This window comes from Corticium candelabrum, chromosome 1, assembly GCF_963422355.1.
Source record: "Corticium candelabrum chromosome 1, ooCorCand1.1, whole genome shotgun sequence".
Classification (NCBI taxonomy): Eukaryota; Metazoa; Porifera; class Homoscleromorpha; order Homosclerophorida; family Plakinidae; genus Corticium; species Corticium candelabrum.
The window spans coordinates 3,563,322-3,635,410 of record NC_085085.1 but is presented as its reverse complement, the minus strand read 5'-3'; the positions used below and the strand labels follow the sequence as shown (position 1 = coordinate 3,635,410).

General features: G+C 42.4%; 3 protein-coding genes, 1 long non-coding RNA gene and 1 pseudogene across 5 annotated transcripts in view; 4 read left to right on the top strand and 1 right to left on the bottom strand.

Annotated features, from left to right (window-relative positions):
- Positions 1-5,017: 5,017 nt before the first annotated feature.
- Positions 5,018-7,455, top strand: LOC134189430 (uncharacterized). Of its 2 annotated transcripts, XR_009971495.1 has the most exons (3): positions 5,018-5,124; positions 6,651-6,823; positions 6,879-7,455. It is a non-coding gene; the product is annotated as an uncharacterized LOC134189430 (long non-coding RNA). The 2 variants fall into 2 exon arrangements; XR_009971494.1 differs by lacking the exon at positions 5,018-5,124 and having other exon boundaries at positions 5,340-6,823.
- Positions 7,456-9,493: 2,038 nt separating this feature from the next.
- Positions 9,494-16,490, bottom strand: LOC134191442 (uncharacterized). The gene is made up of 9 exons (XM_062660065.1): positions 16,429-16,490; positions 11,207-11,229; positions 11,044-11,148; positions 10,712-10,882; positions 10,400-10,649; positions 10,184-10,302; positions 10,074-10,127; positions 9,950-10,016; positions 9,494-9,881 (listed from the first exon to the last, which is right to left on the bottom strand). Exons 3-9 carry the CDS (start codon positions 11,119-11,121, stop codon positions 9,754-9,756), a joined length of 867 nt encoding a protein of 288 aa, XP_062516049.1. The 5' UTR covers positions 11,122-11,148; positions 11,207-11,229; positions 16,429-16,490; the 3' UTR covers positions 9,494-9,753.
- Positions 16,491-31,843: 15,353 nt separating this feature from the next.
- Positions 31,844-57,651, top strand: LOC134177306 (scavenger receptor cysteine-rich domain superfamily protein-like; annotated as a pseudogene).
- Positions 57,652-64,237: 6,586 nt separating this feature from the next.
- Positions 64,238-68,434, top strand: LOC134196915 (mucin-2-like). The gene is made up of 5 exons (XM_062666140.1): positions 64,238-64,330; positions 65,907-66,957; positions 67,216-67,463; positions 67,533-67,667; positions 67,733-68,434. The coding sequence occupies exons 1-5, from the start codon at positions 64,249-64,251 to the stop codon at positions 68,371-68,373; spliced, it is 2,157 nt and encodes a 718-aa protein (XP_062522124.1). The 5' UTR covers positions 64,238-64,248; the 3' UTR covers positions 68,374-68,434.
- A 2,428-nt stretch (positions 68,435-70,862) lies between these two features.
- LOC134177136 (uncharacterized) overlaps positions 70,863-72,089 on the top strand; it is a 16,529-nt gene continuing 15,302 nt past the window's right edge. The window contains exon 1 of the mRNA XM_062643907.1: positions 70,863-70,956. Within this exon, the coding sequence (XP_062499891.1) occupies positions 70,875-70,956 (82 nt within the window). The 5' untranslated portion in view covers positions 70,863-70,874. The remainder of the gene's footprint in view (positions 70,957-72,089) is intronic.

The following is a 72,089-nucleotide window of genomic DNA, read 5'->3' as shown; positions in this document are numbered from 1 at the left end:
ACTGTTTGATTCTCAAACAACCGGAGATTAATTAATTACAAATAATAATATTAACAAGCCACGCCCTAAGAAATAGGGGCTAGCGCAGAGGACATTGCCATTGACACCGGACACTTTTAATAATCGGACAGTATCTTTACGTGTATATAAGCTAGAGAATACTGTGGAGTCAAGGTTCGATATACTTCATGTCTATAAGGCACTTACAACAAGTTTAGTGCGAATCACAGCGGGAATTAAAGTACTCACTACTTAAACGTCGCTCGAAACCTGCATGGAAGCGTGTCCACTTCTGCGCTTTCCTTCATACGTCGGACATCAAAGTTCTATTCTGCGCTACACAGATATTGCAAGAATCCTTCAATACGGTAACTTGTGTAGCAAATTAAAGAGGCAAAGTTAGAGAAATGTCGTAATACTCGAGTCTTGCTGTATAATATAGGATGAACGACGGGCGAGATCTCGAATTATGATGTCTGCAACCTTCTATAAAGTTCAATATTAAAAAATCTATTGTGATGATATTTTACGTCATTTTAGCTTACAAAAGTAGGGAAACATCGCCAACCAACTTCGTTACATATGCACAACCGGTAAAAGAAATGGAGAGTCCCACTGACTAGTAAATATATACCACATCCTCAGTCTGAGGCTCATTTACTGTAGTAACCGGCCGGATAGTCGTCGTGCTGTCATATAGCTGAGTAGAGAAGAAAGTGTGCATATAAATAAAAAATGTGAATAGAAATGTATATAGAAATCAAGAAACCTGACTGTTGTCTGTTTTAGTTAATTGATGTCTAACATAAAACGGAAAGTGCATGCACAGTCTGAATGATGAAGCTACTGTGCAGCAGATATAAAATGTAACTTGGTGGCACTGCAGTGTGGTATCCACGATTCTTAATATTATTTTAGAATTTCGCAAAGAAAGGATTGTAAGTCGAGAAGTAGTGCTGTTGCGACAGTCGCACGAGTGCAACGTTGTTTTATTTTGCATCCTACTTACTTAAAGCGTACCGTTATTATATTAAAAGATTCAAATTCATAATAATTCTAAGTTTGAAGTCAGTGTTCCACCGATACGGTATCGATATCAGTATCGGTAGAATTTTGTTTGCCGATACCTCGTGCGGGGAGTCTGGGACCTCAAAGCTTAACAATGGATGTGGTTTTATTATGGCGTCTTTTGCAAGTGTTATTTGGTCTAATTCTATGGTATCATCAGTAAACAACAGTAGGGCGTTGTGTAAATATGCTCAGAAGACGTTTCGAGAGGTAGGACAGGCTCAAGAACCTATACAATATACCTCAAATCCTAGAGAACTCCTGCAGAGAAGGCACTCGATATGACAAGGATAGGCTGCTAAAGGATTCAGAAAAGGGATGTAGACAAGACAAGCAGCAGTTAACGATCAAAGAAGCAATGCAAAGGGGGGAGCGAGCCAACAGAAAAACTTCAATTATAATATCAGTAGTATCGGCAAACTTGGTATTATTATTGGTAGAAATGGCTGAAATATGCAATTATATCTAAAGATTAAATACCATTACCAAGTTTTACTTCCTGATTGTTTTGATAATGAGAATGACACTTTCGGTCTCCATGCAGTGCAGTGTCATCCACAAAGCAAATCCTCGTCAGGATATTGACGCCGATGCAAACAGTCTATCGGCCTTGCAGCATCTTTGTGGCTTTATGCATGGTTTCCTTGCTTTCTGTTGTCTCTACGTAAGTTGTTTATTGTATTTACGGGTATGAATTGCCTAATATACATGGATGGGATTGTACAAACTCCTTCAATCCCCTCTGGATACTCTGCTGCTTCTATACTACTTAGTTATCAGTTCTTCTACATAACTTATGTCACTAACAAATTGCTGTAAGTAACAGTGTGTATTTAAGTAGGATACTAGTCTACTGATGCAATATAAATCGACTTGTACCCACGTGTAGCTTTATACTACGGGCATCAGTACGATAATACGGCCGGGCATCAGTGCGGGTCTCCACTCATCTCTTTACGTTTCATTATGTCAAGGTATGTCAGAGATGAGAACTTACCCCTGGGATTGCAACCGTGTCTGCAGAAGTTTACATAAGCATGAAAGATCCTCTACAACTTCGTCAAGTGTTGCACTGAGCTGCTTGCTTTTCCTGCTAGCAGTTGCCAGCACCATCCTAAACAGAAAAAATTACTGCAAGTTATTTCGTTGGAGATATTCAATGTTCAATGTTCTAAAAATATATTATCACCGTAAGTTCATGTATATACATATATAGTTCTATTCTAGAAGCAACTTTCTGTCTTTCTGTCTGTCTTGTACGTTCGCCTGCCTGATTTTCTGTCAGGCTGTCTGTCCTTAGAGAACTTTCAAAACTGCCACCTAGTCATGGTGATTTAGATAGATTATTTGATTTGACATTCAAAGTCAAGTCCATTAGTTAATGACTTTGTTGTTTGCAAGGACTGATTTGTATTTCAAAAATCGTAGCATATGTACAAGTATAATCTGTCTAAGAATAAATTATCTGTCTGTCTGTCTGTCTGTCTGTTTGTCTATATTTTTCATATTTGAATTAGGATACAATAGCAAATGGCTAACTACGTTTGTCCTATGATAATTAAAGCAGGAAAACACAACTAACAACTAAATACAATATATAGTTAACTACTAATTGGTTAAAAGGGATCATGTGATCCCTTTTCTATAAAACATCTACGAGTCTGGGCACTTGGCCTGTCCCGACAAGGCATTACTGATTTTTTTCAGAAGTATATTGGCATTGCAACGTTGCAATTGAATGGCAATTCTTTGACGCCAATAGTCTTTAAACTCTGCCCTGATTGATTTTCCAAAGTCATCTTTTGATCGTTTTGACAAGTCATCTCTAAAGGTCTCTGCCTTCTTGCCCCATCTTCCAAAATGTTTCAAGACTAGTGGAACCACTCTCACAGACACCCCACCAGGATGTTTTTCTTTCTCATAGCGAGCCAACTTCCTATCTTCCTTTCTAGCAGCGGCTGTTCCCTCCATAGTGGCTGACGCTGGAAATATGTCCGAACTCCACTGATGAGCAAGTGCTATATCTAACTCTACGTTGAAACCAATACCAGTATCAAAAACAACAATGTCTGGGCGGCTGTCAGATGTAGCATATCTATCTTTTGGCTCTTCTTTTGTTGAATTTTGAGATCGATTAGACACTCTGACCACACAGACATGATCGTCATGTGACCACACAGGACCACCCCCTGTTTTGCATGTAATCTGGTGATATCCGCTTGAGTCACCAGTTGCTCGTCCACAGTCATACGTCTGAATATTATCACACAAAGGCAAGGAAAGTTCAAGTCTCAGGTAAGCCATCAACCGAAATTCGGAGAGTTTAAGAGCGACCTTCCCTGAAGTTGGAATAGCAGACAACCAAGAGCCTGCACCTTTGTCTTGCAGAGAGCGAAGTCTAGCGCCATCTCGAAGTGAAGTTGCACTCTCAATTAAACAAGTAGCTTCCATTTCAGCATTTTCTTTTGAGAGCTTGTGTTGAAGCCTCTTTGACTCAGACAACATCTCCAATAACGACTGGGATGGTGGTACAATTGAATTTAGCGTCTGACCTACACAGCTAAAAGAGGGTGTTGACATGACAACTTTGTCTATTTCAGGTTTTATATCTGGAAAACGAATGGGCAATTTATTCAAAGCATGAGCCCACGAAGCCAGGAAGGCTGATGAAGCAACTGATTGAACCGATGACATACCAAAACCACCGTACTGTCTGTCTGTCTGTCTGTCTGTCTGTCTGTCTGTCTGTCTGTGTGTCCGTCTGTCTGTCTGTCTGTCTGTCTGTCTGTCTGTCTGTCTGTCTGTCTGTCTGTCTGTGAATTTCATTTATTGAAACACAAACTCTACCTTACATTTCTAACTAAATGCCAACAAGCTACTGAGTTCAGCTTTAGTTTAATGCCTGTCTTTCTGTCTGTCTGTCTGTCTGTCTGTCTGTGTGTTTTGTTGAAAAAATCTTACACACCACATTAACTGTGGAACAAAAAAGTCGGTTGGTACTCACTGTTGTCTTTCTAGTTATATATTGTTCTGTTTGTCTGTCGGTTTGAATGTACATCAGACGTCTGTCTGTCAATTGTCTGTTTGCTTCTTTGTTGGTTAATGTATATTTGTATTTGTTTGTGACTGCCTGCAGATGTTTCTTTACTTTGAGGAATGAATGTAATATTATTTGATTTATCTTGCATACATATCTTTGTGTTGCATTTGATAAAGTATATTTACTTTATTTGAATTAAGAAATGTCTGATTATTCAGACATTTTATTACCTCGATCACACCATTAGAGTACACGTCATCATTATAATAATCACTATTCGGAAATTTCTTAATTAACTCACTCCTTTAGTGTATACATCACTACGTTAACTAATTATCAAACTTTAAAGCAATCAATTTGACTACATGACAGCTTTACTTCAAGGCACCAAGAAAACATGAAAATCAAAACGTCCTTACTAGCAAGGTGGTAGTTTGCTGTCACAGGTCTCAGTTGGCAATCCCACACGTACAGTCCATTCCATTGGATTGTCCGAGTACATGGCTTCGAAACTACAGATGACACACACGTGACCATGAGCTAGCTCCTTAGACATGCAGTTTGAAATAGACAACAACTATCTGTACGAAGACATACAACACTAGACACCAATACAGCCAATACGAATTAATTGCTTCATAAAAATACAGTTATACCACTGATATTCTGAGTAAATAACTCGGACATAATAGAGCCCTAAGGGACACGTACAGCTCTTGCATGTAGATGGAACGCGAACGCTACTTGTACTTAATTGTATAAACGAGCTGTAGCCAACTAATAAACTGACTAACTGACGTGAACAGAGCACAGTATTCGGTACACACACACACACACACACACACACACACACACACACACACACACACACACACACACACACACACACACACACACAGCACGTGATTCGCGGATTGCATGTATTACTATGAGTAGAGTCGACATGCAGATTGTGGTCGAAATAGGAGTCGCTACTCGGCAGCTCAAATGCTACTCCATTGCACGAAACTGTCAAGGTAAGAAAGAGACAGTAGTTTATCTAACTACCAATTAGTACGTTCTAGTGCAATTCAAAAATGGTCTCTTTCCTACTAGACACGCAGGCTTTTCAGGACGTTTCTGCGTACGAGTCGAGTGCTTGCGAACGAGCTCAACAAAGCGTAGCTGTATATCTCCACAATAGTGTTGAATTCGGACTTAGTGGGAGGTCGATCTGCATGGTGCGGTTTAGTCTCATGATAATACATTTGAAGCAGACTGTAAATTCTTCGAAGCAAAAAAATGCCTTGTTGAGTGTAGATATCCAGAAATCGAAAGACAAAAGAGTATAGCCTAGAGTATTCAGGCGATTCTTACAAGCCGCATAGCTAGAACAGAGCGAGCAGTGAAGACATTCCATGCGTTTGTATTAGCTAAGTAATTGTTTTACAGATATTCTACCTATAGGCAATCAGAGAGAGCTTTGTATTGTAACAATGTCCAGCTAGAGTTGTCTAGCTTTGGTTTGCAAACGCTTTGTTTCGAAAAAAGTTGCGGTTTCTGTGTGAGCTGGAATGTGCATTAGAATTATCTGCTATCAGAGATGATGTCTTTATGGGGGAGGATGTTTACGCGACTGCCAAGTCTGTCGTTTGGTTATCAGTCGAGTTGTTTACTTGCATGGTTGTCAACTAAGAGAATCTAGATTTTTCTCTGTTTTATTGTTAGGACGTCGATGTGGGACTTTAATAGTGTAAAAATTCGACTAAAGATTGTAATGTATAGTGCAGTGCACGAAGCAGTTGACGTCTGTTACATGTGCAGCTTTAGATTTGCACGTGCAGTTGCTATTTGGCATTATGCTACATCTACTGTACTCTAGATAACAGTACGAGTGGGGTGATGTGCTTCTTGGACTGTTAACCCAGCGCAAAAGATTTAGAAGGTGCTAAGGTTGCAAAACTGCTATACCTCAAGGTCGCAATCATTGCAAAACATTATGCAAAATAGACCAGATCAAGTAGAAAACGTGTTAACTAGTGACAGCAGCGGGTGGGTCCGGTGTCTTTCGTATGTAAATGTTAGTCTCTTTCCGGCGACCTATGCGGTCCAATTTGCATCTGCACTGACGGTTAATGCGTAGGGACATCAGTGCAAAGTGTGCACTCTTTTACGGTACCGTTAGAAAGGATTTTTGAATTGAAGGATAATACACAAGCAAAAGAACGAAAGTGACAAACAGCCAGCATTGACTAACCTAACACGTAATGTAGAAGGTAATCTGCGAGCGTTATACTAAAATTTTTAGATTCTTACAGTCATATCTTACAACTCACTTCTGTTAGCGGGCTTTCGGTCGTTTGTTCTTGCAAAGGCTTCGATCATACCATCAAGACTATAACTAACAAGGTGGGAAGAAATTATCGCGTACATGCCTCAATTCAAACTCCTTGGGAATGTTCTACTGCAATTCTATACTCTATTGTATTAAGGGAACTTAAATTTTTCCGTAGGAACGTTTCTGAGCGTTTATCTAGTTTCAATCAACTTGTTACGTGTATAGAGTGCTTGTCAACAAAGGAAAGTGCACATGTTTTAACAACAGCTTTATTGGTCATTTGGATTTGGTGTGTCATGAATCTATGGCAGACTCTTTGCAAATGGAGGGTCAAGAAGGCTTTGCGAAGTATATGAGTTAAATGGAACGTTACATTTTGAGCAACGAGATTGACCACGGTAAATTTCAGTAAATTTTTACAGCACCAATGACTGATTATTTGTTATGGTTCAGACTGTCTTACCGTGAACGAAGACTGCTGATGGTTTTTAGGTTTCTGCTGCAAGGAAGTGACGAAGTACGACAGCCTCTTTATCACCTCTGTGACTGTCGGTACAAGAGAAGCATCTGCTGCAGCAGGTTAATTGTTTTGGCACTCGCAATGGCGAATATAGCAAAGCAGTGCGAGCCTGGACTGAGTTGACTCAATTGCTGCTGGATGTCGAAGGCAATCAGGACTGTGCTCCATGAACATAGAAAACGATGGAAGAGTCCATCGTATCAAACAGTGCTGTCAGTAAATGTTTCTCGTACCAAACCGAGAAAAATAATATCGCCCGTGCATGGCGTTGGGCAATTTTAATAGAGAGGAGACAGTCACATTGAATGACGAAGTTTGAGTTACCAGTCTAACCGCTGCATGAGAACATGAAGAGATGTGAGCACTACAGTGCAAGAGCTGAACATATGGATTTGAACTTGTTCTTGCTTAGACTCTGGTCAGAATGCTTAGTGCATGCATGAGTTCTTTGTAGATTTTTGAAATGAATCTGTGACGGTATATATCAGTACAATTATGTGTCTCGCTGCACACAGGACTGGGTTTACTTAGAAAAGAATGAAGAGGTCGAACCTGACTAACATTGCTGTGCAAACTTCCTTGATCAACGTTGGCATCGTTTGTAACTAACACGTATATAAGGTATGATGTGTCCAGATGAACATTTACTTACGACTGCTTAGACTTTGACTATTATATACAGTGCTATAAAACTTGTCATAATATACAGTATCAGTACTGTAGTAGGCCTAAACACATATACTGGTATTCAAATAATTAAACTTATATTACCAACAACAATATTAAGAAATGTACACTGACTGTGTAAAACTGATGGATACTCTCACTGAATACTAACCAAATTTGATCAGATATCAAATTTAAGAATGCACTGCTTGTGTACATGTACTTCGCTAGGATTTTGGTCAAATTTTCAGCAAGGCTTACAAATTCAGACACATCACCGACTTGGCAAATGGACTGTGGCTTCAACTGAATTATTTGTTGTCAATTGCAGGTGACAAGTGCTGTCTTCTTACTGGAGCAGAGTATGTACAGCATGTACAGCTGACTCTTCGATGCCATTCGAATGAAACTGTCTGATGAGGTACCTACATCGTATTACGATCTAGATTATGGTATAATTTGGATCTAATAGCTTTCCTGCCCCTGAACTCGCAATGCGCCCAGACGCTTTCCCGCTCGTTCCTCTTACTTTTGACCACACATACCTGTCACGTGTAGTATTACATACGGGAAAGCGCTTGGAACCGAGGCTAGTGGCATCGGAGACCGATTTGGGGCCTCCGTTTTGGCACCAGCCGTAAATAGATCCGGCGACATTGACTAAATTTTTTGATGTTGATGAGTCTTATGGTGTAGTAGGGCAATGTCCAATGTCTAACCTCTAATTTTTACACTGTCAATATTTCGAGTACTAGATGTGTAGTGGCTAATTCGTTCTGCTATTGCCAAATGGCAGGAAGTCTGTATGTACAAGCCTGTAGGATTGTTGGACAGCTTAGGTTTTAGTTGCAACTGCAGCAGTTTGGCTGTTCCTGGCCTCCTCACTATCAAACATTTTAGTACGTGGTCTTCTAAATAATTAAAGTAGTTTTGGAAACAATTTGAAATTTTGAGGTTGGCATGGCATTTAAAATTTTGGAATACTATGCATTAACGACACACAACTGGTTACAGTGCAGTACTATATATCTGGGCTGTATGTATAAGCTGTTTTCATTGCATTGGGTCTATAAATGCGTCTTATGCTGTATCGTGGCATGCAGGAGTTCGCTGAATGGTCCATGTATGCACTCGACCACGCCCATAATCTGATCGACTAGAAAGAGTCGATTAGCTCTTTATGGAGAAAGGAAGAAAACCTCGAAGAGGAACGTATCGAGGAGAACCAATTCTCGACCTAAAGAGAATGAAGATGAGGATTACTGCAAGAACAGAACATGTTCTCGGTTAGTGATGTTAGAGAGGTTACAGTAATTAAGGCAGGAAGAAGTCCGGGTGGATCTCGGCACTACAGTATTCAAGAAGCTTCAACGACAGTACAGAGTATTACCATACAGGAAGACCCTATAGATGTGTAAAAGCCTTCTTTGCATTGAAATAGCAAGCACCTCGTATTTTTTCTTTCCAAGAGATTTACGACTGGCGAGTTTTTATGTTGTAGGGCTTGGCAAATTTAGCACTGACGTACATCTCAACTCGATGCACTCGTTTTTCTTGATATTATTCGCAGCTCGCCACAGATCACAGTTAGTTAATTGACGGTATGCAAAAAGCGCTGTAGATGGCTACTAGACGCTGTGCTTTTGTGTAAAATCATGTGTGGTCCTTGAAATTGCTTTGAATGGTTTCAAGTGTTTTATCTCGGAAGGAAGGTTTTCACTTGCATCTGGACTGACAGAGTAGCTCTAAGGTAGGGCTTTGATATGAAAATATGTTGTCTCTTGTTTAGAATTGCTGCACGTATGTCTAGATCGTGTAACTGTGTTTACAATGAATGGTATGAGACCAGCTGTTGCTAGTTTTTCAAACGTATACAAACGCAAAAAGTAATATAATTACGTGATTGTATAATACTCTCACACCTTTTCAGTATCAGCGTATTTAGTATTACGCAAACCTCTAAAAATTACTCGACGCAACAGTAACTAGTATAGACACTAGCATGATGTGAGCAAGATATACATGAAATGTTCTACAACAAACAGCAGCAGCACAGTGCATGCAAACGTCAAAACGAACTACTAACCAATAGTAACGTAGATTGCATACCGCAGCATGTCCAACACTTGCAAGTCTTTTTGATTAGCGGATGTAGATATGAAAGAAACCGCGATTTCCACAACTGCCAGCAGAGGGGGTCTGACGGTAGTGTGGTTCAGCAAGATCCCAGTCTTCTGGAGCAAGTGCGTGTCCACCATATGTGCTTATCTCTGTAAAACAAAAATGCATGGAGGTAATCATACAGCAAAGCAAAACAAGTTTGCATTCTAAGGTTAACCATTCCAGACTTCCTTATGATAAGCACAACCCGAAGACACCGCTCCAGCAACGAATGCATTGTCCTTCTGTCAAAATTTCTTTTCTTTCATTAAATTACGATAATATACTGTGATGCTTGTTACCCATGTAAGAGCAATTGGTTTGCCGCTGGTAGTTTCTTTGCCGTAGAAAGAAGTCTAAAGAAATATGAACTTTAGAGAAACGTACACGTTGTAATATTGTGGAGACAAACCGAGCAATCATGTCCGGCAGCACCACCATCCATTCCTCTATGTATGAATTCGCTGAAATTAAGTCCTGATGTTGGATTTTTGTTGAAGTACATGTCGATTAAATTGTAATAAAACGGTTCTATACAAGACCATTCAAATCAATACCGTAATGCTGATATTTTGGTGTTGTATTGCATTAGGGGGCTTAGAAATCAGTTTGTAAATGCTCAACGTACTTGCATAGTCAGGGAATGCAGTCAACCTAACTTCCTGGTATCCCCCATTGCTTGCTTCTATGGCTTTAAATACGTCATAAGCCAGACGCTTGTTTGCATCTCCTGATTTTGGAGTAAGAATGTTTGCAGTTGATCTGTTTCCTCTCTGCATGTTGTTACGACCAGTGGAATCGTCACGACTTGAATAGATGAGATTCCATCCCCCATCATTTTGTGTGTCACAGTATATTTGAAATTCATGACCAGGTATCTACAAACACAAAGTTACTACTACAAGTCTGGTATTACATCTTATAGTTATTGTATACATACTTGGCTTGGGTTAATCCAATGAATATAACTTCTGCTTCGATGGTTATTCATTCTCAACTGATAGTCAATGGTCGCGCATGTTACTCCAGCATCAAATCTGTACCACCCAAGTCCTCCATACTTATCTCTTTGGCAAAGGTTGCAAACAGAATCACATACGTTGCATTGGCGCTATCAGTTTTGACACATGATTAATGAAATTAAACGAAAACTATTTTTACGCATGCATGCTGTACATGTGTTCTATGTAATTAATTATAACGCTGATTGATGGAGTCGCTGACGTACGTGTATAAAAAACACTTAACATACTAGCTAACCAAGTAACTCACATGATACGAACTCTGCACATATCTGATGTTCAGCAGAAACGCCAATACTGTCGCAGCGATGTATACTCCCGTCAACATAACTTTTTGCACTCCAAAATTACAAAACTAGGAACAATTATTTGAGATTAAACGTTTAGACTCAATGTGCCAACTGAAATTGTACGTGTAGATCGATGACGTTGATTCCTGCAAGAAACAGTTCTCTGAAATCGCTGCACCCAGAAGAAATCTACTAGCTATTTCAAACCGGATACGATTGATTGAGCTGACCATGTCGTTATTACAAAGCAATCAGCGAGCAGAGTAACGCATGTACTTCAATAAGCTCACAAACCACACCCTCTCATTGACCGTATTAAGATGCTATAGTTGCGATGATTTAGAATTCTTGACATTCGATTTAGTTCGAGAAATCCCTGGCTGCCCTAAAATGTTATCTATCCGGTAAATGCAGGTATCCGTGTTGCATTTTGGATTCTTACAAGATTATAGTGTTTATCTAGAGTGTGACAGACATACTGTCTAAGTAGATTATCGGTGCTGATTGGCACATCTAGGTTGGGGCGCGTTTCTTTGTCCTCTTCTGTCTCTTCCAGGGAGATGGAAGAGATTCTGCTGCGTTTTTTATGGGCATGGTTCTCTAGTCGTCTTCTTCCGGGGAAATAAAAGATATTCTGTTGCGTTTCTTTGGTTTTGCTGAAGATGTCACAAGAGTGATGAGAGGTGTTAGAATATATTTCGCTTCTTACACGTAACAGGAGAGGAGCAGAAGAGCTGGAAGAGATTTGGGTGAAGAAGTGACGGAAGAAACTATGTAGCGCAGCACAACAGCCTGAACTAGTTAAGATCAACATCTGTTGCAACAGACGACGCAAGCGCACGTGCAGAAATTTTTTCCGTTTCGTTTCTATATTTATACTTTACCGTCTCTACCATCTCGTCAGACAACTCTGCTGGAAGTAGTGGAAGTTTCTGCATGCCAGAAGTGGTTCAAGTCTGCGGATAGTGGCCAATTATGTCTTTAATTAAAGAGTGCCATGCATGCAGCGTTCACCAGCTAGCAAGCACAACTGGAAATACAACTCCATGCATAGATTATGTAGACAACATGTTAGAATTGACCAACTTTAGATTCTCCAATGCCAGGCAATTCTAAATTCCTATTTTACAGAAGACTGGAGAAAATGAGAGCAATTACTCACGAATTCGAAGTATCACCGTCCTGCAGAACTATAGGTGATCAGAGCAAGGAAACCCAGACGGCGATACATTACTAGCTATAGATATACGCTAAAATTTATTATTGAGGGAGACGACGCTCACGTCTAGCTAATGAGTCGACATTTGCAGATTAGCCGAAGCATTCAAATTTCCAGTTTTAGCTTTGTCTAACAACACGTGGGAAGAATCGCGCCCAGCGAGCACAGACACACTCTGTAAGCGACAGATAAGCCTGAAGACGCGACACCCCGGTCGACAGGAAAGAGTGAGACAAGCTAACGGCAAAATTGCGAGGCACGATCACTGCATGCAGCTGCATGCAGTGACGATCATCGTCCATCTGGTCGATGTTAAGCATACTGGTAAACCATGCATGTATGCGATGCTATAGGAAGGAATCATGTCGCACAAGTATACGTATATAGAAACAAGCAAGTCGATGCAGTGTCACATATGGGCGAGAAGAATTAAGTCGTCACTGCACGATTAGCACCGCTATCTATTATCAAAGTGATAAAATCGTCAGATTGGACGGAGCTGATCGAATTTGCATGGCAAGTAACATTCAATCTCGATACAGACACAAACGGTAACGTATGGCTATACAGTATTTTGGAAGGACGCAACATCGCGAACGACCTAGAAGCATACACTCGCAGGCGTCGGACATGGTCATGCAAGGTCGATTACGAGGCAAAATAGGATTGAATGCACGCCGACCAAACTCTTTGGTCGACTTCTAACATTCTACGTCACGGACGAGTACTTGATTACATTGGAACGACAGACATATGAGACCCACACCTTACCGCGTGAGTTGACGCTATGGCGAAAGGGGTAGGGGTGCTTATCTGGTGCTGAATGCTGCCCCTAAGCAAAAATTGTAGCGCCAAACCTAGAGTTTGCAGCGCAAATGCAGATCAACTTTGTGTGAAACAGTATCTCTTTTATGAATCAGAATATTTGCCGAAAGTAATGCGATGGCAGATAAGGTTTGGCTAAGCGAGACCTAACCTAGCACGTTAAGATAATGATATATTAATATAATGTTAGAAGCGCAAAAAATTGTTGTCATTACAACAGGACTTCGAAGATTTACTCATCACGGATCATACCAGGAGTCCGGAAAAATGCCGTCAACGTCTCAGTTGCAACATTGATTCTTTGAAGACTTTCTTGGCCAAACGAACGTTACTACTCGCACTCTTGATGGTTCGTCAGACTTCAAGTCTTGTAATTCTTGAAATTGTTCATTTTTGCCTCGTCGCATATGTCCCTAGCCGCCTAAATTTGTAGTGACATATTTGAGAATGATGATTACAGACATCTTGCATATTAGCCTAACTCTACCCGAGTTATCCTAACCCGAGTTAACCAGAGTTAACCATGTGTGTGAAAGCGCAAAGAGATTGATCTCGCTTTGCAGAGCTGCATGCAAGGGTAGGGTAGCTCTATGTTCGGTCTTTTTGTTCGACGAGAGTCTCCAGTAAACAATAAAGCAAAGACTTGGATGCATATAGCAAAGCAACAACGTTCATAATTTGCCCAAGGTAGTCCATGCAAGCACAATGTTGTGATAATTTCATGTGACGACTAACGCCGTCTTATGGCTGTGTACTAGTTATTGCGCCATTACTCTGATCATGATACAGACGGTGCAAACACACATGGGTAGCGACAATAGCGCCAAACCTATCATTGTTCGGTTCGGGTAACCACGCCCCACATTCATGCTCTGGTCCAGCAAACTTGTCCCAGTCTTAATTGAATGGCACAAGTGACTATCAAAAACTAGAGCAATACTACATAGCGCTACTCACCTTCAATCAACTGGTGCCATCAACTTAGTTGTTACGAAGTCAACAGAAGAATTCACGTAATCGAGTGGGAGGCAATGGGTAACACTGGAACTTGGCACGACAGCATGGTTAGCGCCCACTCAGGCACGACAGCATGGCGCCCACTCACTTTTTAAAATGTAACTGGATTTGCTGTTGATATGAGAAGTCGGATTCATCGTCTAGCTAAAATGCTAAGGGGCGTCGTAGAACGTAGTTCTAATCGGCCCTTTTCTCTTTCTAATTAGATATATAGACAGCAAAGGCACAGCTAGTCTCTTTTTTATAGCACTAGCAGAAAAGGGGCAGTTGCGGTGTGTCTGTTTGTATGCTTACGACGTACGCGCATGCTAATTATTCTAGATGATTCATGCACCCTATGCGATTTCCTCGATAGTCACAAGTCGTTTGCAATCCGGGCAGTCTGCAACTGAGAAAGAGATGCTAATTGTTTACAAAATTTCAATCATCTACGAGAGTTGCCACTCAAAAGCTATGCAATGCGCATGGTAGATGTTCTAGTGTGGGTAGGTGTGTGAATGAAGGTTATAATGTCTTGTTGTTGTTAATGTTAATCTTGACACTTTAGGAATTGAAATATTGTAGGTATTATACGACCAGTTGAAGAGGCCAAATTGCCCTCTTGTTATTGATGGTAGAGTCAGCTAATGTCCTAATATGCCCAAATTACCTTGTCTAACTTAAAGTTTTATTTGAAAATGGGAATACAGCTTAGGCAATGATATACCGTTTAGATAGGTACAATTGGAGGTCGACTATCCGAGTACTTTGTAACCTTGCCTGTTCACAGCTCTGAATAATACGGATACACTACTCGCTACGTATCGTAACTGGTGCACAGGAAACCAGTAATCACCAAAATTGGAAGACATGGATTTTTAAAAATCATAAATAAGAATCAATCGGTAACAGAAAATAACTATATATGTATCTCTAGCGTGCCTATCTATATAGCTAGCTAAGCATACCAGAAACATAATGATAGACCATAAGCTGACAATAAGGATACTGCCAAAATGATAGTTGTACGTACAGATTTCAATTGTAAACATGTTTATCACTAAACAAACACCACGTAAATCAACTGAATATAAACACCAGCTATAACTAACACTGTTTCGTGGCTAAACCCTACTAAATCGCTGGATAACTCTTCAATAAACGTGAAAAAGTGCTAGGTCAGAGAACGTCTCTAATTGACCCATTGTGGACATCAATGCTGACTGTATCTTTCCCATTCAGAGCACTATAATTGAGCGCTCAAACTCACAACTACTTACTGGCCATGTGCTAACAGTTCGCACCAATACTACAATTGTGGGACAGAGAGACGATTCAGGGAGTTTTAGGGCTGCTTCTGGAGAGAGGACAGTCGGAGCTTTACCATGACCGTGCAAGATTACTCAAGCATATATGCATATAGCGACTTAGATTTTAGCTTGAAACGTACCATCACTCCATGGCTCCTGCTGGCAAGCTATCCTTTTCAATGGCGATGAACTGTAGTATGGTATCTTGAACTTTGTCAGATATTATCACAATAAATCACATGAAGTACCAGGTAGAGATCCTTGACCTCCACTCTCCCTCAAATTAACGACCAAATTGTGTGTCAAACTGGGCAGTTAATTCATCCAGCAATGCATGGTACAGTACTGTGATAGCCCGACGAAAGACTAATGGCGTATCCCCAGAAGTATTAATTGTTGTGCTGTGTTTGCTAACCACATCTTCTGAAAAAAGAAGGCTTTACATTGACCCGCTGGCTCTCTCCCCAGCTTCCTTCAACCACTGATTATTCTCGATAGTATACGTTGTCTTGCATTGGGTTTGAGATGCCGCATCACATTTGCTCATGGCATATATATATATTTTAAAGTAGGTCTTATAATATATATATATATATATATATATATATATATATATATATATATACATATATACATGCAATTTCAGGAGTTTGACTAAAAAAGAAGCGCGCCAACTACTTTTTACCGCTTATCTATACCAGATAGTAGTTTCAGCACTGCATGGAGATCGTATGTGTCAAAATTCGAAGTCGCACCGCGGTCACGTCATCGCGAGACTTCACGTAGCGGTCGACTCCTCGAGAGGGGACCGTCTAAATACCGAAGAGTGCAAATATACCGAAGCATGTATTTGCATTGTGGTGTGGAACGCAGTCTTCATGCATTGTTTCGTGGCGTTTGTCCCGGTAGTGATTGATGTTACAGACAGACAGACTGACAGGTCATTTATAGATATAGAGAAGAGATGAAGCAATACTGCATAGAGCGCTACTCACCTTCAATCAACTGTTGGCCGCAACCTGCTACGGAATCGACAGAAGAATGAGCGTGATTGAACGGGTGGTGATAGAAGACGCTAGAAGGTAACCTGGCACGACAGTAGCGGCGACTCACCTAATTAAAATGTAATTCAATATTCTGTTGATATGCAAACGGACGAATCCAAGTGGCGCCCCAGGACATGGTTCTAATCTTGCAACCGCTTTGTCGTTCCCTCGATTTCTAAACAGCGATTGCAGCTTCTGTTGGATTATATATATATATAATTAAATAAATGCGTATTATTGCAGATTTGTACTGCACCAGCAGGGAATTTCCGAAATGCTGTCATTAGCGGCGTGGTTGTTTGTTCTCAAGCTCACACTCAAGACGCACGCGCTTAGCTGCTAATTAATCTAACTGGTTCATCACACACAAATAGTCGCAAGTCCAACGGGAAGAAACATGTAATTTAATTTGTTTACAAAGACGCTCTTTGTACACGAGGTGGCTCCTAGCTACGATTGTGTAACGTGGTGTGGGTTTGGATGAACAGTGAGAATTGTCATTGTTGTCAAGCTCAAATTTTAATAATGTAGGTGAGGAAACAGAAACATACTAGAGGAAGAAGTGTGGCAGTTGAAAAAGACCAGAGTGCTTAAATATTTGTGGTGTCAAATAGTCCTAGTGTGACCAGCATATCTTAGATTTCAGTTCTCTTTTGAAAATGGAAACACAACTTGACGTGCACTACATGTATATGTAAAACGTGCTAGTGAAAGAGAGAAATAAATGTTGGCCGAGGTTTGAAGCGAATCTGTTATCTAGGAGTCTTTTCAGACTTGGCCTACGTACCCAAATTTTTTAATGTACGCATTTATTATCTAAGATTTCTTGCATGCACCTAACTAGTACAGGCCTACTTCTGCATGAAGCTTGCTTTGTTCGCAACCTTCGTATTCTGAATAACTAACGGCTATACTCGTTTTATTTACGCAGCCAAACATCTGTATCTTCTAATTATTATGGTAGAATGTCTGCAGTTTGTCCTTGATTTATCGCTAGACATTTTCTGGAAACCTCCATGCATGCAGTTTTACTTTTAGGTATACCTGCAGCTTGTCAGAAGCTTCCCTACAAATTTCTTCTATAAATAGAACCACTCCACTTTTTTGATTGTTTTGCGCGTAATACTACGGTGAGTCCGAGGCAACCCTATGTTTTCATTGAAGTCACATTTTTCTAACGCACTTTAGTGTCGGCCATTTTGGTGTCCATGAGACACCTGCGTGGGTGTCGGTATAAGCAAATTTTGACCTTCCTCGCCTCTAGTACACTTCCTGCCAGCAGGAAACTATCAAAGTACTCCGACAATCTGCTATCTGATGCGAAACCTCGCTATTTAGCCAAGCTGGAACTGACTGGAGGGACTATTTAGTCCTTCAGACAAGCTTAAATAACAGCTAAGCAGTTTAGAGTCCGCAAATGCAAATCTTTGGAAGTTTACAACCAGTCTAGAATTGACTGGGTGAAAGATGTCCGTGGACATGTTGTGGAAGCTAGAAGTGTTGTGCAAAGCTCAGTAGTAATTACGTGGTAATTTAAAGTAAAGATTTTTTGTTAGAGTATATATATTTTTCTTACAGTACCTCTCGGACAATCTTTGTCAGCTCTAAGTGAGGAAATTGTAAAAGAGAATACAGTCATGTATGTTGCAATTTAATGTGAGAGCTCAATAATCATTGGTAGACAATCTACTGACATGAGATCCAAGTTTTCTTCTTAATTAATTAATGTTCAGTATTTTTTGTGTGACAATGTCTGTGCTGTATACTTGGGAAATGTAAAGAAAGTGGACATGCCATAATAATGTAACATGAATAGCATAGCATTGTGCTATAGTAGAGTAAGTCCTGTAAGTGTAGAGTATTTTAAGACTACCCACAGTCTGAAATTTTTCAGGTTCCTCACTCTCAAGAATGCAATAACACCTCACTTCATGGTTGATTTGTAAAAATTAAGACAGCATATGTTGTACACATTGCAACTGCATGGTTAGACTTGGAGAAGCGTGTACACATGTTGCTGTATTCAGTTTTTCTTTGAAGCATATACTTAATTTTCACACAGCAGAGGCGCCATTCCAATTTAACCAAAAGGACAAACCTTAGAGACTAGCGAAAGAATTAGATATGTCATCTGTCATAAGCCAAAAGAAGAAAATTGATAGTGCGATTGCTACAACAAACCTCTCGATCTTGGGCGTCTGAAATTGTGCGTCTCTTTGATTCTGCGTTGGTAACAGTCTGGATCAGTTCATCAAACAGATCAGCTGGTCTGGCAGAACTAAAGGCCGGGCCAACAAAGATCGTTCATTTACCAGCTTGGTTTCTTTCAGGTCTTCTCGCGAAATCGCTGCTATTTGTGTGGCGTTTCTGACTCGTATTATAATTAGAGCACAACGCTACTAGATAGAGAATGCAACGGAAGAATACGTGCTTTACACGTGTTCCTAGCTGACCGAAGGTTAGTTAATAACAACAAATGACATCATACAACATCTCCCTTTCCAAGTTCTTATAATTCCAATCTAATGTGCTGCTTACTATTTCGTCCCGAACGCAACACAACACTGTCTTTACTCAATTCTTCCGGATGTTCTCTTGATGGGCTGACTTATGGAGATGGTACTGGTTGCTCTTCTTGTTGAGGTGGTACATGTTGCTCTTCGTACGGCTTTTCTCTAGCCTCTGAAACTGGAATATAATTCAAATGTTGTCGGTTCCTTCTGATGGTATTGGTTGGAGTCTCGCTTATGTATGATCGTGACGTAGTTGACTCAGACTGTGCAATTACTTTGCCATATACCATCTGGTCAGGCACCCATACTCGTCCACCTGGATTAGGACATGGTGGATCTCTTGCACTATGCAAGCGATTATGATCTTCTTTCATCCTGTTCTTACCTTGTTTTTCCACTTTCTTTACGATGGTTAGATCCGGAACACATGGTTTTAGTAAGTCCCTTATGATTGGTATGTTGAACGTAATCGTCTGTTCATGAGCAGTTCAGATGGGTTATAACCATTTCTGAGAGGAGTTGATCTGTAAGCCAGCATCGCCAAGTACGGATCATCCGCCTTCACCAAAAGATTCTTCATAGTTTTAACGGCTCGTTCCGCCTCCCCACTACTTTGTGGAAAGTAAGGGCTAGACGTGACATGTGTGAAGTCAGGTCTTGGCAAAGTTGGTAAATGCCTCAGAAGAAAATTGCGGGCCAGTATCTAACATAACTTGTTCAGGTATCTCATGACGTGCAAATATTGACTTAAGCTGTTGAACAACTCCTTGACAAGTTGTATCTCTAAGTAAAGCAGTCTCAATGTACCTTGAGTAGCAATTCACCACTAGGATATATGTGTGCTCCTTCCGTACATAAAGGTCGGTTGCTACCTTTTGCCATGGTATGTCTGGAAGACTAGTTGGAAGAAGTGGTTATGCATTGTTGTAGTGAGTTCTTGCACAAATAGGACAATCCGCAATCATTTCTTCTATTTGTATATTAAGACGAGGCCACCATACTGATGGTCTAGAACACTCTCTGCGCTTTGCAATACTCCGATGACTGCTATGTGGAGAGCGCAAAACCTCATCCCTCAGACACGATGGAATGACTATCCTTGAGCCATAGGCAGATCTAGGATCTGACTCAGTAGCGTAGCTAGGCATGAGGCAGTGAGGCAGTTGCCTCGGTAGGAAAAATGGGCGTGGCATTTGTCACGTGGTCACTTTCAGGTCACACTTCTATCACGTGTCTGTGCTTTATTATGGCAGAGCCGCCAAAGAAGAAGAGAAAGCAGCTGTCTATTCAGTTGGCCTTGGGGTAAGCATAGGATACTAGACTGTGTTTTACGTTGGGCGAGGCCCCGTTGTAGTTTGAGTTTGTAGGATCACGTGTCATAGTCTCCCCCCATGCAAGTGCTCCCCAGTCACTGCCATCTAGCTCACTGGTGGGAGTGCGTCCCTATACTCAGGCCTATGCATGAATTATCAGTCCCAGTAACTTTTATAGACCTATAGCTAGGCACCGGTAGGTCCAACAGGCGCACAGGATTCCTCCACAGATTACTTCATCCCTTTCTTCTATTCGTCCCCATATACGGCCGACGCTCTCCATGAACTACAGAAAGCTGGGAGTAGTGAATGCTGGTTACGTAATATTGTAATGTTGGAACAGTCATTGAAGAAGAGTGTTCGACAACACCCTGTCAAATCAATTAAGCATATCAATATGACAGCAATAGCCTTAGGTAGTGCATATCAATAAGGAATTAATATTAATAAAAAAATTAATATTAATATCAATTTGCCTCGGTAAGAAAAAAATCCTGGCTACGCCACTGTGACTGAAGGGGTGCGCGACAGTGTGAAATCAATTGTGGGCGTGTTCATAAAGTTGTTTAATTAATTAAGAAGGGGAGCCAAGCTGCATCTTATGCAGGAGTAAATGACACACACACGCGCGCGCGCGCACATGTAATGTGTATGTACACGTATATTATGTACCGTAAGTATAGTCACAATCATTGAATGCAAGATCGAACAACGAGATCACACCGCTTCTGATTTTGAAAGATGACTTTGGCATATTAATACGCACAAATCAACGTCGTATGCAGAGACTGTCAGTGTAAAGAGAATCAGAAAGCCTTTGCAATATTGAAACTACGTAGTCTTTGGACTTTTATATATATACTAGGATCCATGGTCCGTCCTTCATACAAGCAAGATACTGTAGTGTAAAGCTAGGTCTGTGGACACGTCACGTGCAATCTTTGTTGCCAGGTCCCGGATGTGCTTCTTTTGATAGAAATCGACACACTCCCTGTGTAACGCTTAGTGAAGAAAACCTGTAGGTTGGATTCAGTCCAAATGCCATCGGAATTTGAAGAGAAACGCAAGCGCTAGAAGAGTAAGTTTCGTCGGCAAGAGATATTCGATTGCTCGAAGATTTTCTTTTGCGAAGGACAACGACGCGTACGGTCTACACAGGACTGGTGTGGGCATGTGTTCGAATAAACTGAAATGTCTAGCGTTTGTGTCATCAAGAAATTTTACGCGGGGGTCGACTCCTCGAGAGGGGACCCGGTAAATAATTTTTTAATTTTTTTACGCAAACCTTCCCCCGTGCGTGCCAAGTGTGCTTGCCGATTTCGGTTGCAAACGGACAAAAGACGTGGCCGCCAAATGCAAACATACACACAGACAGACAATTTGAGCTTTATGTATTATATATATATATATATATATATATATATATATATATATATATGTATATGCTTCCGAGTCTTAATTAATGACTACAGATCACAGCCATTGTCCAGAGACTGATCTTCCAGAGGACTAACGAGTAGCATGCGCCTAGGATGTGCTGTAGCAAATCGATCCAAAACTCGATCTAAATCATAAGGCAAAGACTTGTGAACGTAGAGAAGCACAAGAGCATTTAGACGAGCTTGGCCCATTGAGCTTCGTAATTCTGTCTTTGTATATTTAAGTGATGAGCTGGCTCTTTCAACATTAGCGGATGTGACTGGTATTACCGTCAATAGATGAAGAATGCGATGAATTTTTGGATAACTTCTCGCATTCAGATCTTGCATGGCTTGCTTGAGAGTTGAAGGACGATTCTCGGCATCTGCTTTGACCCACTCTTCTGCCACCGTTCAACTTCTGCATCCAGTGTGATAGATTCCAGTAGATCAGGTTTGTAGGCGCTGCGAAAGTCTCTTATATCTTAGGGTAATAGCTTGTGCAAGTTGCTTGGAAGAAGCAGCAAGGCTTGCACAGCCATCAGTGAGAGAGCTACAAAGCGACATTTTAATTCTAAGATCAGAGAATCCAGAAACGAAATGAAAACTGATATGCGCCAGTATTCTTCTGCAGTAGCGGCAGATGAATTGTTGCCCTGCGTTTACCTTCCAGCTAGTCTGGGAATGACAGGGGCCTATCTTCCATCCAATGAGGTCAAAACGGAAGCAGACTTGAAAATTTGGGCAAACGTCTCATCTGCTTTCAGTCGCTTGTTCTTCAAAATCTCAATTGTGTTATTGATTTCAGAATATGCCTCAAGTATGTCCAGATGTGATTCTTGCAAAAGCTGACTTAAAGTCTTGAGATAATCGAACTCAAAGACGTTACACGGCAGAGCCACAATAAATCTGTCTAAAGACAGAGCATGAAAGCATAAAACAGACCATTGACTTCAATCCTCGATTTGCTATCAAAGACATGAAGATCATGGGGATCAGCAATATCAGCTTCAACCTGAATGGCCATCGACGGAGCAGGTGATTCTCCACTAATAATAACCTTCAGGGAATAGATCACAGATTCATAGATGACGACGAAGTCTGTAATGGCTGTATGTCGCTCAAACCATCTAGTTTTAGACAGCAGCTTCAGTTTCAGCTTTGGAATAGCCGGCTTTCCGTCTTGCTGGCGCCAGTAATTGATCAGAGCTGTGCATGTTTTCAAGCACCTTTGACGTTTTGGAGAATATTTGAAGTATATTTTTATGGATTGCAATTGAGATAACATGCATTGAACTGATTGGAGAGAACAAGCCTTGTTCAACGCAAGATTAAGTTGATGACTTGCGCAGTGATAGTACACCTTGCAGCGGGCACTTGTTTACAAAATTTCGCCCTGCAACCGTTCAGGTAGCCACTCATAGATCCAGCTCCATCGTAGGCCTGTGCGCGTCAGTTATTGGGATCTAGACCAATCCGCTTCAGCTTAGACATGCCTTTACCGCAAATGGCCACACCAGTTACTGACTTGCAATCTACAAAGGAGACATGCTTTTCTAAAGCGGCACCCTACTTAACGTAGCGGATGGACAAGCCAAGCTGCTCCCATCCGCTAACATCAGTTACCTCGTCGGCCTGAATCGCGTAGAAATGCGACTGCTTGACGTCAGCCGCGATGCTCGCTGTTAATTCTTCGCCCATACAGTACAGTAGTTCATTCTGTACCGTCTTGGACGTATATGTCGCATTCATTGGGCTTGAATCATCATGCCGTCGCAAGACGTCATCTCCACATGCTACGGCAAACGAGTAAAGGCAAGAAAATTTCCCTGAGGTTCAATTTCAGTTGAACTCAAGTCGTCGCGGTGACCACGAAGAGCCAATCCCTGGCGACCTGCAAATTCTAGACAGCGGAGGATAGAAAGTAGTATGGATCGATTCTTCTGTATTCGTCTCTGAGATGTACAGTTGATGTTGAAATCTATTCGTTGTTTTTGGATCGGAAGAGGTAGCGAGGAATCTTCTCATCTTCTCGGCAGCGTCTTCATGATACTCGAGACAATCGTGACATTCTGCATCTTCCGGTAACTTCTTGAAGTTACGGTAGATTTTGGTGACCAAATTCTGTGCTCTGACAAAAGTCGGTAGATGTTTTGTAGGAAACAAAACACATGCGACGCAGAATACACCGGCTTCTTCAAGGTCTTCGTTGGCGTCGTAGTAACCTAACCAGTCGATCGTACTTGTATATATATGGCCTTCTTCAAGAATAGCTTTGAAAAACCGGACGATTTCCTGCGATCCACAGCTGACGTAGCTGGAAGTTCAGTTGTTACTTCTGGCTGTCTGTTTGCTAATTACAAACTGCTTGTTCTCATCTGAACAAGAGAGTCCAGCTAGACCGTCCATGACAAGTTCATTATAACGGGAAACAATGCCCTCGGTGCTACCGTGACCCGACTTTATTTGTTTACTCGAAGATAGGCCGTATTGGCCGTCACTGACAGCAACTGGACCAGAAGAAACGGGCGTCGTTTCTGCAGGTTGGGGACACGAGGCTGCCTCTTCTGATCTTTGTCTCTTTGCAAAGAAACTGTCAACACTAGGCTGTTCTGACCGTCGTTTGGCAAGACGTGACGACATTGCATTCACATACAATAATTTGTAGCACCAAGCGGAGAAAGAAGAGAAACTACGCGCCGTAACTCATTCAGCTAGTCAGCTTTCTGACACAGCTATACCCGGATTGGAGCCTCGTGATACTGAACAATGTGCGCAAAATGGTACTAAATATATAAAGTACATCGGGGATTGGCGTTGTTTGCGTTCATCCAACAACCAGAGGTGATTCTTATCTTTACCGCATACACTAAATTTAGTTGTACTTTCGCGCTATGTACATCTACTGTATACATAGTATGATACTGCAACTAGAGGCATAGGACTTAGTCTGTCTGAAAAGGTGGCGCGCCGGTCGCGCCCATGCCTAGATCAGCCCATGCACTAGATGCATGTCTCTAATTCTTTCGATACTGAGACGATTCAAAGGCTTTTCATGCTCGTCGGACATTTACACAACCTCTACAATCAGTATTAACACAATTCATCGCTGTTCTCGCCTATTTGCACTCCTATCTATCAAGCAAATCAGGTGCCCGGTATTAGGCTAAAGAACAAGACTCGCACCTCTTCTCAGTTTCCTTAAGAGCAACGTGCAAAGCTGCCGAACTGTTGTCATCACTGCGAGAGAGAGACACGCAGACAGTGAACTGTAGTACCGTCGAAAGCAAAGACCGGCGGCTGTCCGTGTTTGATTGGCGTATGTATTCGACACGGGAAAAGCAGAGGAAGTTGCATTTATCACCGTGAACAGCAATACGCCAAGTGATCAAGCTGAATCTAGCACGTCGCGTTACCATGTGACTACTCTCTACATTCATATGCCCTAGATACAAGAAATCTTCGTCTGGTTTCCGTACGCCAGTTTCCAATACTGGAGAGTGTCCGATTATTGATGTGTACAACTCTACTGTCGCAATGCAGATTGTATATCAATTGAGCGTGCATGCAGACCCTGCCGATACTTAATTTTTGCGAGAAAGCTAGGTTTATCTGAGAAATGGGGCGCACCGGCTGCATCCCTGGATCCACCACTGCAAGTTACGTTTCTTTGCTGCAAACTATAAGCGATATTCTTCGTTTAACTTAACGATCGGGCCGAAAACACGGATATTACGATTTTGTCTGAGCAATTCGATCTCCGTGTTCTCCGCCATTTTGGAAGCGGCGCTGCGCATACTCCGACACTCACAGTCGAGTCTGCTCATTCGCAGCCGCTTCTGTTGATTCACAAACTTTTAGGATTTGTCTACGAATGCTGCGAAGCAAGCGCTTTGCTGCGGTATCTATTATAATTAATTGCACTACAAAATTGTCCAGGACGAATGCAACTGACGAAAGTGCACTTCATGAGCTCTCGAAAGACGTACCGATACGATAGCTAGACTTTAAGAATTCCTTTACGTTAACATCTAACGGTCTATGTAATCTAAAATTTATTTATCGGTATAGTACCGTGCTCCCTATCGGGTATTAAGTGCACCCACCCTATACACACAAATTGTTGGGAAGTGATCACATTTCTGCGCCTGAGCAGTTGGCTGTCTTTTCGGTATATGAATTATTTGCAACTGCATGCTAAAACCACCATCTAACTGCCATTGTATCGAGCATAAGTCCAGACACAATTGATACCTACCTTGCAAACATCTACAACAAATAGTGCAAGCAGACCGAATGCAAATGCACACAAGACTTGACATGTTGTAAGCACGGTTTGGATGCATTGCGAACTTAGGTAGTCGGTGTTTTAGTCAACAGGAATAGCAGATATTCTTTTTCGGCTTTTGCTGCTGAAGGCCGGTCGTCAGGGATTGATGACAAGCAAGCTCTTGCCACATCTGCCCACGCTTTAGCATTAGTTTGAGGCACAGCAGCTAGCTGCGGTTGTTGATTGGAACCAGAGCTAGGGACGGGTTGCCGATGCCCATATCGGATTTTTTCACCGATAAATTGCCCATTGCTTGGGCGAAGGTCACCGTTCTCTACAAGATCAAAGAAACGCCGCAAAGAAGGTAGCACTATGACATCTTGATATCGTTTCTTGTTCCATAGCTCCCACATAATAATTCCAAAAGTATAAATATCTATCAGTTTATGTACGACTTTTCACGTAGTACTTCCGGTGCCATGTACCAAAATCTTCCACATAGTGTACCTTTCACTTGTTGGATTGGCCTTGCTGGTCCCATGTCTGCAAGACGCACATTTTTCTGATCTATTCTAAAGAATGCACGCTAAAAAAACCGTAGTCATGCTACTGACAACAGCATATTGATTGGTCACCAGCACATTTTTCAGTTTTATATCTCGATAAATGAACTCCTTGTAATGTAGATAACGAATCCCTTTGAGCATACCCATGACAAGACTTGAGCAATCTACTTTTTTAGTGTTTCGGCTGGTTTTTCTTCGACATCTTTAATAAATGAAGCCAGAGTTTCACCTTTACACCATTCGTACAGCAATTCTATCGTTAGAGGATCTGTTGTGAGCCGTACTGTCCCAAAGAACCCAAATTTGCCAAAGATCAAATTTGACAAGTGTTAAAAGGCAGTACTATATTGAGTAAAAATTGCAAAGTTGATACCTGTAAATTTCAATTTCTTTCCATAGAATTTCAAACTTTATTTGTTGCGCAATGTAAATTTTCATTACTCTCAGTGCAACTTCACCGGCTTCTGGAACTGTGACCCTGTAGACTTGATCAAAACTCTCACAACATACTAGTGGATTTGGCTGTGGCCACGAGATATAATTGCTAGTAAATTCGTGAGGCTTGCTTTGAAGAATCATCATTGACAATTTTCCATTTAGATTTGGCATTTAAACAGCAACTGCGGATACTTTGTTAGTTTCTTCTCTTTTGCAATTTCATTAGCATTCAATGTTTTATAAAGTTTATTACGTCTCTGAGGAATTGTGTCTAGTACAGCTTGCACGGGCTCACAATAATGCTTCAGAATCGCTGAGATCATCTCATCTAGCTGTTCTGACAAACTTTCTTTGGCCTTAAATATGTTTTAATACCCTGTTTCTACGTTCTTTTTAAATCTTTTTATCTAAAACAATGGAGATATTCAGTCAACTATTGAATTAACCAGTTCAGTAATTGCCTAATACGTCAGCATGACGCAACTTCAAAAGCTCTAAAATTTCCCAAAATAGTTAGATCGACGACTGTTTGCATATAAGAAGTCCTTGGCCACAGATGAAAGATCAGGGGCGTTTGTTCTTGCTTTATCAACATACAACAAGAACAAGTTGTTTAGACGCTGCTGTGACATTGTGCTCCTCAGAAATGGTTTTTATGCGGCGCAGAGAAGGGAACGCCCTCTCAGCAGTGGCGCTAGTAACAGGGAATGTCAAATATGATCGAACTAGTTTGTCTACCTGATTGAGCACGTTCTTGTACATTTGACTCTGGTTGAGCGTGTCAACAATGGTCCGGACATGCGTTGCCTTCTTCACACGGATATCATAACCATCAAATGCATTCGTTATCGCATCTGGTAACATCCTTAGTTGGATCTTTAGACACGCTAGGTCTAGAGTCCCCTAAAAATGTTTGGCAACTGCCTCTGGGATTTCTGATATATCTTTGTCGTTGGCTGCATCAGTTAGGAGAGACTCCACCTTACAAACAATAGCAATATCAGATTGATCAAAACGTCTCACTATTTCGCCAATCGCATAGCCCAATACTTCAAAATAGGCGTGGCGATATCTGTGTTCAGGAGATGCACAACGATGCGTCTCGCCCCTTTCATCATATCTCCTGGGTACCTTCCGGCAGCGGGGTAGAACAGGTTTGTCAGTCAGGCCTCCTGAAGAATCCAGAACATCCTTATAGAAATCTGTAAAGGCAGTGTAACTCCGCAAGGACACGTAATGTGATCTCAATAAGTCAGCTTCCCTGGTTCCTTCGGAAACAGTTGTGTCTTTAGCTTGAAGGTTTATGGAAAACTGTTCAGCTGCAAAGAAGACCCTGTAAGCAAGCTTCAAGCTAAAGAAAATCTCAAATGATTCCATCTTTGCCAGCAATCCAGTTCCTTTAGCAGCATACTCATCATGACCTTGTCGAACAATCTCGAGTGTTGTCATGAGCATCTTATAATTCTTCAGAATACTTGCAATGGCAGAATGACGAACAGTCCATCGTGTAGAGCAAAGTGGTCTCAGTGATGGAGACAGACCTGACTTATCTTCTGACACTGAAATGTTCTTGCGCACGCTCTCAAAAAAAGTCTCTTAGGTGAAAACCTGGTAAGTTGCACTAGCTGGAAAATATAGTCCATGCAATTGCGTAGCAGTTCGCACTTCTGAGTGACATCTTTTATGCACAAATTCAGGCTGTGGGCAAAGCAGTGGACATACATACAGTGACCGTCCGACTCTTTCTTCAGAAGAGCCTGTACACCATTCCGGACACCACTCATGTTGGCAGCTTCATCGTATGATTGACCTATGCAGTTAGAAAGCGGCAAGGAACACCGTATCAACATATCTTTAATGGTGCTAAATAATGTCACATATTTGGTGTCTGGAAGCTGGATTAAGCCTATAGCGTCTTCATGGATAGTGTAGCTGGAATGAACCCAACGAATGGCAATGCACATTTGCTCATTGTGCGAGACGTCGGTAGCCTCATCAACAATCAGGGCAAAAATGTTCGCTTCACTGATTTCTTGCAGCAGCTGTCGCAGAAGCTTCTGTCCACATAGCGAAATAATCTCATTGATAATTTCAGGAGAGAGATAGTCTCGCTTCTTAGCCATGATCCTTCATGAGCATCATCTTTAGCTTGCAACAGCAGCAGCTGCAGCAGGTTCCGTCAAACGCAAGGCTGTCTTCATAGTGACCATGTAACGGTAAGCCTTGTCTTGCCAAATATCTAACGCACTCCAACAGCTTCATAAACATAGCACGATGATTCTTCATATCTGCTTCATGCTTTTTGCTGAGCTGCAAAATGACATCTACTGCACTAAACTTAGCAGCAAGCTTAGCCATTGCCTTTTGATGCATTTCGCTTCCTTCATGCTGACCAAACCTCTGGAGTGCTTTCTTCCAGTTGCCAAAACCGCCCTCCACGAACGTAGCATTGTAGCTCTTAGAAAGCGTAAGCAAGCCTAAAGCTTTTGCTTTACAACAAACATGGCAAAAGACCTTGTAAGCCACTGCACCTGTACACACACACTGATCGAAGGGTGCTTCAAATACCAGCTAGATTGAATTGATCTGGAGTACGACTGCTTTCCGTGCCAACTCTTGGAACTATCTAAGTCACTTGGCTGATTAGCAGCGTCAAAGTTACCACTGCAGCACAAGCAGCTGCAAGAACTGCAACTAGTTGGCGTTCCGACTCCATCTGAGTCTGGCGAGTGCAAAACTGGCTCAGCCGTCGGTTGTGATGTAGCTCCTGACACTGACTGCGGTGAACGATCATCAGTGTGACCAGTGTCACTGGTAAAAAAGCCTGTATTCGTCTTTGCTGAAGCGCCACACCACTCTGAGTCTGGAGCTCTAAAGTACTCCCGGATTATGGCATGCATACCCGGATATTTTCCTGTCAAACCTCGATTCCCCAGACCTTTGTTCATTTTCAGGTTCCGAAAACGCTTCTAAACTTTACTATCACAGTCCAACTGAAGAAGGTGTGGTCATTCTGAGCTGGGGGCTTCAGCCCCCAGCCCCGCTTCCTACGTCGGTATGAACCCTAAACCACAGGACCTCTTCCCTCTATCCGCCTTTGTATACGTCGATGTGGCAAACCTGCATGGGAGTGTCTCCATGCACTTCCGAAATCAGACACTATTCTTCAGATGTCGGAATAAGAATACCAGGAAATAATCGTTCAAAAACTATTCCATTATGGCCCGTTAACTATTCCAATGAAACCACTCCGTCGTCGCGACTTGACCGACTTACTCAGTTTAGTTTGCCGTTTGGTTTACCAGAGGTGTGAGAATGAAAGGAATACCCTATTTGTTTTGACCAAACCGCAAACCGTACAAGCGCAATGCTACACTGTTAAATGGCCCGACTCTTTGAATGGCGAAAAAGTCAGCCTAACTTGTATTTTGCGACCGATTATTCACCTGGCTATTATTTTCACCTCTTATCTCAAGGTCATGGAGAAAGTTGACGCAATGCATGTACGCCAGTTGGAGATCTATTGTTTCATTCCCGCTCATTTCTTCACTAGTTTCGCTGTCAATTAATGTAAGTTTAGAATCACAGCAACGACGGTAGCAGTAGTGAGGGAAGAAATAGTTAATTCAGCGTCTATCTTGCACAAATACACCTTATCCCGGATGCTCCGGAGATAACCTGCCACAATACGGGATGGATGAATACAACTTTGTTGTGTTCGAATTAGAATGGGTTGGAATAACTTCAACCGCGTATTCCGGAATAGTAGAAATGGAATAAACAAACGCACACTAAAATTCTATTCTGCCCTATACACAGCTATTGCCAGAAATATATCCTTTAATGTGGTCACTTGTGTACCAAATTAGATAGAGACAAAACTAGAAAAATGTCGTAATCATCTATTCTTGCTCCATAGTATAGCATAAACAACGGGCGAGATCCCAGGATTTGGGTGTATGCATGCAACCTTCTCTACAGGTCAAGATAAAAATGTTTGTGATGACGTTTTACGTCATTTCTGCTTACAACAGAAGGAAAAATCACCAATCGACTTCGTTACACATGCACTGTCCTATAAAAAGATATAGAGAGTAAATATGCACCATGTACATCATCAGTCTGAGGCTCAGTTGCTGTACTAACCGGATAGTCATCGTGCTGCAATAGTTGTGTAGAAAATGATGTACATTGTATAGCTATTTAGAAATAAAGTAAATGGCCTGTTGTCTGTAGAAGTTTGATGTCCGACATATAATGGAAAGTGTAAGCAATGCCGTCTATACTTAAAATGATTACTTTGCAATAGAGATAAAATGTCACTTGGTCGCATTGCAATGTGGTATCCATGATCCTTCATATTATTTTAAAATTTCGCAAAGGAAGTTTCTTAAGTCGAGAAGCATTGTTATTGCAACAGTCGCAATTTTGCATCTTACTTAAGGCATACTGTAATTATATTAAAATATTCAAATTCACATTCATTTTAATGTTGAACTCAGTGTTCCACCGATACCGGTATCGATATCAGTATCGGTAAAATTTTGTTTGCCAATACCTCGTGCGGAGGTCTGGCACCTCGAAGTTTAACAACGGATGTGTTATGATATGGCGTCTTGGTCTACTGGTATTTGGTCTAATTTTTATGTTTGCATCAGTAAACAACAGTAAGGCGTTGTGTAAATATGCCCAGAAGGCGTTTCGAGAGGTAGGACAAGATCAAGAACTTACAATACTTCATATCTTAGAAAACTTCTGTAGAGAAAAACAAGTTTAGGCTGCTGAAAGATTCAGAAAAGAAATGTAGAAAAGACAAGCAGCACAGTCAACGATCAACGAAGCGATCATGGAAAGGGACGGTGGCAGCAGTACGACTTCAATTAGTATTGGTACTGGTAACATCGCTGACCCAGTGCTTGTATACTACCTCGACGACCGGAAAATGCAGTCGAGGGCAAGCTGTGGGTGTTGTCTGTAGTATGACTTGCAAGACACGTAGGTATAGAAAAACCATAAGAATACACATAATTTGTTGTAGTGAGCAATGATAGAGATCGCACAGATGTGCTACCGACGATTGAATTAAACTCAAACGAGCCCACAGAAGCTTCCAAGTCCGACAAAGGTTTGATCAATGATTATCAGTTAAGTGCAGTACGGTATTTCAAGTTTTTTTTCCTATAGTCCTGAAAGTTTCAGTGGGAACCGTTGGAGGTATTATTTTATGCGTGCTTCTCGTGTTCTTGGTGTACCATGCTTGCAACCAATTGGCCAACGAAGCTCGAGTAGGGAATGCCGATGGTTGATCTAGGTTGATGTACTGTTCGGTTGAACTTGACAAGAACACATATTCCCGTAGTATGCAATCGTAGAATTATTAGAACTTGCGCAGCAAGCCTATAATGCTTTAGGTGTGTGTGTGTGTGTGTGTGTGTGTGTGTGTGTGTGTGTGTGTGTGTGTGTGTGTGTGTGTGTGTGTGTGTGTGTGTGTGTGTGTGTGTGTGTGTGTGTGTGTGTGTGTTGAGCAGCGTAACATATCGATATATAGCTTTCAATGGCGTCATTGAAATTGGCACTCACGTTTAAGGCCTGGCCTTGGTGCTCTGAATAATTTTTGTGCTCTATTTACAATTACAATACCGTCTTCTAGGACCAGCGTACAAAGAAATTGTCCCGCGGAAAGTGTCTTATAATATTTATTTTTCTCCCAGTAAACACTTTTTAACTAATAACTCTTTAAATACTAGTTGTACAGTATCCGTAGGCGCCTCGCGTTTGTGAGTAACACGTCCAACAGAGTTTTCACACCGTCTACTGAAACGTCGAGTCCTAGCTAGACAATACGTATTTGTTGAAACCCTTGCTGTCATGGAAGTAAACATGCAAACTTCTTAGTACATATATAGGTCTGGTATGGGTAGTCGTCGTTTTCCGATTGTGATCAAGACAATTGAAATGTACAGTCTAGGTATGCACTCAGTTCCGTTGTAACGACAGGCGTATGGTATTTACTGACATAGAAATTGATATTAGCAAATTGACTATCAACAGTGTTAGATGCAGCACAGTGTAGTAAAGGATTGATCATACTGTAAGTATGTGACGTGTGAATAGTTGACTGTCTGTGGCATTCAACTCCTGAAGGTGTTTCTTGGTTTTCAAGTACACACAGTCTCTAGCTACAATACAAAAGGTGGGGCGACGGAACCTCATAAAGCATTTTCTTCGCCGTTTGGTCACTTGCAGAATCGTTCTTAGACTCATCTGTAGACGGACACAAAAACGAATTTTTAAAGTAGGTCCTATCATGAAACGTGGTAATGAGGAGAAATTTGAGATTTGCACACACACACACACACACACACACACACACACACACACACACACACACACACACACACACACACACACACACACACCAAAAGCTTGATGGAGAGCCATATAGAACCACGCCCATTTCTGTTGTGCAACCCGGATTAGAAGCCTTGCTACGTTCGGCAATATTACCATAAAGCTAACATTAATTAAAATTGACAACTAGGTGTTTCTTTCCATTTAGACACTTTCGTTCATGTGTCGGACATAAAAGTTCTATCCTGCGCTTTGAGCTGCTGCCAGAATCCTCCGACGTGATCATTTGTGTACCAAATGGAAGCAAAACTAGAATAATTGTCGTAATAATCGATTGCTGCAATGTAGTGTAGAAAACACGACGGGCGAGGTCAAGATATGGATGCAGTGCTGAAAAGGGTACTTACGCAAGAATACGGAAGCAAAGGACTGTTAGAAAACAAAGATAATTTTATTTACTTATTTGCAAATTTGATTAATTTACAGTGTTACGTGATGATGTCGTATTTGCATGAGGTTTTCCTACCGTTTATTGAAGGGTCAGTAAACAGTTCGCGGTTGCGTTGCTCTAGGCTGGCGTATAACCAAAATAAGATAGGGCATCAGAGGTCCGACTAACGCCCAATCATGCAATAGATTGATACATCTGACACTACGGTAACATAAATCTAGGACTACGACAATTGTTCCTCATTATTTAGCAACACATCTAATCTATTGTACGTTTTCATTTGGCACTCTATAGACATGACGACCATTTATACTGTCTTTCTTATGCATATGTCCACACTTATAAGTTTGTTCCGTAGTTTCAGTTGGTAAAAGTCACCATGAATGATAAATGTTTGCTCTTGAGATTGTGGAGAGCAAACTGTCGGTTGAAATTGCGTTTGCACGGCCCGTCTTGAACACAAGCGGTGTAGGGAGAAGGTAAATAACAGTCAGAACGTTTAAACTGAAGGTCGGGCGTGCTTTGACTGTAATCAAGAGGGTGATAAGAGCAAATCTTACTGGTGGTTCGAGTGTACTGGTAGTGATGATGAATGTGCTTTTGAACAAGACGCTAATTCAAATCGTGGATTTGTGACCCCAGCTGCAAATCTTACATTAATTTGTTGACAACACACTTCTAGAGCGAAGGTACTTGCGAAACCATAGGACAACGTGGACGGTAGTAGATGGCTACCACTAAATAGGAACGATAATGGCCCTGCTCTAATTAATAGATGTTTTTTCCAATGCAAAGGGTTTTCAACTCAATATGTATACAGTCGTTAGGTATAGCTGATGAATTAGATAAAATGAATAGACAAGCACTATACAGTGCTAAACCCTCGGCTGGTGTACATGCACACCACATGACGGTAAGAAATATTAGGCAAGAGGCACAAACGCTCATGCATTTTACACCGTTGAAAATCTCCTCACGTAGTGGTTATTAAGTCGTATTTACACGCAATTTTGGTTGTCGTAATGAGGTGACTCCAGAGCCGCCAAAGCCAAACAAAACATTAATGTGTGAAAACATGCATGTGCACATGTAGATTAGGCGTCTCTGTTCGCTTTAAGTTTGGATACCGTAACAAAACTGTGTAGAGACGCACTAGCGTACTTACAGGTCAGCCGCTTCGTCCAAACAAACAGACGCTGTCGTGGACAATGCACGTTTCCATTTGCAAACTCCCGTCAAACGCCAAATTGCTGTTGTGATTTTTTTCAGAACACCGCAGCCGCTCAGCCAGGCACACCAAAAATTCAAGCTGTCAGACTGCAAAACCACTATGCAGAAACACTGTGTAACAAGCAAAATGTTACAAGTCAGGTACAGCTACACCTTCGCTCCTGGACGCTTGGCTGTTGGTGGGAAAACACACACGTGCAAATGAAGACTGTAGGCGTTGTTTCTATGTGTTAAACTTGTAAAGCAAAGAATAAACAGCATGTACAAGACGAAAGCCCGATAGCCGAATTCTCGTTAGCAGCTACCAAACAAAGAGGGGTGGAGCCTTATGATGTCGTCTATTGGTCAGTAATGACACCACTTCTCGTCTATTGGTCGCAATAGCTTTATTTGCATCTGCGCTAATCAAGTATAAATACGGTCGGTCGGTTATCGAACGACTACTATACTCTTAGCCTGGATATCCGGGCCTCTGGTAATAATGGCCTAACAAATAGCCGCGGCTTTATCTGGCTAGGGAAAATGAGAGCGTTAGGAACAAATTAGAAAAAGCCGCTCTGCATGACTAATACTGTACTGCTATTTCGGTTGATTCCCTACTGTGGCTGTATATAGTTGCTATACCGTATCCACCGCTTTAACGCGCGTTAAACGTTAAATTCCAACGCATCGCATTTCCTCATCCGGGGATCAGAAAGCCATGCATGTCAGCTATCTTGGCTCGCTAACGCTCTGCCTGATATCCTTCTGTACATGCAGTCGAAGTCTGATACAAAAGACAGGTGAGCATTACTATGGTACTAGAAATGCTTTACGCCAGAGACTAATATCAAACCTAGTGACAAAATTGCGAGGTTTGCAAGTACTACTTTTCGTTGGCATTTACTTTTACATCCTAAATTTGCCGTAACTCGCGCTAGATCACAGAAACGCGATAGAAACTGCGATCGAGACCCTGAATCAGATCTAGGAAGATGAACGGGCGTATACGATTTCTGCATATAAAGTTATATTATTACGTTATCGTAATTTCATTAGGCAATTATCCAATTAAGATTACTAAGGTTTGTCACAACACATATTGTGCAGTGTCTGAAGTGAGCAGGTGCTCATCTTTGTTGTCCATTTCGGGCATGTTTTTGTCTTCTTCAATTTCGCTGCTCAGATATTCTATTTGTACGATCTCCACGTCGTCATCATCGTCCTCGTCTACCCGGAAGTCGATGATGAAGCGCTTCAGGCAGTCTTCTTTAGTGTTCTTGAGGCCTTACAGTCTTTGTTCCAGAACTCTTCTTCTATCGCTTGAACGAATCGACAGTAGCTTGTCCAGATTTAGAGGGTGACAGATTCAAACGCTGCTGATACCATGCAGTTGCTCGAGGTTTGACATGTTGAAGGTCAAGGACGCTTTGTTCTCGAAGGAATGGGGTCAGACTAGACAATCTCGATCAGATTGAGCTCGCAATGAACTACTGGAGAGCGCAAAACGACACGACCATTAGGCTTGGCAGCCTCAAACGTCCAAAAACCTTCTGTTTGAAGCTGCTCGTTCAATATTATTTGCCCAGAAATCATGTTTCAAGTCCTTGCCATCAAAGAGAATACAATTTTCAGTCAGCCACTTCTACATCATTGTTTTGGTGCTGGGCTTCAATAGAAAGTTTGTCGACGACAGCATTGTGATAGGATGCAGTGTCACGTACGATAAAAAATTGGGAAGAATATTAGCCAGCAACTTGTAAAACAATTCTGGCTGTTCATACCGTTATATTGCAGTGGGACTTTCAATTTTGGATTTTGGAGTCAAATTTGGTATCCATCCTTTTCCTACTCAGCATTCAAACTAATGAGTCTTGGCCCTTTCCTGACCGTCACTTCCATTCTTCCCGGCCATCTTCATCAAGCCACAATCTCTCAGGAGCAATTATTGAATTGTCTCAAGTTTCATCAAAATATACAATGAATGGAGTTTCCTGTTTCATGTACACACGTAACTTTCCCAGGTATGAAAGCAGCGTTGCTTTATAGTGTTTCGTCTCTCATAGACATAAATCTTGTCATTTCTCTTCTTTACAGAAGACAGTAGCTTGTTCTTGGGTGGGATATTTTCGTTTTCATACATTTAGAGAACTGTTGGTCTAGTGGCTGCATGATCAAAGTCGTCTACACATATTGCCAAACGAGATTTTGAATCGTAGACTTTCATACTGCATGTCTTTTGGCCTCGAATTCTTTGTAAATTTTAGTAAGATTGGGTCTATCGATTCTTGTTGCCATAGCCAAGCTTTCTGAGACACTCTTTAGGCTTAAATGTTGCCTCGACGGACGCTGTTGCTCAAAGACTTCTCGGACGTTATGGATAAGACGTGTTTGCTGACAAAAATGAAACTCTTTTGTGTGACATGATTTCCAACTGCGTGCAAATATATGAAGCATAGGTTTGGAAATCAGAGGCATTATAAAACAGTGCAATACAAACTTTTAACTGTACAGATATTTCAAAGGTGTTAGACAGCATTTTGTAACCCGTACTAACATTTATATAAATTTTCTGTGTCCTATTTTTTTGCAGTAAAGAAACGGGTGTCTGCAAACACGTCGTCTACAAGTCTGGCTACTTTTCGATCAAATGGTAAACCATTGCGTCACCGAAGGTTTAACGATCAAACGGCGAGTACGCCCTCGTGGTGGTGGCAAAAAACAACAGAACAGTCTACTACACCATCGTGGTGGTGGCAAACTACAACAGAACAACCTACTACACCGTGGTGGTGGTGGTGGCACACAACAACAGAACAACCTACCACTACATGGTCGTCGTGGCAAACAATAACAGAACAACCTACTCCAACAATGTGGTCGTGGCATACAACAACAGAACAGGATACTAAACCATGGTGGTTGTGGCACACAACAACAGAACACCCTACTACCTCATGGCGATGGCGGCACACAACAACAGAACAACCTACTATACCATGGTGGTGGTGGCATACAACAACAGAGCAGCCTACTACACCATGGCGGTGGTGGCACACAACAACAGAACGACCTGCTATACCATTTTGGTGGTGGTACCCAACAACAGAGCAGCCTACCACACAATGGTGGTGGTGCTACACAACAACAGAACAACCTACTATACCATGGTGGTGGGGGCACACAACAACAGAACAGCCCACTACACCACGGCGGTTGTGGCACACAACAACAGAGCAACCCACTACACCATGGTGGCGGTGGCACACAACAACAGAACAATCTACTATACCATGGTGGTGGTGTCACAAAAAAACTAAACAACCTACTAGATATGTGAAAATTAATGTTCGACTTGTTGGAGGCAGTTCATACAATGAAGGACGAGTTGAAATATTTCATAAGTAAGTATTTATATAGGCAGACATACAGTTTCTCTATACAAATTGCTCTGTTTATAGTGGCAGATGGGGCTCTTTGTGTGGCTATCACTGGAGTAAAGATGAAGCAAATGTGGTGTGCCATCAACTTGGCTTCGACAAGGCAGACAAGACAGCCTACTTTAGTTCTGCTACATCCGCTCAACCCTTCTCGCTTGATGTCATCTGTTCTGGATACGAACGATCATTGATCCAATGCTACGTTACTACTCGAGAATCTGGAGGCTGTTTATCCGGGGGAGACGCGGGAGTCGTCTGTGGTATGCTTGCTCTGCATGCATGTAGACAGTCCACGCAAACGCCAAAAAACTGACACAAATTTCGTTTTAGTAAACCATCAAGATGATTCTTCCAGTTCAGGTTTGATCAGTTCATCACAATGTTTATGAGCTGTAAGTGCTTTGTAATATCTCCAGTTTCTTGTTGTGTATATAGTTAACGTCGTATCCGGGGGAGGCACGGGAGTCGTCTTTGGTATGCTTGCTCTGCATGCATGTAGACAGTCCACGCAAACGCCAAAAACTGACACAAATTTCGTTTTAGTAAACCATCAAGATGATTCTTCCAGTTCAGGTTTGATCAGCTCATCACAATGTTTATCAGCTGTAAGTGCCTTGTAATATCTCCAGTTTCTTGTTGTGTATATAGTTAACGTCGCAGCAATTGCTGCGGGAATAACCGTTCTTCTAGTGGTAGCAATCGTTTGTATCATCGTCTACTTTGTCATACGGTGTCACAAACATCGTCGTTCCGGAAATGTGTTGTCGACAAATGGAAGATTTACAGCCGAAGGAACAAATCCAGGATTTGAATTGGTCTCTTGCCCACCAGCACCTTCGGCACCGCAGGTTCAGATTCAACCTTATGAGTGTGGTCTGCCTCTATATTGCAGCAGGTATTCTCAAAACACGCTTGAAACTCAGTTTCAACGTTTTGACTCTGATCCACCTCCTCCATATACTTCTTGTGTTCAATATGGAGATGGGCTGTGTCAACCGCAACTTCAACCAACCGTGCTCGGGGTCTCCACCAATTCAAGAGCAACAACATCTAGCATTCATTGTGATTTTTCACCTACTGAAACGGTGGAACAAAGTTAAGTGTGGATACACGAGGAAGGCAGTAAGTGATCTTCATGTATAGTGCCGCATGAATACATGCAATAGACTAGCTGCTGTAGCCTGTGTTGCTAAACAGTTGTCGTTGTCGTTGCTTTCGTTACTGTAGTACTTGTCTTTACTTATAATACGTTACTGTAGTAAAAACTGTATGACTAAAAATATAACCAAAAATTGACATATAGCAAACATTTTATTTTTATGCACATAAGATATTTTATGAGATTAACCCAGACACAAACAACCAGCCAATTTCAATTACCGATATCAGTTAACCTGCATTCTATTATAAAATGTGTGCATGCGCTTGTGTGCGCGCGCGCGCGCGCGCGTGTGTGTGTGTGCGTGTGTGCGTGCGTGCGTGCGTGCGGGAGGTGGGTGCGTCGGTGCGTGTGTGATTTACTCAAGCATCCATAAACACGCATGTCTATGCATACCTGCATGCCAACAGCGCAAACACTTTGTCGAACCTACCATTAAGTAATGCCGGCTACACTGCAGGCCGCGGTTGAATACAAGATATGCGCAAGTCTGTAAAGCCCAAGCTATAACACCCACGCTTCACCTATACTACTCTTACTCCTTTGTCAACAGAATAAAACGCTGTGAATACGTTTTACAAGAAATGGTGATGTCAAGTGTTAGTGCATGCGTGAGGCACTCTAGATATTTCGTCCAGAGAGCTAATAAACAGGTCTGCAAAATTGTCATGCATACATGCGGTCTCTCATTGCGACACATGCAAATACATAAAGAACCGTGCATATTAATATCTCTATTATCCGGGCGTCTGCAAGCCATGAATCTCGCCTATCTCAGCTCGCTAATTCTCTGCCTCATATCGTTCTGTACAAGCAGTCGAAGCCTGACACAATCAACAGGCAAGCTTAGCTAAAGAGACACTACGATTGCTTCACGTGCATGCACGAGCGAGATCTAAAATCAAGAAAATCATGTATCTACAAACTGCAAAGTATCATACAAGTTACAAGTGCTACTACAGCAGATGCTTCGTTTACCACTGACCACGAATAAAAGACGGAACTTCACATTTTAGGGGCGTGGACGGCGGTACGATACAAAAATTTCAACGTCTGTCATATTGTAGGCCGTTTTTCTGTCAAACTTTACAGTACCAACGTATTGGGGCGTCACAAATTATTGCAAGTTGGCTCTAGACGTACACTGGAGGGAGCGACTCACGGCGATACAGGAAGTCTATTTATAGAATAATTCAGCAGTTGTACCAGCCTGCACAACTGTCTCTGTACGAGGTCGAACACATTCAAATCGACGTCGACTGGACAAGTGTAAGTATACGTCTTGGTTAAATCTTACACTTTGTCGTCTTCCTCAATCTGTATGTCAGCGTGGGTTAGTGTAAAAATGTTTTTATTCTACGTAAACATGCAAGCAAAATTCTTGGGCAAATCATGGCAACGCCATTGTTTTCTATGGACGTAGGTATAGCCTCTAGAGCCTCTATTACAGTTATACTTAGATATAAAGTCTAAGGTAGAGCAGTTATTAATATTAGAGATGTTTCTTTATCCGGGATTTGGCAAGCATGGATTTCCGTTGTCTCCGCTCGCTAGCGCTCAGCCTCTTATCTTTCTTTACATGCAGTCAAAGCCTGAGACAAGCGGCAGGTAACTAACTATAGCTAACTAATATAGATATGCATGTTTGGGTGCACGCACGGGATCTTTAGACACTTTAGCAGGTCTCCGTCAACAGCTCATGCAGAAACGTTCACGAGCGCGGTCATACGTTTTAATTGCATTCAGAATGTCACAACTAAGGGCGTGAATGGTTGCATGCATGATTACTATTTTATTTTCACGCTTTAGGCTCCTCCTGCAGACAACGGCTTTTGCTCAATTTCACGTATAAACGCGATACTAATGTACGTGGTGCCGAACCTATTGCCATTTAGCGAAACGTACGAAGCGACTCATGGCGATCGAGCAAGTCAGCTCGATATATCACCCTACGCACTTAACTCCCTACGCATGAAATCGAACACACCCAACTTGACCTCAACTAAACAAATAGGAACATCTTAGTGAAATCTTGCTGTTTGTCTTTTCCGCAGTGACTTGATCCATATCACAACGAGTCAGTGTCAAAATTGTCTTCTTCTAGTTGCCTGCTCGCGCTTGCAGCTCTCAGATGTTTTACCATTCACTTACTTTTGTGTTATTCTGCATGCTGTGAGACATATATATATATATATATATATATATATATATATATATATATATATATTATCAGCGGTAGATTAATTAAAACATTATTCGTGTTTGTAAGCCAGGCTTGCCGTTTCCATGGTAATAGGATAAGGGAACTGTGGTCCTAGATTTACAACAAGGTTTCAGAAATTAAATTGACTGGTTTGGTGAGAAATATCATGTACTTCATGGCTTCTGTTGGTAGGAGAATTGTGATGAAAGATAAACAGGGTATTTCTACATAAGCTGATTAATTGACCAAGACTTGTAGTGCAAAGACTGACTGTTCATACCATACTCATTCGATAAAATCATTAATGGAGTTTCTGTACCATCAAGACTTTCAAGGCTGTGGACTGCACAGTCTTGCAACTGGAATTGAGTGAGCTAAATTGCATTGCTGCTTCTCTGCAAGCCTTGCTCCACACTTTGTAAAGGCAGAGCCTGGTTTCAATAAGACACAGCAAGGCATTGACTGTATAAAAATATTAAAGCACTTTTGTTAATTATGTCTCTGATAAGAAATCAACGAAAACATTTTGAGGAAAGGAGTAAGATATCGTTTCTTCAGTTGATAGCAGCTAGCATAGTAGCATAGATGTTTTTGACTATTCTGTATTCTACGGCAGTTATTTTAGTATAGTGCAAATTTATGCAAAATATATATAACGTATTTGATATCTGTAATTGAGAAGTGATATTAATGTCAACATTTGTGGCCCAAAGTCACCCTTGGGGCTACAATTTGGGCTCTTTGTCAAATTCAACCAGCAAACCTATAGGTGGATTATCATTACGTGTTGTTGATCTCTATCTCTATCCGTTTCTCTGATTTTTCTTCATTTGTCTAGAAGCTCAAACAATTCGCTTTCGAAGCAATGTTGAATATGCAGGAAGAGTGGAGATCTATGATGGTGGAACGTGGGGAACTGTTTGTGATAATTAGTGGGATATGGACGATGCAGCTGTTGTTTGTCGTCAGTTGGGATACCCTGGTGCTGTAGCTGCTCGTTCATCTGCATACTATGGGCAGGGATCAGGTACCATAAAGATGACCAATGTTCAGTGTCTTGGCAGTGAGACCAAACTTCAACACTGCAAGTCTTCTCAATGGAATAACCACACCCACAATTGCAACCACAGTCAAGATGTTGGAGTTGAATGCGGTAAGATTCTTGTAAAACTACACATTCGTAAACACAATTTACAAAGACAAACTTTTTATGTACAAGTAGATGCCATAAAGTCATGCAAAACGTCAAAAATTCGGCAAGAATACTTTCCTGGAATAGACTATCCAATGCATAAGCGTAAGCATAGGACGTTTTGCAGGTTTGAGGAGCCAAACATTCCAATCATTGCAACATATCATGCTGCATTGCATTTAAAAGTAATTCAGAGAGACAATGAATTGATTGGAGGCTATGCCACTCGGCTCGCGATTTCTATACACCCATGCAATGCCAGATGCTGTCTGCACCATCTCTTAATAGTTCCATTTCAATTATGCTGCCTTTCACATACAATACAATTTATATACAGAAACTGGTGATTTATAGTTTGAAAACTAGACTTTGTCTAAAAAAATTAAAAAAATGCTGCAGCCGAGATATTTAAATCTTGCAGCCAGTTCTTATTGTCCAACCCTTTGCACTAAAATTAATACATTGTCTTTCTTTGTATGTAACTTCAATAAAAAGTACTGATGTCTGCAAATACATCGTTTACAGTTTCAGCTAGTTTTCCATCAAACGGTAAAGTATTACGTCAAAGAGGGATTAAAGTTTGAACGACAAGAAGACCATGATGGTGGTTTACAACAACAGAGCAGCCTACTACATTTTGTTGGTGGTCGCACACAACAACAGAACAGCCTCGTATATCATGGTGGTGGTTGAGAACAACGACGGAACAACCTGCCACATAATTCCAGTGCTTGCGCACAACAACAGAACAGCCTACCACATAACGGTGGTGGTGGACAACAACAACCGAAATACCTATTACATTATGGTGGTAGTGGAGAACAACCACAAAACAGTCTACTACATCATGGTGATGGTGGCATACAGCAACAGAGCAACCTGCCACAAGGTGGCGCTGGCAAACAACAACAGAACAGCCTACCACATAACGACTGTGGTAGCATACAAAAATAGAACAGCCTACTACATCATAGTGGTGGTGGCGAACAACAACAGAACAGCCAGCCACACAGTGGTAGTGGCAAACAACAACAGAATAATCTACCACATAATGGTGGGGGTGGACAACAACAACAGAAGAGCCTACTGCATAGTGGTGGTCGTGGCACACAACAACAAAACAGCCTAGTACAAATGGTGGTGGTGTCATACAGCAACAAAACAGCCTGTCACACGGCGCTGGTGGAAAACAACAACAGAACAGCCTATCACATAATGGTGGTGGTAGACAACAACAACAACCGAAAGCCTACTACATCATGGTGATGGTGGCACACAACAACAAAACAGCCTATTACATTATGGTGGTGGTGGCACACAACAACAAAACAGCCTGGTACACCACGGTAGTGGTGGCATACAACAACAGATCAACCTGCCATATAATGATTGTACCGGCATACAACAACACAACAGCCTACTACATCATGGTGGTAATGGCGAACAACAACAGAACAGTCTAGCACATATTGGTGATGGTGAACAACAACAACCTAAAAGCATACTACATCATGTTTTTGGTAGACATCAACAACAAAACAGCTTACCACATTATGGTGTTGGTGGCATACAGCAACAGAACAGCCTGCCACACAGTGAGGGTGGCAAATAACAACAGAACAGCCTACCACATATTGTTGGTGGTGGACAACAACAACAGAAAAGCCTATTACATCATGGTGGTTGTGGCACACAACAACAAAGCAGCCTAGTACACCATGGTGGTGGTGGCATACAACAACAGAACAGCATACTACATCATGGTGGTGGTAGCGAACAACAACAGAATAGCCTACAACATACTGGTGGTGGTGGAAAAGAACAGAACAGCCTGTCACACGGTGGTAGTGGAAAACAACCACAGAACAGTCCAGAGAGAGGTAATCAACAGGTTTGCAAAATTATCATGCATACATGCGGTCTCTAATTGAGAAACATGCAAATACATAAAGAGCAGTACATATTAATATCTTTATTATCCGGGCGTCTGGAAGCCATGAATCTCGGCCATCTCAGCTCGCTAATTCTCTGCCTCATATCCTTCTGCACAAGCAGTCAAAGCCTGACACAATCAACAGGTAAGCTTAGCTAAAGAGACACTACGATTGTTTTACGTGGATGCACGCGCGAGATATAAAATCAAAAAAATTATTTATCTACAAACTGCAAAGTATCATGCAAGTTACAAGTGCTACTGCACCAGATGCTTCGTTTACCACAGAGTACGAATAAAAGACGGAACGTCACATTTTAGGGGCGTGAACGGAGGTACGATACAAAAATTTTTAACGGCTGTGATATCGTAGGCCGTTTTTCGATCCAACTTTACAATATCAACGTATTGGGGCGTCATGAATTATTGCAAGTTGGCTTAAGCGTACACTGCAGCAAACGACTCACGGCGATACAATAAGTCTATTTATAGAATTTATAGAATAATACAGCAGTTGTACCAGCCTAGGCAACTGCCTTTGCATGAGGTCGAACACATCCAAATCGACGTCGGCTGGACAAGTATAAGTATACGTCTTGGTTAAATCTTACACTTTGTCGTCTTCCTCGATCTATATGTCAGCGTGGATTAGTGTAAAAATGTTTTTTTCCTATGTAAACATGCATGCAAAATCCTTGAGCAAGTCATGGCAACGCCATTGTTTTCTGTGGACGTAGGTGTAGCCTCTAGAGCCTCTATTACAGTTATACATAGATGTAAAGTCTAAGGTAGAGCAGTTATTAATATTAGAGATGTTTCTTTATCCGGGAGTTGGCAAGCATGGATTTTCGTTGTCTCTGCTCGCTGGCGCTCAGTCTCTTATTTTTCTGTACATGCAGTCACAGCCTGAGACAAGCGACAGGTAACTAACTATAGCTAACTAATATAGATATGCATGTTTGGGTGCAAGCACGGCATCTCTAGACACTCTAGCAGGTCTCCGTCAACAGCTCATGGAGAACGTCCACGAGCGTTGTCATACGTTTCGATTGCATTCAGAATGTCGCAAGTAAGGACGTGAATGGTTGCATGCATGTTGACTATTTTATCTTCACCCTTTAGGCTTCTCCTGCAGACAATGGTTTTCGCTCAATTTCACGTATAAACGCGATACCAACGTACGTGGTGCCGAAGCTATTGCCAGTTAGCGAAACGTACGGAGCGACTCATGGCGATCGAGCAAGTCAGCTCGATATATCAGCCTACGCACTTAATTAACTCCCTACGCATGAAGTGGAACACACCGAACTCGACCTCAACTAAACAAGTAGGAACATCTTAGTTAAATCTTGCTGTTTGTCTTTTTCGCAGTGACTTGATCCATATCACAACGAGTCAGTGCCAAAATTACCTTTTTGTAGTTGCCTGCTCGCGCTTGCAGCTCTCAGATGTTTGACCATTCACTTACTTTTGTGTTATTCTGCATGCTGCGGGACATATATATCATCAACGGTGGAATAATTATAACATTGTACGTGTTTGTGAGCCAGAGTTGCCGTTTCCATAATAATAGGATAAGGAAAACTGTTGTCCTAGATTTACAACAAGGTTTCAAAAATTAATTGACTGGTTTGGTGAGAAATATCATGTACTTTATGGCTCCCGTTGGTAGGAAAATTGTGATGAAAGATCTGCAGGTTATTTCCGCATAAGCCGATTAATTGACCAAGATTTGTGTAGTGCAAAGATTGACAGTTTATACCATACTCATTCGATAAAATCCTTAATGGAGTTTCTGTACCATCAAGACTTTCAAGACAGTGGACTGCACACTCTTGCAAATGGAACTGAGTGAACTAAATTGCATTGCTGCTTTTCTGCAAGCCTTGCTCCATACTTTGTAAAGGCAAAGCCTGGTTTCAATAAGACACAGCAAGGCATTGCCTGTATATAAATATTAAAGCACTTTTTAATTATTGTCTCTGATAAGATATCAGCAAAAACATTTTTGAGAGACTGAGTAAGATATCGTTTCTTCAGTTGGTAGCAGCTAACATAGTGGCATAGATGTTTTTGACTATTCTGTATTCTACGGCTGTTATTTTAGTATCGTGCGAATTTATGCAAACTAATATACCGCAATTAATATTATTAATTGAGAAGTGATATTAATGTCAACATTTGTGGCCCAAAGTCGCTCTTGCTGCTACAATTTGGGCTCTTTGGTCAAATTCAACCCGCAAACCTATAGGTGGATTATTATCACGTGTTCTTGATCTCTATCTCTAGCCATTTCTCTGATTTTTCTTCATTTGTCTAGAAGCTCAAATCATTCGCCTTCGAAGCAGTGTTGAATATGCAGGAAGAGTGGAGATCTATGATGGTGGAACGTGGGGAACTGTTTGTGATAATCAGTGGGATATGGACGATGCAGCTGTTGTTTGTCGTCAGTTGGGATACTCTCGTGCTGTAGCTGCTCGTTCATCTGCATACTATGGGCAGGGATCAGGTACCATAAAGATGACCAATGTTCAGTGTCTTGGCAGTGAGACCAAACTTCAACACTGCAAGTCTTCCCAATGGAATAGCCACACCCACAATTGCAACCACAGTCAAGATGCTGGAGTTGAATGCGGTAAGATTCTTGTTAAACTACACATTCGTAAACACAATTTTCAAAGACAAACTTTCTATGTACAAGTAGATGCCATAAAGTCAGGCAAAACGTCAAAAATTCGGCAAGAATACTTTCCTGGAATAGACTAGCCAATGCGTAAGCGTAAGCATAGGAAGTTTTTGGAGGTTTTAAGAGCCAAACATTGCAATCTTGTGCAACATATCATGCGTTATTGCATTTGAAAGTAATGCAGAGAGGCAGATAATTGATTAGAGGCTATGCCCTCCTTGGCTCGCGATTTCTATACACCCATGCAATGCCAGACGCTGACTGCATCATCTCTTAATAGTTTCATTTCAATACTGCTTGTACGTATGTACAGCTTCAGAGACAAAACGACAGATACCACAATTGCCAAAAATTGAGGGAGTTTGCTTTCCAGAGTCAGAATTGGACCATTCCAAACTTATGCACTTGAGTGGCCTTGCTGTACAGAAACTGTGTAACGAGTACTCTCGTACATATAGATATGCAAGACATTCTCTTATGCCTTTCCCTTGTCATGATTCGTTAATTAATAAAGAATCTGTGGACTTATAGTTTGGAGACTAGACTTTGTCTAAAAATATTCAGAAATGTTACAGCAGAGATATTTAAATCTTCCAGCCAGTGACTCGTTGTTTGCACTTGAATTCTTACCTCCGTCAGTTTTCCAGTGATGATGTTAATTTGCCGACTTGACGCGACCACTTACCTGAGGCAGCCTGCATAATGAAGGCGTGGCCGTGGAGAGTGGGCGGAGGCCGGCCTAGCCCATCATGGTCCAAAAGTACCGACGTCCGGCGTGGATCCGAGACTTCACACCGGACTCCAGCTCACAAGAAAGGCGGCCACGCCCAACGGCGCGGCCGCTCCGCACCCGCTCTTCTCCAGGACCTACCTCTACAGGACTGATTCAGCTACGTACTGCCCCTTATATGTCAGAGGGGTTCATTGTCACTCTCTAGTGAGCATGCGTCTATATCACGCCGTACGAAAGCAACCATGCACCCAAGTACACTGTACAACTATTCGCCGTGTAGAAAGCACGCATGGTACTGACGTGTCTTCGGCAACTTGTCACTGCTCTGTCTCTGGCAGGAAGCTACTAGCGACTGAGATTAAGCCGGTAGAATCTTGGCGACGAGTTTTACGTAGCGCTTGCAAACCTCGCTCCTCCACCTCGCCAGTGTCTGGATTGTGGAGTCAGCTCTGCAGGTGTGGTTGCGGCTCCAATCCAAAGCTGGGTTCCGAGTAACCGGACACAAATCCCCGGCTTATAGTGCCGCCCGCACTTCTTTGACAAGTCTTTGCATAGTCAGAGGCATTCCATCAGAGCACAGAAACGAGCCTGCCTCTTGACCTCGCCCAGGGCGAGGTAAACCAGAATTGCCGTAATAGGACATAAAACGTTACCCGTCCTCCCGAGATGGATATCCACACCCTGCCGAAACGACTCAGTTCTTTTTGACTGCATGAGCCTAACTTTCATGAGAGACAGGTCGAGAAGGAATCCACTGCAACATTGGTAACTGTCAGATAAACCGACGATTGAACGGCCGGTACGAACTATACAGTACTGTAACTTTGCCCAACCACAGAAAACCAAAGAAAACTAACAATGTCAGCCCAAAGAATTACCACGTCAAGCTCGTCCACTCTTGGGGCCCAGTGGTTGGTATGTCTGAGCAATACACATCTGGAGAGACTGGTAATCTTTGCCGCCATCAAGGACCTGCCGTCGACCGAGTAACCACTTGCAAGACCAGTACACCAACAGCAGCGGCAGAGACTGCAAGAGGGGTTTCCTAAACCGTACCGAATTCGAACATGCCGCACCGCTGACCGGGCATTTTTTCGGGTAGAGTACGCGATACCCTCGTCCGCCAGGAACGCCAGTAACAAGCATAGAGTCCGCTCAGATGTCGAGATTTAGATTGATGGACTCCGGTTCGCTCGCAGGACTGTTGATACCGTGACTACCCTGACTGTTATGCATGCAACGTGAACGGGGCTAGCCCAGCGCCAAACAAGCAATAAACCGATCGTTCCAGCAGTCTGACGTTTAGTCGATGTCGAGGTTGCATATCAACGCCGCCACGTTTGGTGTCAATGGACGCGGATCCGGGTCAAGAAATGAACCAAACACTCAATGACCAGCCCAACAGGTTTCACGACACCGACTGCGTTCCGCGGCCCCAACACGACCGCGTCGCCATCCGACTAAAACTGAATGTAAAAGGCCGAGCAGCCTGCTTCCATAACAAAACCTCGGTCAACGCCACTGGAACCATCTCCCCGGATGGAAGAAGAACTCCAACCCAAGATGTGAGCCATGCGATGCAGCTGAACCCATGAATTTTTCTGCACTTCCCAGTGTCCCCACGAGACAGACGCATCCGACTGCGTTGCTACCGAGGGAAGAAGACGGCCAACCGCCGCCAGTCTGGAGCAGCAAGCGGGCCAGTGCACGCAAACACATTGCAACCACTCACCGCCAATTCAGCCCCAAATGCCTCAACAACGGGCCGAAATTCGTCTACCCTCCGGTCTGTGACTTTGAACCGGTTTTTTATTGTAGTAGCTGCGCTCTTCCCGCGCATCTACCGGCCACCGGCCGCACATTTCCCTTGTGCCACACGCGTGCTTGAAAGTGCACGATGGTGCCCCATTACACGCTCACAGGTTCCACCTATGATACAGCGGCACTCTGCTGCAACCGACACTCCGCGTGGGCACCGCAGCAGGACACGGTGAGAATCGCATCCGAGTAAGAGCGACAGACGAGCTCGACCGCAGTGCCGTATCGACAGAGCGCACTCTGCGGTCGCATGGTCAGTTTTCAGGCACCTTCCACACAATGGAGCCCCAGCCCGCGACAGCGGTCCATCAAAGCCCGACGAACATTTATACATGTGGAAGGTTTCTCCCTCACGTACCTCCTACCTCTGGTGTCAAAAGCCAGCTGCCATTCTTACGATCAGCCGCAGGTACGCAAACAGGTATTTTTACCCTGTTGGAATTCTTCTCAGCGATTACGGCAGTGCATGCAGCAAAGCACTGAACCATGGCGGGCCCTAGCACCACCCGAAGCGCACGTCTCCCCGCGGAGCGCCATCCTCTAGCTGTCGCAACTCGAAAATGTCTGGCAGTAGATCCGCCTCTTCACACCCTCTGTTTCTTGGGTTTACATCAAACATTTCTCAGGTATAAACGGAAAAAAACTCGCTTAGAAAGAACGGCGGCGCCGTCTCTCCAACGACCGGACGCGGAAGCACCTCCACTTCGTCCGTGTGTAGTTTCATGTGATCTATCGCCGTCGCCGCTGGCAATGCACACAGACCAGCCTTGACACCAGCAAGGCAAGGAAGTGTGCTCCACGTGGTACTAGCCATTCCTGCAACGCGTGTTCTCCACGCCGCCCTCGCGCCACTATGTTCAACGTGGACGTCAACCTTTGCATCCACAGACCGCCCGCGCCGCCACTGGAACAATCGCCGCCTCGTCCCGCCTCGATCATTTGCAAAAGGTGCCGTGGCCTCCCGCCTGGCCCATTCGCTGACCGTCACATGTCCAGCGCCCACCCTCTGCCTGCTTTCGTTCTCCAACATACCGTCAAAGCCCGATGCAAATGACATGCAGGCAAGCAAATGGTAGCTACAAGCGTCCTCTATAGATACGAAAATGTGGATAAACGTGAGCTCTACAAATAAAGTCTAAAGCGCTGCTCGCAGATTGCAAGATTGATAGGCGTTTATAACAATGCTGGTTTCCCTTTTGCGACAGTCTAGAATTTATAGGTACCGATAGAGAGTATAGTTTACTAAACCAAGAGACTTTAATTTTATAATACAGAGAGGCGTGGTTGGTACGAAAGACCACAATATTACAACAACAAAGGCAAAAAAATTACGGCCACAATAGGAACCAGTTCCTCTTCTTAGTAGATGAGATAGCAACATATATTAGTAAATTAAAGCAAAAGACCCTAAGTTGGCAAAAGCGTAGCAAACGGCTGGCTTATGATGAGAGATTATGCAAATTTTTATAGAGAATTTGCAGCGACTCACAGCGAGGGATTTTCGGCGAGACTTTGTCATAGATGCTATACTGTAGGTTTAAAATATATAGCGGTATCGCAAGTCTACGCAATTGTTGCTTGAGCCTTCTCAAGAGATCGAACTTACGCGAATCGAACTCATCGAAAACATTCTACTCTGTTGTCTTTTCAGCGGTCGCTGCAAGTCACCGCGTCAATGTAAAAGTATACGTTCTCGCACTCGCTTAATTACGCATGCAATCTTTGGAGACGCCGAAATGCAAACAGGAAGACTATACAAGTGAACTAAAGATAGCATTACCAATCAGTAACCGAAACTTAGAACGACAACTAAAACTTGAAAGAAGAAGACAGGAACTTTACAACGAAGACACTTAAAAGTAAATTGAAAGTCGGAATCTAATTGAATAAAATAGAAACCAGAATGGATCTTTATCTCACGAGGTTCTTAGCGGGGTTTCCAAATGCTAGCTAAACTGTAGTTATGTTCTTCTCAACCAGATTAGTCTGATTTGTAAAGTATCTCGTAAGCACTGTAAGCGAACTCGGCTTCAGAGGTGCATGCCTAGACCATCATGGCTGTCTAGACAGAAGACATGTCTTTCCAGAGGATCTGACTGCATGGATACAAAAAGCAGTGTTTTCTGTAAGTGGTGCAGGTTGTGATGACTTAGAATAATGTCTAGCCACCGTGCACACCTGCTTTTACTGTACTCAACGCTACCCAGACCACTCTAACAACCAGTGACCGATACAGCCACATGCAGCTGACCTCTGCCTTTAAGACGCAGTACTCAGTCAACTGGTCATCTTCTTTCTTGGCGATGTTGCCATTAGCAGGACAACTGATATCAATAAGAAGACAAACGTTTGTCTTATTATTTCTGAAGCAGATAACAAGACGATTGACACCGATATTCTTAGCTGTAGGGATGGATGTATCCCACATTATAGTAATGTCGTCCATTTCCACTAGCCTATCAGAATGATGCTAGTACCATATGTTCTCCACTGCAACTGCAAATTGATGCCAATCTCCCAATGGATAACGCAGACCACCTGATTGTGTCCATCAGTTTAGTTCATCGGTGCCAAGGCACTTCAGCCTGCTACAGTCGACTGTCTCCAGGTCTGCAAAAGCGGCATGTGGGACTAACATTTCGATGCAGAAAGTTGTGATAAAAACTGAGCCCGAAAAGCTTGAACTGTTGCAAGTGCGTTCGAATTCGTCTGAGGCGCTTGCTCAAAGACACAATCACACAGGATTGTTCCACTTCAATGCAGGCTGTACGACTTGTTTTGCCTAGCAAGACTCCCCTGCAAATGTGCAGCAAACTGACTAGCCATGCGTCAGATCGGATGAGAGGACCTCCTATCATCACACTCTGGTACGATTTGCATGAAAGGATCAAATCTGCTACGAAGGTACAGTTCAGCTTCACAATACAAGACTGATGCGTCGACTCGATCTGTTGTAACCCTCAACCGCCCTTGATGCACGGACCGGGCAGCCGTTCACCGTCTGCAGCGGGATGGTGAACACCGTGCATAGAGAGAAGTTTTCTGGTTCGCCGATCAAACGGCTGTAAATCCGCAGTCCTCCAAATCCGCAGTCCTCCAATGAATGACACCAATACCGTAAGTGAGAACAGGCAGTGAAAACTCGTTGATGGCCAGAATCTTGTTCCGACTTTACAACTCGGTCAGAAGAACAAGCTTCAATCTACGAAACAAATGACGACGGAGCGTCTCCAGTGACTGCTGTGCTGAATACCATTACTCTCGCTTACACCCAAATACTTGTAGACTTGAACGGGTTTCAAATTTCCTACGGTCACTCCAGAGTTGTGTCCATGCAGCTTGCCGTTGACAAAGTGTTGCACGCTTGACCAGACCAAATGTCATCTGGATGTCATCGAAGAAGGTACGCGTACCGTGTCCAACAATCCTTTCTTCTAATCAGGTTTGTGCTATACAGCTTCAAATCATCTTTGTAAAGCAGATGAATGAGAAGCTGACGTTTGGATGTATCACCCCCATTGCCTTTTCAATACCCGTAACCAGTTCTGCGTAATTCCAGGCTGAGAGAATTATGAACCTTACAGAAGAGAAGAGATAGTGAATCACCTTGGAAAATGCCTCGCCTGTACTGCATGCCTTGATGCTACCGTTCCCGTAAGAAAGCAACATTAATGTCTTCCAACGCTTCATCATACGGGACAAGAACTTGCACAAGACTGGACTACTGGTATGCAGCTGAAAACTCTGGAGTAACCAGTTGTGTGGCACGCTGTCATAGGCTTTTCGATAGGCCACTCAAGCCATGCTCAAGCTTCTGTGCCTAACCGTACATTCCTCGGTAAGCAGTTCTTAATCAAAAGTTGATCTTTTTTGCACCAAAGGAACCCTGCTGACAACCCATCTCCTCCGATGCCATGAGGTTTCATGTATCAAATGCCCTAGAATCTCCTGTCTGACGACTAGGTTAAGAGACTTGTAGAAGACACATGGACATGTGATAGGCGAGAAGTTTTTGGCTCGGTCAGTCTTGTCATTCTTAAGTACGAGGGTGGCTGCTCCATAACATAGCCTGTCGGGTACAGAGTCCGTGTCTTGAAACAGGAGGTTGTAGTTACGACTCAAGTCATCGTGAAGACACTTGATACGCTTGACGCAGAAACCTTAAATATGCTCTTGTCCAAAAGACTTCCATTTTTTCTTTCCTCTTGAAGCACAATGTAATCTCATCGCCGAGATAAGTGGCCACTGCTGCTCAGTTGTCGGGTACGTCTTCCCATCGGTGTGCCGCCTCAGCCAGAAGGCAGACCAATTATGACACACCTCAGGTTTTAGAATATCACCCCAATACTGCTCAATCTCAAACTTGATTGGTTGGAGAAGTGATCTAGAATGTCTGTTTACCCAATTTCCTGTTAAACTGCCCAGTATCCGGTTGAACAAATATTCTTGTAAAGTCTCTTCGATTCTTTTCCAGCCTCTTAGCCCGTTCGACCTCGGACTGCAGTTCTATTTTCAGCCGATTTTTGGTGACGTTACAAGTCTGCGAACAAGGATTCATTAATGCTTAATTATTCGGTGCCGAAGTAGTTGGAGCTCACGTAACAAACGAATGCACGATGAGCCCTGCCAACTTCCCGCAATAGAAGTTTTGCCCACTGCTAGTGCAAGAATATCCATATTTAGTCTTCGTCTTCATTTCAGTGTTCGACAGTTGGTTGACTACTAAACCAGCAATGTACACCAAGTAAATGAGTTTCCTCATATATAGTTTACCCTTCACTAAATCGATTATTGCATTATGAGCATCAATAAACTGCAGGGTCACGCTTTTCACATAGATACGTGGAAGACGTTGTCTTTCACTGACAGAAATTTGCTTGACCTTCTGTAGCTCATCAAGGGACTCCCAACAGAGCACAGGGTCTATAAAACAGCATTACCACAAGTAGTGACAGACTTTCCTGTGTCTGGCAGTAAACAGTATTGATTCGAGAAGCCTAAATGTTTATGCCAAAGGGTTGATAGCCGTCCGTCCTTATACTTGTTGGTTGGTACGGTTCATTTCCATTTTTCTTGAGAAGCAACTGATGTAGCTATAGCAATATTGCTAAGCTACTAGTAATGTTTACAGACAACAGGAAATGCCCAAGCAAGTTGCATGCGCGTCTAAATGTTCATAAGTGCATACGACTAAAAATCATAATATAGAAAAAGAGATCAGACATCCTTGGCCCTAATACTATTGTTAGAATAATTATCAGTCAGATGATTTGTAAGTAGGGTGCAATAAGACTTTTGTTTGTTGCAGACTCGGATATATAATATGCATTCTTTCGAATTTGAATACTAGTGTTTTTGTAACAAAATCTAATTTTACATTGATTATTTATTTTAGTTCCTTAAACAGCAGGTTAGGTAATTTGACACGTCTCTTAATAATCTGAACTGTTTGTTTGTGTATATGGCGGCTGCAAGGTCTTATAATAAATAGACGAGTCTACCTACTATAAGAGTATATTGTAAACACTCGCACGTCACATCACGAGCGTCGTCAGCGTTGTCAGCGTCGCCAGAGTCGCCAGCGTCGGCGACGCTGGGGTTGATTCAAGTTAACTCTAGCTTCCAAACCGGAAGTGCTCTGGCGTCTACCGGAAGCACGTGTCTTTTGTCAACAAATCAGAGATCAAATCTGGGAACGAAATAACTGGATGTAAACTATGGAAAAGATGACTACCGAAATTGTATACGTTTAGGTACGGCTGCTTGCGGCAGATCAAGTCACGGTAGCCTAGAGATGAGAGGCACAAGAAAAACGCTTGGAAAAACTTATCGAAAAAGCGGGCTCCCAGCAGCAGGCTGCGAAATAATGTGGAAGCGTCTCCGCGACCACTTGATAAGGGAGTAACGCTCATCAAATGATATTGTAAATGGTACAGCGATAGCGTCAACATTTTGACACCTAGTAGGTGTCTTCGCGCGGGTGTCATCAGCGTTATATTTTAAACCTAGCTGAAGGGGTCAGACTCTGTGCTTTCCAATTTGCCATTTGCAGGTCTCTTCATTGCACTAAAAAGCCGAATTTGCCAGACTCCTCTGAGTCCTAAATCGTGACATTACTATTTGAAAACTGTGTAACCGTACAGTATTCTTCTTTACGCAAGTCTTCCTCTTATGCTTTTTCTGCTTTTGTTATATATAGCTTTATAAACTTGATGTATAGTGCATGCTGTCTTATACACAATAATTGGAAGAATCAAACGCTCCTACAATCGTTTACTATATGTAAACTAAACTGTCAACCTTCTCTTTCATGAATTATTAAGTAACTCTTTTGATGTTTCTTTATAGTAAAAATACCGGCGCCTTCAAACATATCATCTGCAAGTCTACCAGTCTTTCGATCAGATGTGAAACTCTTGCGTCGGCGAAGATACACAACAAAAGAACAACCTTCTTTGCAATCTATGCAGGCGGAGGGAAGTGTTCGACTTGTTTTAGGCAGTTCTCGTAAAGAAGGACGACTCGAGATACTACACGAGTATGAAAGTTTATGTAAACAGTTGTGTACGTGTGTATTACAAATATAAAGTAAAATGTATGGTCCTGTTGCAGATCAAAAAGAATTGGTACCTTCTTTAATAAATTAAATCTTTAATTAATGTTATATAAAGGACATTGCGAGATATTGCTCAACTTTAAACATGTCGTTTCTGCATTCATAATTGCCTTGTTTCCAGTGGCAGATGGGGTTCTGTGTGCAACAATGATTGGGGCATAAATGAAGCTAACGTGGTGTGCCATCAGCTCTTCTATTCCACAGCAGACAATCTGAAGACACCAGCGTACGTCACCCTTCCCCCGCTTGATCCATTCATCTGGCTCGACCGTATTAAATGTGACGGATCCGAAGGATTATTAACGCAATGCTTGTCTAGGAAGTCGGAAACTGGAAAATGCAACCAAGGGCGAGCTGTGGGTGTTGTCTGTGGTATGACGTGCAAGCGCATTCATAAATAAAAACAATAAGAAAACGCCAAAATTGATGTTAATATTGTCGTAGTGAGCAATGAAGGAGATCAAGCAGGCATTGTTATACCTACAATTGAAATAACTTCAACAGCTTTCACAGATTCTTCCAAATCCAATGAAGGTTTGATCAATGGTTATCGCACTACGCATTATTCAAGTTTTTTTGTTCGTAGGGGCTGTCATTGGTGGCACAAGTGCAGGAAGCGTGGTAGCCATCATAATAATTTTGATCTGTCTTTACCTAGTATGTAAAGATTGAGGAGGAGTTGATATTGGGATAGACTTTTGTTGTGACTAGGGAAAGCTGATTTGTAGTATTGATTTGATATACTGTTTGTTTGATTGTCAATCACGTAATATGCATGCAAGCTTAGAATTATTGCAACCCTCTGTAGTATGGAGGCTCGTGTACTTGCACTCTACACTGTCTAACTCAACAAAGTCCGCCACAGCCAACTCAGTCTCCACTACTGCGCAGGCGCCTCCAAGACGCCTCCCCAAAACAACCATAAACTATTACACCCCTTCCCGCTAAATTTCCTAAGTTCACACATTACTACTCTACAGATCCAGTCTATCTGGAGGTCTCGAAATCCGTGCGGAACGCCAGAGGACAGGTGGAACTTCAGCATCTCCCATTTCCAATTGCTTGTCAGCGTCGGTCTCTGCTTGTTCTGTTTGCTGATGTTCGGTGACATCCGGACCGTTCGTTGCTGTTGACAATATTGTGCTCTCTTCTCCTTGATCTTGGTCTACCCCAATGTTGGGACTGTCGTCCATCATTGCTTGTCCCTCCGGATGTTTAGTCTCGGTCGTTCTCTGTCGAACTTCATCCATGTGTCGCTTGACTAACCATCCGTCCTCTAACCTCACTCTGAAAGATAAGGGTCCCGTCTGACTCTCAACCATGCCTGCTAACCAATCCTGGCCCCTGCCAAAGTTACGCATAAATACTGTTTGCCCCGTCTCCAGATTCCTGTAACTGCACGATTTGTCATGATCCTTCCTTTGTTGCTCTTGTACTTCCCTTGTCTTTTTTGCCAGGTCCGGATGTAGTAAGTCCAAGCAGCTTCTTGGTCTCCGTCCCATCAGAATCACAGCTGGCGCCTCCCCTGTTGTCGCGTGTGGTGTGATTCTGTACCGAAAAAGAAATTCATCCTGCTTCGTTTCCAGTGTTCCCTGTTTGTTTTTCATTCGCTTCATGGCTGCCTTAAATGTTTGAACCGCCCTCTCAGCCAGCCCATTAGAGGACGGGTGGTAGAGTGCAGTTGTAATATTCACAATTCCCTTGCTCTTCATAAAGTTTCCAAATTCTTGACTCGTAAAGGCCGAGCCATTATCACTTACCATGATTTCGGGTACTCAGTGGGTTGCAAAAATAGACAGTATCACCCGAATGGTAGGTTCAGTTGCGGGGGAACTCAGTGGTTTTACTTCCAACCATTTAGAGTACGCATCTGACAGTATAACGAACCACCACCCTGGCCCAGCAAAGTCGATATGCAATCTCGACCACGCACGTTCTGGCTGTGCCCAAGGGTGAAGGGTGCTTTTGGTGGTGATGGCTGATGCTCTTGACATGTCCCGCAAGATTTTGCTATCTTGTCTATATCAGCATCCAATCCCGGCCACAAAATGTAGCTTCTTGCTAGGCTTTTCATTCCATATACCCCCGGGTGAGCCACATGTAGTTCCTCCAACACCCTCGGCTACGCCTTCTGAGGTATAATTACTTGAGACCCCCAACAGTACACAACCACCCAAGACACTTAGCTCGTGCCGGCGATTCCAGTAATGTCGAAGCTCGGAGTTTACTTCTCTCGGCCATCCACTCAACACATAATGCCTGACAATTGCCAGTTGTCCATCTCTGTCTGTAAATTGCCGAAGTTGTACAGTTGTTATCGCTCTGGCAGGGGTCATTTCCAAGATGTGCAGTGATAGCACCGATTCACTGAGATCCTCTGTCACTTCTTGTTTAACAGTCAAAGGTAACCGACTGAGTGCATCGGCGTTGGCATTTGTTGTCCCTGGTCGATAACGTAGTTTATACTGATAGCTAGACAACATTATTGCCCAACGCTGAATGCGACCTGATGCCATCAACGGCACGCCCTTATTCTCTTCTAACGACGAGACCAACGGCTTGTGATGGGTAAGGATTGTAAATGCTCTTCCACTCAAGTATTGATGGAACTTCTTCACACCGAACAGCAATGCGAGTGGCTCGCGGTCTATCTGCGCATATCTCCTTTCTGCTTCAGCCAAGCTCCTAAAAGCAAAAACGATTGATAGCTCGGTACCGTCGTTTAGCCTGTGTGAAAGCACGGCTCCTACCCCGTACGGTGAGGCGTCACAGGCTACGATGACTTCCTTCCTTGGGTCAAAATGTATCATCACTCGAATAGACAGGAGAGCCTCCTTCGCTCGTCTGAACGCTTCCTTACGCTCACCTTTCCACTGCCAACGTACGTTCTGGCGCAAAAGCTGATACAGTGGAGCCAGCCTTAAAGCCAGCTTCGGTAGAAACCGGCCATAGTAATTAATCATACCCAAGAAGGATCGTAATTCCGTAACATTTTTTGGTTCAGGTGCAGCTTGAATAGCCATCACTTTCTTCGTGCTAGCCCCTGACTGTTGATAGTATGGCCTAAGTAACTGGTTTCTGTTTGCAAAAACGCGCATTTAGCCAGCTTTAGTCGCAATCCCGAGTTGGCTAGGCGTTGTAATTCCATTTCTAGGTTCTGAAAGTGTTCCTCCAGACAACGTCCTGTCACTAGAATATCGTCTAAATAGACCACTGTCATGGGAATATCCTAAAGGAGAGTGTCCATTACCCTTTGAAAAGTGGCTGGACCCGAGGCCACCCCAAAGGTAGGCGTTTGTACTTGAACAAACCCAAGTGATTATTTATGACTACGTACTTCTGCGACGTCTCATCCAGCGCCACCTGCTGATAAGCTTGGCTCAATTCTAACTTGGTGAACAACTGACCTCCAATTAAAGAGGCAAATACATCATTGATCTTTGGCAATGGGTATTTCTCACAAGGAGCAGCCTGGTTAATCGTCAATCTAAAGTCACCGCATATCCTGATTGAACTGTCCATTTTTAGAACCGGTAATACTGGAGCAGCCCAATCAGAGAATCGAACGGCTTCTATAATTTCGTCTCGTTCCAACCGTCTCAACTCCTGTTCGACTAGCTCGTTGTACGCATATGGTACAGGTCTAGTCTTGAAAACAAGAGGTGCGGTATCTGCTCTCACTGCTATCGACGCTGTTGCTCCCTCCAGTAGTCCCATCTTCTCCTTGAATACTTCCTGGTATTTGGTGATGAGCTCCTTATGTTGAATCCTTCCTTCCTCGTGTGATGTTATACCAGTGGTATGGAGATGGAATATGTCTTCCCATTTCAGTTTTAGGTTCTGCATCCAGTTTCTATCAAACAAATTTGGACTCTTTCCTTTGACAATGATCAATGGCAGGGAAGCCACTTGCTGTCCATATCTCACTTTCACATCTGTTTCACCAACCAAAGTTAGTGATTCCCCTGAATATGTCCGTAATTGTACTTTTGGCCTACGCAAACCGGGGCCCTTCCGTTTAGACCATAATGCCTTGAAGTAGCTTCATTCACCAGAGTTACCGCTGCCCCAGTGTCTATCTCCATCTCCACCTTCTGCTGATTAATCACCACTTCTATTTTGAGTGGCTTTACTTCATTGCCAACCCCCACTATGTGTACAGCGTTCATTTCCGTCTCTAACATTTGTTCTGATTCCTTGAAATCCTCTTCTTGGCTTATTTGGTGGGCTGCCTTTGATTCTCCTTGTTGATTTGACTGACTTCGGCACGCTCTCGCAATATGGCCTCGCTTCTTGCACTTCCTACACTCTGCTTTCTGGAAACGGCATGGCTTGGGAAGATGCCAACCCAAACAACGAGAACACTTACTCTTTTCTGCTGTATGGTCCCTCCTACTTGATGTCTGATGTACTGCCACTGGTGCTTGAGTTGCTGTTGATGTAAGACCACCTTGTTGCATTTCTAGCAAATTTTTTGCAGCTGTTTCCATCGCTCAGGCAATCCGTAGGGCGTCCTCATATGTCAAGTTGGCTACTTGCAAGAGTCTCTGATAAATCTTCTCTTCATTTATCCCGCACACCAGTCTGTCTCTTAGCATGTCTGAGAGAGTATCCCCAAAGGCACAGTTTGTCGATAATCGACGCAATTCCGTCACGAAATCTGCCACAGACTCACCTTCTTTCCTGCTCAAACTGTTAAATCTAAACCGTTGTAGAATAACAGAAGGCTTTGGTCTCACGTGATCTTGGACTCTCTTGACGATGTCGTCATATTCGAATGCATCTGGTGTCTGCGGCGCGAGAAGGTTGCGGATGAGTTTGTACATTTGAGCGCCACATACGCTCAACAACACTGCCTTCCGTTGGCCTTTGTCATTCACCTTGTTCGCCGTGAAGTAAAACCCTAGTCGTTCGACGTAGTGTTCCCATTCATCTTGAGTTCCATCAAAGGGCCCCTCTTTCCCGATCATCGATGTCATGTTTCGTTCTTTGACTCGTCGCCAATATGTGGTATCGAGACTCGTGTATTTGCACTCTGCACTGTCTAACGCAACACCCTCGTAGCAAAGTTTTAAATTTTGCAGTAGTGTCTGTCTGCATGTCTGTCTACATTTGTGTAAACACATCTCTTGAAGAAATTAACATATTAATACGAGGTTTCACGCAGAATATAACGATATTGACTAAATCTAAAACGACGTCAAAAATTAGCACTCAGGCTCAAGACCCTAGCGATCTGAATAATTTTTGACCTTCAGTGCTTTGGACAAAGATTGTCGTCGTCGTCGTCATCTCGATGCCATTGGTAGAGACCGTTCCCTTTACTGTTGCATGTCGAAAAAATAATGTTCCCTGCACAAGAGTGTCTCCCAGATAAACTTTCAAGGAGAAAGTGTCCCTGCTAAGCAAATGTGTCCACACAAATGCAAAATTATTTTCAGTTTTTTTACGAAATCTAACCGCTTTATCCCTAACCATCAACACAACTTTGACAACTCAGTTTTTGTACCTTGGTAGTCTATTTTCTTAATTAACGCGATTGCTGTTGTACGCACGTCAGCTTATTAAGCGGAAGTCATTTTCTATAAGATGTTTGTCCTTCGAGCATACTACATTATTTGCAACTTACAAATCTAACAGTTAAGATCTCTAAACAAAATTTACGAAAAAACCTTCTAAACAAACCAGCGAAGAGTTACTTTATTTGCATTTTGTTTAGACGTCAGCGTTTAGGCATGCGTACTATGTTTTTGCATGAGCAAACGCAGCAGTTCTCAATATACTAAACTATGGTTTTTCTTTGTATGATGACGAAGCCCTGCTTACCGTTTACATAAATGCATTATGTAAGAGCCAAAAGAAGGTGCAAAACATGACATGCCACTGACTTCTACGCACTCAGCTATATATAGCATCAATTGCACCATAGATATGAAGAGGAGTTAGATAAATTTATTACTTTATCCGGGAGTTAGCAAGGAAAGCGCCGGAAAGCTATGGATATCAGCTATCTCTGCCGGCTAACGTTCTGCCTGCTATCGTTCTTCACATGCAGTCAAAGCCTGATGCAAGTGACAGGTAAGCACATACGAAAAGTGTTCTACGCGTACGTAGACGCGAGATCTAAAATCAAGTGGTAAAGTTGACTTGAAAGCTATCATGAACAGACACTTCAAGACTTGAAAGCTACCATGAACGTTTACTATAGTTGCCCTTGTCGCTTCTGGGTATGGATAGAGAATACACCGAGACACTATCAATAGGTAGAAATTATAAGGGGGCGTGGTTGGTAACAATATTATCGGAAACTACATGCAGACCTTACACAGCGACATTTTAGAGCCGAGAAGCTGGAAATAGCAAAACCGAGGAATTCAGTTGTGGTGACAGTATGTGTATACTGGATGCGAGCGGTATCATCAAGCCTACGCAATGGGGTTACTCCCCAAGAGGTCAAACTCATGCAGCTCGATCTCCTGGATAGGAGCATCTTCGTTACGGTTAGACAGATCCTAACGCTCGTCTTCTCAGCTCCATATCACCGCGTCAATCTCAAACTACACGTTGTCGCATTCGCGTACTTACGCTGTAGTCTTCTGATGTTCTAACCGGACTGCAAATTGCATGGATTAATAGACACGTGAACACGAAGATAGAATTACAACAGGAAACCGGAACTCAAAACGAGACCGAAACTGGTGACGCGATGAACGAAAGAAATGGCAAATGGTAAATTGAAAGCCGGAACCTAATTCGATAAAAACAATAAAATGGAAATCAGAATGGGCCATGGACGGGTATTTATCATAAGGACTTTTAGCAAAGTTCCCAACTGCTAGCCAAACGTTAGTGTCACTCAATAGCAACAGAAACTCGAAGATATACTTTTTTACACCTATTGTTATGCCTAAATCTAAACAATGATTTTTACCCATTTTCATAGATAGCATATTTTTGTGGAACTTGGTCATATAGACAATGACATATTAGCACTGTTACATAGACTTCCTTTGGATTGCAGAGACAAACCTGTTAGGTATCTGGTATTCGTTGTTTTGCAATTGTTTATTAAATTCGGTTGAGATTTATTTAAGAACAATTACAAATACAATTCACACTTTATTAATTAAACAGTTCATCTTAATGAGCGCCTGTTAGAACCTTTCCATTTAGGATTTAGCAAAAAATTCAAGATTTAGGTACAAAGGAAGTCTGCTTTCCAATCCATCTTGCAGGTACAGTGAACATGCGCTGGAGCGGACATTGCCCTGCTGTTGTCTCTCACTCTCTTTAATTAAAAGCACTAACTATAAGAGCCTACATTTGCACAAGAAAATCAGGCAAGATACAACGCTAATCAACAGGTTAGCATGCATACATGCCGTCTCTCATTGCGACACATGCAAATACATAAAGAGTAGTGCATATTGATATCTTTGTTATCCGGGCGTCGGCAAGCCATGAATCTCGGCCATCTCAGCTCGCTACTTCTCTGCCTCATATACTTCTGTACAAGCAGTCAAACCCCGACACAATCAACAGGTAAGCTTAGCTAAAGACACACTAGAGTTGTTTCACGTGCATGCACGCGCGAGATCTAAAATCAAAAAATTAATTTATGTACAGACTGCAAAGTATCATGCAAGTTACAACTACTACTGTAACAGATGTTTCGTTACCACTGAGCACGAATAGACGATAGTACGTCACAGTTTAGGGGCGTGGACGGCGGTTCGATACAAAAGTCTTCAAAGGCTATGATATTGTAGGCCGTTTTTCGTCCAACTTCACGATACCAACGTATTGGGGCGTCACTAATTATTGCAAGTCGGCCTAGAAGTACACTATAGTAAACGACTCACGGCGATACAGGAAGTCTATTTATAGAATCGTGCATACAGTTGTACCAGCCTACACAACTTTCTCTGCATGAGGTCAAACACATCCAAATCGACCTCGGCTAGACAAGTATACGTATACGTCTTGGTTAAATCCTACACTTTGTTGTCTCCCTCGATCTATATGTCAGCGTGGGTTAAAGTGTGTAAGTGGATGCTCATCACGTGTTGTTGTTTGAAACGCCAATGACTTGCGTTTGAAAGCCGCAGAGTGTGCATGTGAAAGATACGACAAATAGAGCGAAAACATAAACAGCAATCGACTTAAAGTAATGGAACTTATCACTACAAGAGCATGACCATGCAGCTATCACGCCCACAGGCACTTGCAGTCTACAGGGTTGTGCCCTATAGCAGATAACCGTTCGTGCGTAAAGCCCGTATTGCATGTCGCGTGGCATATCCCGTCTATTGGCACTTTTCTCGAGAACCAACTGTCCAGGCAGAGCAATAACTGGTAGTCTTTAGAAACAATCTAACCACGTGCGCGTAGTTGTCCAAGAAGATATAAGCATGCGCGCGTGCAGACACGCACACATATACATACATACACACACACACACACACACACACACACACACACACACACACACACACACACACACACACACACACACAGAGTATATTTAACGCATTCTCCGAAGCAGGCATACTAGATTACACAGAAACACTTTACAAATATTGTCCATCTGTCCTTGCCCAATACGCTAGTTGCCACAGACGATGTCTGCACGTGTGCTTTGCAAATTGTTCTCTGCAGCTTCTCATTGGCACTTAATAGTTGTAAATGTGCATGCACAGAAATATGGTAATAATCGAAAATCAAACGAGTTTGCTCTTGCACCCAGGAAGGCTAAAGCTGTAGGCTTCACTAAGTTAATTCTATATCTCATGACTTTGCTATATGAAAAATGCGTAACCAGTGCTCGCACACGTGCATGCTCGTGTTCCTCTTATCATGTGGCTCTTTCTCGTTACATAACGAGATTGTTGATCTGTAATCCAGAGGCCTTGTCTCTAATACAAGAATTGAAGCTAAACGCTCTTGTAATACAAATTGACTTTGTCTTCTGCTGTTCCAATGGTCACAACGTAGTAGTGTGTAATCTGCAGTTATTTGCCACTCATATTTAGATAATTTAAAACTTCCGGGTACTTCTTGGTAACTCGCCCTTCATACTAAGTTCGTCAATAAAATTGTTTTCTTATGTGGTTTATAGAAAAAGAACCGGCGTCTACAAACACATCATCTGCAACCTTAACTGCCTTTCGTATAAATGTTAGACTCTTGCGTCGGCTGCGTCGGCTGCGTCGGCGAAGATTCACAAACACAGAACAGCCAAGTATATCATCGTCGTGGCCTTCCACAAAGGCACAGTCCACTCTTCACTCATCTAATATATTATCGTCGTCGTCGCCTAACACGACAGAAGAGCCGACTACACGATGGTGGCCGACAACAGGAGCACAATCCACTCTTCAGTCAACTAATAGTACACTATTCTGGTCGTCACAGACAACAACAGAAGAGCCTTCGGCATCAAGACTGTGGTTCACAACCGAGACACAGTTGATTCCTCAGTCAACTACTGCACCCTACTGGTGGTTTCATACAACAACAGAACCAGAGCCTACTGTGTCACGAAGGTGGCTCACAATAAATACGCAGACCACTCCTCCGTCAACTACTAGTACACTTTTGTGGTCACAGACAACAACAGTAGAGCCCAGTGCGTCACGAACGTGGCTCACAACAAATACGCAGTCCACTCCTCAGTCAAGTACTAGTACACCATTAAGGTGGTCACCCACAACTACAAAACCTACTGCATCACGGTTGTGGCCTTCTACAAAGGCACAGTCCACTCCTCAATCAACTACTAGTACAACATCGAACAAGCGATCCACGACAACAGAACAGCCTACTACATTCCGATGGATGCCAACAAAAAGAGCACAGTCAATTACTACTGCACCATCACGGCGGGGCCCCACAACCAAACAACCTAGACATGTGGAGACAACATCGAACAAGCGGTCCACGACAACAGAACAGCCTACTACATTCCGGTGGATGCCAACAAAAAGAGTACAGTCAATTACTAGTGCACCATCACGGCGGGGCCCCACAACCAAACAACCTAGACATGTGGAGAAAACAGAAAATCCGAGAAATGTGGCAAAAACAGAACAACCTAGATATGAGAAGGGCACTGTTCGACTTTTTGGAGGAATTTCTACCAACGAAGGACTAGTTGAGATACTTTATAAGTAAGGAAATTGTATACTACAGGTGTACATGTATACTGTACATATATACAGTACATGTAGCTACATTACAAGTACCAAGATCACTTTGTAGTGCTGTTTGAGATTATCTCTAAAAGTCAGTGTTCTTTATAATAAATATTGAAAAATAACTAATTAATTGATGTTAGCTAAAGTGCCTCTTGTTAGTCACTGCTCTATGTCGACATTACGTCGGACAAGCAATGTCTGCATTAAACATTGCTATCGTTTTCTTTCTAGGAACAGATGGAGCTCTGTGTGCAGCGATTTCTGGAATGTCAATGCGGCAAACGTGGTTTGCCATGAACTTGGCTTCGACAAGGCAGACACTTTAAGGACACCAGCATACTTCAGCCCCTTTCGGCCTGCTCCATTAACATGGTTCAGCAATTTCAACTGCAACGGAGACGAAAACTCATTAAGCCAATGCATATATACTATTTCGAACACTGAAACATGTTCCGGGCAAGACGTGGGTGTAGTCTGTGGTATGAATGGCACCGCACGCATAATATAATATGCAAATGCAAAAATTGACACAATATATTGTTCTTTAGTGAGTAATGAAAAAGAAAACACAGGAGACGGCACAGAAATCCATGTTGGAGACGGCACAGGAGGCCATTTTGGTGACAACACAAGAGTCAATATAGGAGACCAAACAGGAGATTCCACAGCATCTTCTACCTCAGGTTTGATTAGTTAATCACAATTATCAACCTATGTGCTCCTTAATATTCACGGTTTTTGCTCATAGTTAACATTGTAGTAATTGTCGTGGGAGGTATCGTTCCTCTAGTAGGAATCAGTCTAATTGTTGCAATCGGTTCTTTCATATGTCGGCATCTAAGGCAACGCCGATCTCTGAATGTTGAAGCCTGTTCAGCGAGTACCACGAACCCACAATTCGAATTGGCAGTTTGTCCGCCTGCACAGTCAGAACCATCACTACAAATTCCAGCAGTACACTCAGCACCATCATCTCAGACTCCACCGACACAGTCAGAACCAGCAGCTCCGATTCCACCGACACAGTCACGACCATCGTTTCAGATTCCACCAACACAGTCACGACCATTCTTTCAGATTCCACAGACGCAAGCAGAACCATCATTTCAGATTCCACCAATGCAGTCAGTACCATCAGCTCAGATTCCACCAACTCAGTCAGCAGCACCATTTCAGATGCCACTGGCACAGTCAGCATCATCAATTCAGACTCAAAGTCATGGTCTTGACCCATCCCTTGATATCTATAGCAGTTATTGTCCAGAACGTCATGACTCTAATCAACCTCGTGCTTATTATGCTTACGCTCAAGACAGGCCAGGCTCACTGCAACAGCAACCGATAGTTTTCCCCCCACCATTTCAAGAGCAATCATTCATCAATAACTGATCAATCACTAAGCAAGACTTTGTAACAAACTTGAGTGTTGCTGTAAAGCTAAATGAACATCAAAAAAGCGTTACATATATGCAGGAAGCTGCTATAACTTGTGTGTTGTCAAATAATTTGAAACTTGTCGTTGTCCATGTTCTATATGTGTAAGTGTCAGCTGTATAAATAGAAAATATAATTACAAGGTACCATCAGCATCTAACAATAATTACTATTTCTATTACACTTATACGAGTATTTTCCCTCAATCCTGGATACAAACCATTACCTCAAAAGCTTCATCAATCCATCTACCTTAGAGATAATGAAACAGTTGTGTCATATGTTTTCTATAGGATAGTGACAATTTAAATCCCAAGATATTGCACAGAAGACTAAACATGAAGGCTTTGATAAATACACTGTTGGCATTTCCTGTATATTATAGGGGAAGTCCAACAGAAATGAACTTAACTTGTATGAGTAGATCTTACGAAGACAAATCGATCGGTATAAGTTACTCCGTTATCTTCGCTTTTGTAAACGAGAACGAGCGATGTTTCTGTGATGTGCAACGCCCACACGCCTGCTTCGCGCTTCCTGGTCGATTAAGCTCCGCCCACTGAGAACGAATAAATGTGTCTACGGATGACTGCTACGGATGTATCGAGAATGACGAATGTGAATGCAAAGATACTATAAAGATCTGCCTTCTTGCCGTCGGTGGTTCCTCTCTAAAGTAAAATGGTGTCGGTAGAGTTGTTTCCCCACCAGACTTTGAAGCAGAATTCCTCCATACCAGGGCTTACCTAGAGAACGCACTTGTGCTTGAGTATTTGTTTATCCTTGTTCTTTTAATATCCAAAGAGAAACGTACAGCGCACCGTTTGACGTGAGCTACAGAGGATAAGCCTATTTTTACATCCGGGATTGTAACCTTCTACCAATCAGCGGCAAAAGAAAGTGACAGACCGGATGTGAAAATAGGAACGTCCTCTGTAGCACACGCCAGACGGCGCGCTGAACGTTTCTCTTTGGATATTAAAAGAACAAGGATAAGCAAATACTCAAGCACAAGCGCGTTCTCTAGGTAAGCCGTGGTATTGAGGAATTCTGCTTCAAAGTCTGGCGGGGAAACAGCTCTACCGACACCATTTTACTTTAGAGAGGAACCACTGACGGCAAGAAGGCAGATCTTCATAATATCTTCGCATTCACATTCGTCATTCTCGATATATCCGTATCAGTCATCCGTAGACGCATTTATTCGTTCTCAGTAGGCGGAGCTTAATCGACCAGGAAGCGCGAAGCAGGCGCGTGGGCGTTTCACATCACAGAAACATCGCTCGTTCTCGTACACAAAAGCGAAGATAACGGAGTAACGTATACCGATCGATTTGTCTTGGTAAGATCTACTCATACAAGTTAAGTTAATTTTTGGTTGGACTTCCCCTTTAACTGTACTGTATTAACATTATTTTAGAAACTAAGAGCCGAGTAGATTACAAAATTTCTGAACGTGACAGCAGGTGGTTTAGCATGCTCTTAACTCCACAAACCTTAGAACAGATAACTCTATCCATAAATGCCATAATCATTATCTAGTCATTAATTTGCCAATTATGCTATCATGCTTTCAATATCTCTATTTTCATAAATTCGATATAAAAATTTTCAAAGTTTTATAATTTTAAATAAATAATTGTGTTCATAAATTCATTATCTGCTAAATAAACTGTTGATTGTTGTTAGCAATTTTACTCACCTTGAATGAATGTTTCCATCTTGTCGATCACAGTATTCTCATCACTAAGTAGACTGACAGTTGCTAATTCAAGTGAAAGACAGTTAAGACTTTGGCCATTCTTTAACTGTAAGCAAGTTATAGTAAATTATTTATAAAAACATCAATTAATGCAGTTGGTTCCAAATCCAATAAGAAATTTGGATTTACCAAGAATAAAAATGTCCTTTCTTTGATGCAGATGTAGCAATCCATTCATAATCAATCCTGCGTATATGTAAATAAGTTTTACAAAAATTCCGAAATGTAGTGTTAGCACAATAAATAAAATAGATGAAAATAATGGGTTTGTTGGACGCTTGATTATGCCTACAGAGCTGATTCATAGGAATGCAGATATTATCATTCATGAACGTAACAGTAGAGAGAGACTCTCGCGTAAAATTTTCAGCAAGGTATAATACCTATACTCATACAAATTCTGGTCTATAGCCTTAGTAGGATAGGTGGATATAGAACAGTGAGTATAATGTTTCTAGTGGCCTCGGAATCTCCTCTCCACTCGGTAACCCCCGCAAAATTCATTCTGTCGATTGTGGAAGTGCAAAAGGTTCATTCTACGTAGACATGCAAGCAAAATCCTTGTGCAAGAAATGGCAACGCCATTGTTTTCTATGGACGTGGCTATAGCCTCTATTACAACTATACACAGATATAAAGTCTAGGGTAGAGCAGTTATTAATATATTTGTTTACTTATCCGGGAATTGGCAAGCATGGATTTCCGTTGTCTCTGCTCGCTAGCGCTCTGTCTCATATCTTTCTGTACATGCAGTCAAAGCCTGAGACAAGCGACAGGTAACTATAACTAACTAATATAGATATGTATGTTTGGGTGCACGCACAGGACCTCTAGACCCTTTAAAAGGTCTAAATCAGCAGTTCATGCTGGCACGTTCACGAGCGCAGTCATACGTTTTGTTTGCATTCAGAATGTCACAACTTAGGGCGTGGTGGCTGCATGCACGACGTTTATTTTACTTTCACGCTATAAGCTCCTCCTGCAAACAACAGCTTTCGTTCAACTTCACGTATAAGCCCGATAATAACGTATCTGGTCCCGGAGTGCTCAATAGTTATTGCCAGTTAGCGAAACGTACGGAGCGACTCATGGCGATAGGGAATGTCAGCTCGGTATATCAGCCTACGCACTCAACTCCCTACGCACTCAACTCCCTACGCATAAAAACGAACACACCCAACTCGGCCTCGACTAAACAAGTAAAATTATCTTGTTTAAATCTTGCTGTCTGTCTTCTCAGCAGTGACTTGATCCATATCACAAGGATTCAGTGCCAAATTACCTTTTTGTAGTTGCATGCTCGCGCATGCAGCTCTCAGATGTTTTACCATTTACTTACTTTTGTGTTATTCTGCATGCTGCGAGATGTACATATCATCCGCGGTAGTTAGTTAAAATATTGTACGTGTGTACGTAAGCCAGGGTTGCCGTTTCCATTGTAGTAGGATAGGGCAAATTTGACCCCAGATTGACAAGGTTTCAGAGCTTGACTGGTTTTTGGAGAAATATCATGTACGTACTTATTGGCACCTGTTGGCAGGAGAATTGTGATGATAGATGTGCAGGTTATTTCCACACAAGCTGATTAATTGAACGAGAGTTGTAGTGCAAAGACTGACAGTTCATACCATACTCATTCCATGACATCCTTGGTGGACTTCCCTTACAATCGGAAGAATGCACGTGCTTGCAACTGGAAATGAGCAAAATTGACACTGCTGCTTTACTGCAAGTCTTGCTCCACACTTTGTAAAGGCAGTGTCTAGTTTAAAAAAAAGCACAGCAAGGCATTATCTGGATAGAATATTAAAGAACTTCTCTCAATTATTTATTATCTCTGATAAGAAACCAACAGAAACATTTTTGAAAAACTGAGTAAGATATCGTTTCTTTAGTTGGTTGCAACTAG

What these genes read in the sequence shown, in the direction of transcription:
- LOC134196915 (XM_062666140.1), top strand. Translation starts at nt 64,249, where the DNA reads ATGAATCTCGGCCATCTCAGCTCGCTACTTCTCTGCCTCATATACTTC. An exon ending in AACCCCGACACAATCAACAG is followed by an intron (nt 64,331 to 65,906) that starts GTAAGCTTAGCT and finishes TGTGGTTTATAG; the next exon opens with AAAAAGAACCGGCGTCTACA. An exon ending in CACAGCATCTTCTACCTCAG is followed by an intron (nt 67,668 to 67,732) that starts GTTTGATTAGTT and finishes TTTTGCTCATAG; the next exon opens with TTAACATTGTAGTAATTGTC.
- LOC134191442 (XM_062660065.1), bottom strand. Translation starts at nt 11,121, where the DNA reads ATGTTGACGGGAGTATACATCGCTGCGACAGTATTGGCGTTTCTGCTG. An exon ending in ATTGGATTAACCCAAGCCAA is followed by an intron (nt 10,650 to 10,711) that starts GTATGTATACAA and finishes TTGTGTTTGTAG; the next exon opens with ATACCTGGTCATGAATTTCA. An exon ending in AACCAATTGCTCTTACATGG is followed by an intron (nt 10,017 to 10,073) that starts GTAACAAGCATC and finishes AAATTTTGACAG; the next exon opens with AAGGACAATGCATTCGTTGC.